This window comes from Hibiscus syriacus, unplaced genomic scaffold, assembly GCF_006381635.1.
Source record: "Hibiscus syriacus cultivar Baekdansim isolate YM2019G1 unplaced genomic scaffold, ASM638163v2 tig00112491_pilon, whole genome shotgun sequence".
Classification (NCBI taxonomy): domain Eukaryota; kingdom Viridiplantae; phylum Streptophyta; class Magnoliopsida; order Malvales; family Malvaceae; genus Hibiscus; species Hibiscus syriacus.
Window position 1 is genome coordinate 247,250 of NW_024063344.1, and position 72,089 is coordinate 319,338.

The window sequence follows — 72,089 nt, forward strand, 5'->3', positions numbered from 1 at the left end:
GAAAACTCCTTTCCATAAGTTGTTTTCCTTCGCCCCATTCGTCGTCGGCAAAGGTCCAGCCATTCGGAAGTAAGTCAAAGCAATTCAATTTATAAAATTTCTATTTTTCCAAAAAATTGAAAAAAGAAAAAGAAAAGATAATCGCCTAGAAATGTAGGGAGGCAATCAAAGCAAAGACTTTTCCCCGGGGACAAGTAGAGTAAGGAAGGGAAGGTGAGGGTTTTAAAAGCAGAGGAAGAAGTGGAGAGATGAACTGAGATGCATAAGAGTTGCCGTTTAAAGCTTTGGGCAGATCGTATTCAGTGTCGTTTTAAGCCACCGAGAGTTTCAGCTGCCGTCTCTCTTTTTCTCTCTCTTTCAGCCTCATAGCGTAAGAAAAAGCTAGGCGGCTTTTTTGGGGAATCAAAGGAGAGAGGATAGAAGGGTAAAGGTTCGCCACGTCAGCATCAATGAAATGGACCTTAATGGAGGCGAGTGAGCGCGTGAGAATATATCTCGGCCGTCGCCTGTTCCATTCTTTTTGGTTTTCTGGGTCAGGGTCAAAAATGGCCTTTGAGGGCTTAGATTTTGTGATTTGGGGCTGTTATTTGAAGCCCATTTAATATATTAATTTTAAACCCTAATTTCCCCGCAAACCCTAACGGCTTCTCCGCATCTTACTTTCTTCATGTTCCAAAATTTTAAATGGTTTCTTGTGTAATTCGGTTTAGGGTTTAGAAGGATTTGAGGCAGCGGCAGAAACCAATGGTTCCCAAAGGTATTTGAATTTAGTTTTTACAAATTTCGAACAACTTTGCTTTCACTTGTTGCTTTTGTTATGTGCAATGAGAATCTGGGTTTTCTACTCTATTATTTGGTTTATGAAGAGCTGAAATGAGATTAAAATTTCACTTTATTTTTAGAGGCTGTTGATATTGTCTTGTTGGCCAAACTTTGCTGCTACTGTTAACTGGGGATCTACTCTTATTACCTGGTATTATGCAGTTGAGAAGAAGGTAAATCCGAAGGCACAGGCCTTGAAGGCTGCAAAGGCGGTGAAATCTGGAACCACATTTAAGAAGAAGACAGAGAAGATCCGAACAAAGGTTACATTCCACAGGCCAAGGACGTTGAAGAAGGATAGGAACCCCAAGTACCCACGCATTAGTGCTCCCCAAGGAACAAACTTGATCATTATCAGATTCTCAAGTTCCCCCTCACAACCGAGTCAGCTATGAAGAAGATTGAAGATAACAACACTTTGGTCTTCATTGTCGACATTCGCGCAGACAAGAAGATAAAGGATGCTGTCAAGAAGATGTATGACATTCAGGCCAAGAAAGTGAACACCTTGATCAGGTAATGTTATTAACCGCTGTACAACTTATTAAAAACCTAAATTTGAACAACTTATAATGGTCTGTGGATTGTTGCTAATCGATGTTGTGATTCAGGCCTGATGGTACGAAGAAGGCTTATGTTAGGTTGACACCAGACTACGACGCATTGGATGTGGCAAACAAATTGGTATCATCTAAAGCTAGTTGCTTACTACACTGTTTTGAGACTTTGAGGAGGAAGATGTACTTTTGCCTATTAAAGTTGGGATCTTGCCATTGAATCTTCTGTTGTTAGCTTCAAGTATTTTGCCTTTTTGTTACTGTAGCTTCTTTATCAAAATTTTATTGAAGAGTCTTGTCCTTTACCTGATTCGGCCAACAAAGCTTTGAGCTTCAAAGACAAGGTTTTTGATAGAGATGTGGCCGTCCATTAGTTTAAAGAAATTTGCAAGTAATTAAATAATATTATTGGAAGCTGGCGATAATCCCAATTATTAAACATTCTATCGTGCGATTTAGAATTATAAAAAAATATTGGTTTGATAACAACAAATGCTTATTTATTCCAATTGAGAATTCCTCAAGTCCACCTCCCCCCAATACATTACCCACTTCATTTTCAATTAGTTCTAACGACTAATTCAGCTCCATTTTTTTTATTAATCTCATCTAATCCCATTCGATTAGTTCTTGATTAGTGCGTGATAACGACTTAATGCTTTCAGCAAAGCTAACCACCACCGTCGCGTCAGCGCTATTATAAACAATCTGATGGTCGGTCAAACTAAATCATAAGAGGGGGACCCATTCCCACCACTGTCGCTCTCCATCGGTGATCAAAATCCTCCGCGGTTAGATTTCCCTTCAACTCCATATCAACCGTACACATGGCATAGTGGAGCTATTTGGAGGCCCTCCCTCTTCTAATTTACCGGTTTTAAACCGGTTCATAGTCGCTACATTGGACGCCTGTGTATAAGAACCATTGAAGAAAGGTAAAGAAAGCAAGAGAGAGCAACGTGGCTTTTATTTTCTTCTTTAGTTTTCTATCTCCGAGCATTGATAGCTTAGCATTTCTCGGGGAAATAATGCCGATTTCTCGAATTGCGATAGGTTCTCCGGTGGAGGCTAGCCAACCCGATGCTCTCAAGGCAGCTCTAGCTGAGTTTATTTCAATGCTCATCTTTGTTTTCGCCCGTCAAGGCTCCGGCATGGCTTTTAGTACATATCTTGATCCCTTGAAACACACTAAATTAAAATATTTTTGTTAACACTAAATTTGTTATGTAAGCCTGCCTGATTAACCAACATCAACGTTTATGTGTATGAATCTTTGTGCAGACAGGCTCACAGACAACAGCTCATCATCACCGGCGGGATTAGTAGCTGCATCACTGGCTCACGCCTTGGCATTGTTCGTGCGGTTTCCATCGGTGCTAACATCTCTGGTGGCATGTAAACCCTACCGTCACATTAGGGCCTTTGTTGGCGGCCACATTACCTTGTTTAGGGGTATTTTGTACTGGATTGCTCAATTGCTCGGATCCATGGTTGCTTGCTTGCTTCTCAAGTTTTCAACTGGTGGATTGGTACGATATTCAAAGCAAAAACTGAGATAGAAAAATGAATTTCAATCCAATGTTTAACCAGAGCTGCTTATGTTACGTTGCAGACAACATCAGCATTTGGGTTGTCATCTGGGGTTGGAGCATGGAACGCTGTGGTTTTCGAGATCGTGATGACATTTGGGTTGGTTTACACTGTTTACGCCACAGCTGTTGACCCAAAGAAGGGTGATATCGGGATCATTGCACCCATTGCAATTGGTTTCATCGTGGGTGACAACATCTTGGCTGGTGGTGCTTTCGATGGTGCATACATGAACCCTGCGGTCTCCTTCGGACCAGCTGTGGTCAGCTGGACATGGGACAACCACTGGGTCTACTGGCTCGGTCCATTAATTGGCGCTGCCGTTGCAGCTATTGTGTATGAGGTCTTCTTCATCGCCCCAGACACACATGACAACTTCCCACTACTGAATATTGAAGTCTTTTCTAGTTCCACGTTATTCGTATCTCTCTTGTGTTGATTCCTAGGAACTTGTTTTCTAAATCAATCGATATTAACTCTGGAAGATTTGCAGCTTGACTTTGTTGATCTCTATCTAGTATTTGTAACACAGCATCTGCTTCTTTCTTTTATCTCATTTGAACTTTGTATATACACAGAATTCAGGCAAAAAATGGCAAAAAGGTGACGATTTATAGTTTTAGTTATCAAGAAACATGAAAATGTACAATCATTGCAGTCAGATTTCTCTTCCGATGCCACAGAGAAACATTATTCCAACTTGACAATGGGGAAATGGTTTCTATTTAACAAGTTCAGTAAAGTATTTGGATTTTCACTAAACCAAGCTTCAACTAAACATTATTCACATTACATGAGAATGAAAATGGGGAAAAAGTAGCTGAATTTGGATTTTCACTTAAAACGAATGAATTAAAAAAATTGATCTCCCTAATACAAAGCTTAAAAGAAAGCCCAATAGAGAGAAAGGCACATAGATAGTAATAAAACACAACACACAAAATCTGAATTTTTTAGCTGTTGTCAAATAAGAATAAGAATTTAGCAAATTATAGAAGTTCATAATTCTAAATTATAGTCCCCTGATTCTAGCCTAGCTAAATAACCCAAAATATATTGTTATCTTGTCACCCATGAACTCTCTTAATATAAATCTATCTAAACAATCGCATTTTTCAAGTAAAATTTAAAAGAAATCTACTGCAATCGGCCCTTGAACATTCGGTTGTAGCAGACCAACAGAATTCAACTTAAAAATATGAACAACCCAACTAATTCGAGCAAACTTAAGCATCATAACACATATTAATCTTTAAAACTTAAGAATGTTGGTTTTTGACATCTTTATTTGAACAAAAAAAAGTAATCTGTGATTTCCAAGATTTTAGATTTTCAAAAAATTAAAAATTAAAGAACAAAAAACACAAGTTAAGAAAATTACAGAGAAAAGCAGGGCAATTTCTTCAGTTGAGGAACCATCTCTAGGTTTCAGTAGGGAACTTGCCCGGGAGGTTATGCTGTGAGGCGGTTAAAAAACAGCTAAAAAAAGGCGTGATCGGTTAAATAAGTGACCGGTTAAAACGGCTAATAATGTAAACGGTAAAAAAAATAAACGCTACATATTACATTACACAACCTATCGGTTTTTTTAATGTTACTAATAATGTAAACGGTAAAAAAAATAGGTGCTACCTATTATATTAAAATACTACCGTTTGTTTAAAGATTACTAATAATAAACGGTAAAAAAATAGGCACTACCTATTACATTAAAATACCTACTGGTTTTTTTGAAAGTTGCTAATAATGTAAACGGTAAAAAAATAGCCGTTACCTATTACATTGAAATATCTACTGGTTTTTTGAAGGTTGTTAATAATGTAACGATAAAAAAATAGACGCTACCTATTACATTAAAATACCTATCGATTTTTTTGAAAGTTGCTAATAATGTAAACGGTAAAAAAAATAGGCACTACCTATTACATTAAAATACCTATCGATTTTTTTGAAGGTTGCTAATAATGTAAACGGTAAAAAAAAATAAGCGCTACCTATTACATTAAAATACCTACCGGTTTGTTTAAAGATTGTTAATAATGTAAACGATAAAATAAAATAAGCACTACCTATTATATTAAAATACCTATCGGTTTTTTTAAGGTTGTTAATAATGTAAACGGTAAAAAAAATAGGCGCTACATATTACATTAAAATACCTACCGGATTTTTGAAATGTATCGACACTTTATAAAAATGTATCGATACATAACAATATAACAAGTAAAAATATGACAAAATTAGTTTCATTATGACAAAACCGGTAAAGAGCTACCGGATATGTTGAAAGTATCGATACTTATTGTACATGTATCGACACTTTGTTGAAAGTTATGTAATTTATTTTCAAAATTTTTTAATAGTACTTATGTTTTCCACCTACAATATTAAATTAATAATTTTATTTACAAAAAAATTATTTGATTGTTTACATATTTTATAAAATATTATTTAAAATTTAAATTTAACAATTTTAACCAAAGATAATAATAAATATGTAATATATATGTTTATTATTTTTAATTTAATAATAATATATATGTAACATAAAAATGAATCATTAGACGCATATAATTACTAAATTAATATTTTAAAACTCACTCAAAAGATAACCTTAAATTAATTTTTTCACATTGAAATAAGTATGGACATCATATATGTATCGATACCTACCGATAACTAAAGTTTACCGGTTACCAAATTTTTTAATAATTTTTCATATTTTCTACCTACAACATTATGAGTCTGATAACATAATAAGTAGCACTTTACCGAATTTATTAATTATCTTATTAAGTTTTCGATTAAGCTGTTTTTTAACCATATATTAATCTACCTTTTTTTAGACAACCCCAACTTGGCCACATCAGTCTTTGACATAAACATGGAAGTCTTCACATGCATCTATATTTATTAATCAAAACTTCAAAAAAGTTCAACGTGCATTTGAATGGAACATGTTTCTAAATTTGGACTTTTTTGCCGACTATTCGGACTTCCGACCATGTTTCCCGCTCAGACTTTATGAGACACAGATGCGGTAAGTATTTCATAATTTATAAATAAATGAATTAAAATATACAAAATATTAGTTTATATACCCTTACTCGCACGATTTAGATATTAGTTTAATAGTTAAAATTGCAATTATAGATTTTATCTTTTAAAAGAGATAAATTTTAATAATTCAATTGAAGTTTTACTTGTAAAAAAATTTAAAAAATTATCTGTGTACATTATTATTATATATATGACCTCCATAAAAAATAAATTAAAGAACTGCTTATTTAGTTATTTGGTTACAAATAAAGCACACTACAAAGGTAATGTGATGACCAGCTTCTCAACCGGTCTTATCAAGGGAGCGTCAGACCCATCCTTCCGTCTCGAAAGAGTTTGGTCATTTGGTGTGGGACTCCTTTAGCGAATGATAAGTCAACTCATGTGTTTTTTTTCTACTTTGTTTTTAATAAATGATTTTATTCAATATGTTTTGAATATTTATTGGGGGATGGTCAGTATGCTACAGTAATCTACCCCGAATAGGCTTTCCTGCGCATTAGAAAAAAAGTGTGGGACAACGCCACCGTTTCACTTTGCAATTTTAAATCTTGATAGTACGAGATAAAATAAACCAGGAATTTGACTGTTGATGCATGCAAGAACGGACCTTATTTGTTTGGTAAGTGTTGTCTGCCGCATCCCGATTTTGAAACTCTTCTCCATTTCACACTATCTCTTCCATCTCCTATGAAATCCAAATCTACCCATTCTTTTTTATTCACTTACTCCCTTCACCATCAGGTAAAGTCACTTTTTTTTTCTCCCCCCCCTCTCATCATAATTTCAATTTCCTCCCGTCGTAAGGTCTTACTCGATTCTTTTGTTGTTTCCGTTGTCTGGTTTTTCAGATAGAAAAAGAAGGAAGAAGAACACAGTGTTCTAGAGGGAAAACAACAGAGTTTGGGGGGATTGTTTTAAGGAAGTGGAATGATAGAGAAATAAGCCCAGAAAGATACAAAGTCTGGATTGAACACAAGCCTCACAACAACGTCTTCCATTACTGAAATAAAAGTTGCTGTTGTGTACTATTTGTCTAGAAATGGCCAGCTTGAACAACCTCATTTTATGGAAGTTCCTTTCTCTTCTAACTAGGGGTGTAAACGAGTCGAGTCGAGCTCGACTCGAACTCGAAAACTTTAAATGTAAGCTCGACTCGAATTCGAAAACTTTAAATGTAAGCTCGACTCGACTCAAAAACTCGCGAGCCTAAAATTTTCATGCTCGACTCGAACTCAAAAAAAATTCAAGAGCTCGACCAAAGTTCGAGACTCAAGCTCGACTTTAAGCTCGATTCAAGCTTGACTCGACTTTGAGCTCGATTCAAGCTCGAAAACGGGTTAAATTTCAATTAACGAAACCCATCCCCTTTTATAAACTCTCTTTACCCCTTATTCCCCAAGAACCACCGATGTGGGATATGAACTACTGTCAAACAGCTCAACAACAGCAATGGGATTGTCCAAATTCACACCCCACCTTCAACACCGATCCCTATCTCCATCTCCAGATCAAGGTTGCAGTAAAAAGGATTCTCCTGTATAATCAACACTGATTTTCTCCTCAGGAGACGAAATTTATCCTTATCCTTCTTTGCACGATCGCCATCCATAGCATCTGAAAAAGACTTCTCCAGATTGTACCATCGGGAACGGATAGTTCGAGAGGTGCGTGCACGATTAAGCATGAGCACCATGATGTTAGTAAAACAGAAAAGAAAAGACTATGCAGAATGCTAGACTACCAGAAACTGTCTCCAGAGGTGCGTGCACATGCGGTAAAGAACGAGAGGCTACCATTAAGAATGGTGGTCCAAGTCTTGTTTTTTGAACAAGAGAGTGGTTCCAAGGCCACGATTCATAAACCATAGTTAACAACCTGAGTGAGACAGGCACCACCAGAAGCCGAAGTTGAAGCAAAACAAGAGTGCAACAATAAGCTGCAACATGAGGGGATAAAGAGCAGGGTACCTGAAACAAGTGAAAGAGATATAAAGAAGAGGTTGGAGGCCAAGATGGTGAGAGGAGAGTCTGAGAAAGGGAAAGAAAATGGAGGGAAGCCAATTCAGGCAGCAAGGTGATGGATCCTAGCAGGTATTTCGAAGGAGAAGTAGTAGATGAAGAATTGATTTTGAGAGACAAATATATAGTTGAATAATTATCTTTTGTTATTGTGTTTTTATGTACACTTTTGCATATAATATAAATTGTAGTAAGTAGTGCACCATTTGTAATTGCTTAGGAGAGAAGGTTCATTTTGTTGCGAAAGACACTATCGGATAGAGCAAAAATACAACTGATAATTTGAGAAAATAAAAATTGAAGATAAAAGAGACACAAAATTTACGTGAAACCCCCCTAAATAATATAGGGTAAAAACCACGGGCAACGGTAGAAGAATTTCACTATAAGAAAATAGGAATTACAACTTCTCTCGATCTACCAAAGAGAAAACAATGATAATTCTCTCTTGATAAAAAGGAAAAAACAACTCTCAAGAAACTCTCTAAATTCTCTCTAGTATTGGAAGAAAGCTAGAATGTTTTGGGATGGTTTTGAAGCTAAATGAGCTAGGGTATTTATAGTTGAAGCTTTAAGGACTAATTTGTAAATACTAAATTATAATGGCTAAAATTGAGGTTCTACTATTTCCAAAATTCAGCAAAATCAAGCTCCTTTTTGACTACACAATTCGGTGGAGATAAGTTTTTTTTCAACATTTACATGCTACTTTCAGTGCATGCATATTAAATTTTCAACAATCTCCCACTTGAAGATTTGATTGGAACAATCATATCTTCACACCATTCTTTCTACCTTATACCATCATGTTGCTTACGTTTCTGACAGGCCACAAGAGGACCGACACCAAGTAAATTTATCGGTATTAATCGTCTTCGTCATGAAATCTGCTATGTTGTCTTTGGTATGGATCTTCTGCATATCTATTGTTCATTCTTCCACCTTTTCACGAATGAAGTGGTACTAAACTCGTATGTGTTTTGTCCTTGAATGAAATGTTGGATTCCTTGCTAGATGCAAGGCGCTTTGATTGTCACAAAAGAGAAAAACATGCTCTTGATTGTGCCCAAGCTCCTCCAATAACATCTTCAACCAAATTACTTCTTTACTGGCTTGTGTAGCTGCTACATATTCTGCCTCTGTTGTGGAAGTAGCCACAACTGACTGCAATTTTGAAACCCACTTACAGCTTACAATAACTTTGAACATATCCTGTAGTAGATTTGTTTTTATCCAAATCCCTTGCATAGTTAGAATCTACATACCCATTGATTAGTAAATTTGATCCTCATAACATAATGCAACATTTGAGGTCCCTTTGATGTATCTCAAGACCCTTTTTACTGTATTCCAATACTCTTTGCTGGATTCGCCATGTACCGACTAACCACTCTCACTGCTTGTGCAATGTCTGGTCTTGTGCATATCATAGCGAACATTAAACTTCCCACTACTGATGCATACGGTACTTGAGACATCTTCATCCTCTCTTCTTCACTGCTAAGACTCATAATGGAGGATAATTTGAAGTTAATAGGAAGAGGGGTAGAAATTGGCTTACAATCTTGCATGCTGAATCGTGACAAGATCTTCTTCAAGTAATTCTTTTGTGAAAGCCAAATCTTCATATTACTTCTGTCTCGGTGAATTTGCATCCCTAGAATCTTGTTTGTTGATCCCAAGTCCTTCATTTCAAATTCCCTAGCCAGTTATGCCTTCAATTCTTCATATGATATTTGTTGGGTCCTGCAACCAACATGTCATCCACATACAACAGCAATATAACAAAATCGTTATCACCAGACCTCTTGAAATAAGCATAAGGGTCTGCATTAAGTTGTTGTATCCAAGGAACATAATGAAGGAATCAAATCTCTTATACTAACACCTCGGTGCCTGCTTTAGACCGTACAGAGATTTGTTCAACCTGCAAACCAAGTTCTTCTTTTCTTCTTCTTCAAAACCTTCAGGCTGGAGCATATAAATCTCTTCTTCAAGATTTCCATGAAGAAAAGTTGTTTTAAATCTAGCTGCTCTAGACGTAAGTTTAATGTAGCACACATCACCAAAAGTATTCGAACTGTTGTTAGTTGAACCACAGGAGAAAATATTTCATTGAAATCAATACCTTCTTTTTGAGCATATCCTTTGACCACCAGTCTTGCCCGATACCTCTCCACTTGATCATCACCATTTCGCTTGATTTTGAAGACTCATTTGTTACCAATTGGCTTCCTTTCTTGTGGTAGTGGCACAAGATCCCATGTATTATTTTTATGAATGGCTTCAATTTCTTCTTGTATCGCCATCATCCACAGTGAAGCATCTGAGCTGTTTATTGCCTCATGGTATGTTGATGGCTCACCATCATCTGTTAAAAGGCAATATGCAATATTATATTCTATAATATAATCTGAGTGCCAATTGGGACGTCTTCTCACACGATCTGATTGACGAGTTGTTGGGGCTTCAGAACTCTCTGATTCTTGTTCATCATGTGCTGGTTCTGCTTCAGAAGAATCTCCTTGTTCAACCTCCTTGTCCACATGTATCTGTGTAGTCTCTGACTTTTCAGCGCTATCATCGTCTTCTTTTCTTTGTAGTTTATCTTGTACAAAGATAACATCCCTGTTGATGATCACTTTGCGGGCAGTGGGATCCCACAAGCGATACCCCTTTACTCCATCAGCATACCCCAAGAATTTGCATTTCCTGGATTTTGGATCCAGCTTTGAAATTTCTTGGGAGTTGTACATCACGTACAAATACTTCCAAATACATGGAGGTTTGAATAATCAGTTGGTTTACCAGTCCACATCTACATTGGTGTCTTCAGCTCTATTGTAGTTGATGGAGCTCGATTCACCAAATAACAGGCGGTATTGACTGCTTCTGCCTAGAATGATTTTTCTAGGCATGCATCCCTCAACATTGCTCTTGTTCTTTCTAACAAGGTTATGTTCATTCGCTCTGCGACTCCATTTTGTTGAGGAGTGTTCGCTACTATGAACTGTCTTTTGATGCCTTCTTTCATGCAAAAGTCATCAAATTCTTCGCTTGTGTATTCTCCTCCATTATCTGTTCTGAAACACTTGATCTTATTTCCAGAATCAAGTTCCACCCGCGCTTTGAAGTTTTTGAAAGTTAAAAACACATCTGGCTTCTTCTTAATAGGGTACACCCAACATCTCCTGGAGTAATCATCAATAAATGAGACAAAGTATTTTGGTCCGCCTAGGGATGTAACTGGTGCTTGCCACGTCAGAGTTAACCAATTCTAGAACATTTTTGCTCTAGAATTTGACGTGTTGAATTTCAACCAGTGCTGCTTACTTGTTATACAATGCTCACACAAAGAAAGTGATACTTTTGTTAACCGGAAGTAGACAAGGACTTTCATTCCTGTTCTGACATGTGTCCAAGTTTCTGATTCCATAGCATTGCAGAAGCTGAACTACATGAGGCAACAGAGGCTTCTGCTTCTAGAAAAGTCTTTCCCTTCAGCATGTATAAGTTTGCTGCTATCTTTTCGCCTTTCAACACCACAAACACTCCACGGAACACCTTCATGATTCCTTTCCGTGTTTCAATCTTGCTTGCATTATTATCCAGCAATCCGTAGGATAATAAATTTTTCTTTAGGCCTTTCACGTACTGCACATCTCGAATAACTTTAATTGTTCCATCATACATCTTCAATTTGACGGTTCCAACGCCAACGATCTCTAAGGCATGATCATTGCAACTATACACAGATCCTCCTGAGACAGGTTCATAATGATGGAACCATTCTCTTTTGAGGTCATGTGATATGTTGCTCCCGAATCAATGAGCCATATATTTGCAAATCTTTTTCTACCTTCCACAGTGGTTGATGCTTCACAGCATAGAGCATCTCCATCATCTGAAGTGTTTGCGGTATTACCTTGTGGATTGCAGTTTTTATTTAAACTCCAATAATCATTCTTCAAGTGACCCTTCTTTCCACAGTTGTAAAACTTTAAATTCTTCTTGCTCCTTGACTTCGATCTACCATATTTGTGATTGCTGATTTGGCCACGTTCTGTTGATCTCCCTCTCATCGTTGTCATCATTGTCAACGCTTCTGCTTGTTGCAGATTTACTTGTCTGTCTTCTTTGTTCTTGCGTCGATTTTCTTCTTGTAGAACAGCAGCTGCAACGTCATCGAAGACTAGACTGGTGACATTACTATTTGTCAAGTTGATGATGAGTTGATCATACGAATCCAGTAGACTTTGAAGTAGAAGTTCAGCACGTTCTTGTTCTCTTATTTTACAGCTTAAGGATGTAAGCTGAGAAAATAAAGTGTTCAGTTTAAGTGCTCTGTCACTGAAGTAGATTCTGACATCTGGAGAGTATACAATTTCCTCTTAAGGAAAATTTTATTGTGCAACGATGTGGCCTCGTACAATTTGGTGAGATGATCCCATATCTCCTTAGTTGTCTTCTTCTCATCGATGCTTGACAATACTTCATCTGCCAATGCTAGATGATAATGCTAGATGAAAGTTTGCCATAGCATTCCCGTTCATTTCGATCCATTTGTTATCGTCTTTGAAATCTATCGGCCTTTCACTGATAGCTGTTAGACAACCGTCTTTCCTCAGGATGGCCTTCATCTTCAATTTCCACAATGAGAAATTTCTTCCATTAAATTTTTAAATATCAAATTTCGTTGCCATTGCTTATATTATGGATAGCTCCCACTATTTCACTATCGTGAATAGTTCTCTGGAACCTTCAAAGAATGGGTAATACCTTCTTACTTTCTTATGTTGGAGGATCCACCTTTTGGTAGCAACCACAAAGACAATAAGCAGATATTATACACTCTAATCTAGCTCTGATACCAATTGTTGCGGAAGACAACTATCGGATAGAGCAAAAACGCAACTAATAATTTGAGAAAATAAAATTGAAGAAAAAAGAGACACAAAATTTACGTGGAAAACCCCTAAATAATATAAGGTAAAAACCATGGGCAACGGTAGAATAATTTCACTATGAGAAAATAGGAATTACAACTTCTCTCGATCTACCAAGGAAAAAACAATGATAATTCTCTCTTGATAAAAAAGAAAAAATAACTCTCAAGAAACTCTCTAAATTCTCTCTAGTATTGGAAGAAAGCTATAATACTTTGGGATGGTTTTGAAGCTAAATGAGCTAGGGTATTTATAGTTGAAGCTTTAAGGACTAATTTATAAATACCCTAAATTACAATGACTAAAATTGAGGTTCTACCATTTTCAAAATTCAGCAAAATCAAGCTCCTTTTCAACTACACAATTCGGTGGAGATAAAGTTTTTTTTTCAACATTTGCATTCTACTTTCGGTGCATGCATATTAAATTTTCAACACACTTCAGTTGTAAAAACCAATAAATTGTAAGGTTATCATCCATACTATTGTTTTCTATTTTATTATCATTTGTATAGAATAAAAATTTCGAATTTGATGCATCATAGGCGAATCGCACAAATACATTGAACCATTGTTCATGAATCTTGTATACTTATATGGTTGGATTCTGGTTCATCAAAATGGTGCCTTAACGTATAGTTTTGGGCCAAAGATGTCATACTAAACAAGTGTTCAACTTGCAATTTTACAGACCAAAAATCAATGTCTGAATCAAAAGAGACACGGCAATGGCAAGATATCAACCCCACAGTCCTAGTCCTCAACGGCACTGTACTTCTCAACGACACTAAATGATATACCATTCCGGAGCCAATGGATTGTCCGATAGTTTATGCGCATTTTGTATTTAAGTCATTGGTTTAATTCTAATTTTGTAAGTTTAATTTTTCATTTACGTGAATTTAATCATCATTTAAAGTTAGTATGTTTAGCTTAAATTATCCTCACATTTAGATTTCTCTTAATTTAGTCATGTTTAAGATTGTTTTCTTTAATTAGTTGTGTATATTTATTTTGTATGTTGATATGTTTATGTATAAGTATGCGATTGATTTATTTAGGAGTCACATAACATCATTTTGTATAATTTGTATGTTACTTTCATGTGCATAACTTAACTTCTATCACATAATTGGATTTAGGTTTAGGTTTAGGTTTATTACAAAGACATTAATTAATTAATTTGGTACTGATTTATAAGGTAAGTACACTTTAGGGTTTATGATTTAGAGTTTAAGATTTAGGTTTAGGGTTCATTGCAAGGATATTAATTAAAATTTGAGGGTAGTTGTATTATAGAATTTTTAATATATTTTTAATTTTTATAATTATCAATAGTGTATTTTTAATATATTTTTAATAATGTAATTTTAAAAAATCTAAAATTATAATATAACATTTTTTTCTAGCTGCTCACGAGCTTTTCGAGTCGAATATCCAGTAGCTCGTTTAGGCTTGTTAAGAACTCCAGTCGAGCTCGAGCTCGAGTCGAGTCCATTCGATTCGAGTATTTATCGAGCCTTGGTCGAGTCGATCTCAAGTAGCTCACGTTCTGTCTCGTCTCATTTACAGCCCTACTTCTAACGATGGTCTTTATCTCAAAGGTAAAATGGTTAAACCTTTGTAATTAAGCTTCATGATCCGCACATGTCAGAGGTTCATCCGCACCTTCTCATCTATACTTTGTCACAAAAGATACTAGATGGATAATATTAAGAGAGAGTGTGTCTGATAATTAATTAATAAGTCTAAAGGTAATATTTAGACAAAACGCCTCAATTCCACTTTGGGTTTTGTCTTATGGAAAGAAATAACAGAAACAATATTTTTCTGAACTTCCTTCCCCTCCCCCTCCGTTGTTTGATTTATTAGAAAATTAAGGTGGCGTTTGGTTCGCTGGAATGTTTATGAGGGAATTAGAATTGTTAAGGAATTGGAATCTGTCATGAATTGGAATCAATTCCATATTCTGTTTGGTTCGCAGACATGTCAGATGAATTTGATTTTAGTAATGTAAAATGACATAATTGCCCTTCTTATTTTTTTGCTTTATTTTAGTTTGTTTTACAACTTACATAGTAATATATTATAAAAAAATTAAAAAAAATTAAATTTTTTTATTGATTGATTATTCATTTCAATAAATTATAAAAATCATGCTAATAAACATTATAAGTTAAAATTATCGCAATCAAAATATGTTAATAAGTTACCAAACGATAGAGCAATATTTCGATACATTCCAATCGGAGTATGTTAATTAGTTATCAAAAAAATATACCAAAAACTATTTTTATTCAATATATGAATTAGAAACCCGACCCGACATGACACAAAATAATAAAAAATTATTTTTATTCAATAAAAACATTGTCTTAATTGAAAAAAAAATATAGAGGGGTATTATTGTAATTATTCCTAAATATATAAGGTAAAATTATATATTTTTTGGGTCGATCCGGTTTATTTCACCCTAAACCCGAACCCGACCCGACCCGAATATCACACTTAAAAAACCCGACCCGACCTTAACAAAATAAAATTTCACCCGACCCGACCCGAATATATGAATTAGAAATACGACCCGACCCGAAATAATAAAAAATTATTTTATTCAATAAAAATAGTGACTTAATTGAAAAAAAAATATATAGAGGGGTATTATTGTAATTATTCCTAAATATATAAAGTAAAATTATATATATTTTCGGGTCGGGTATTTTTCACCTTAAACCCGAACTCGACCTGACCCGAATATCACACTTAAAAAAACGACCCGACCCGACCAAAATAAAGTTTCACCCGACCCGAATATATGAATTAGAAACCGACCCGACCCGAAATAATAAAAAAATATTTTTATTTAATATATAAATAAGTTATCAAAAGATTGATGAGGGTAGTATGATCAAATTTCAATTCCCTCCAACTAGGGAATTCACTTTTTCTCATTTGATAGAAAGTTGAAGCAATGAGGGATTCCAATTTTCTTAAAAACTTGAACCAAACATGAAAAAATGATATAATTAATTCCAATTTTTCAATTTCAAAGATTTTATCCAACCAAACGCCTCCTAAGATTTGAGAATTTTGAATTTACTTTCACGTTCCAAGAAATGCCTTTTGCCGGATGGTGATACCTAGCTGTTGCAGCTGACAAAAAGCTAACTTTCTGGTTTCTCGTCAAGGAAAAAAATTAAAATAAAAAGATATATTTTTCCCGGGAAAAGGAAAGGAAAAGAAGTTTAAATTTTCAAAAGATTTCCTCTTATTCTTTGTTTGAGTGCCGAGAAAAGTAATTTTCCTTACATTTCTTACATTTTTTTTACTGGAACTATTGGATTATTAATTTGTTATTGTAATATAACTGGGCATATAAAATCTCTCGTTATCTTCAGATGTAATCAACCGCCTAAACCTACTTCCAGGCAAAGGCACGGCTAGGCTATACTCTTGGTCCTCCAAACGGTATTACTCTCACTCATTCCCAACCATTGATCTGATTGCCATCTCCCTTCACCGTCCAATATTAATATTCAAGTTTCAATTGTTGAAACACAGGAATTACAAGAACGGATTCGTTTGGCACGACTTAGCAGAAAAAGGTTTGATTTGTCCATCTCACGGCCAAGAATACGTTCTCAAAGGATCGGAGATTGTGAACCACACGATCGATTCTCAAGCATTCGACATAACTTCGTCGCCTTTACGATTACCAAAACAGCCAGTCTCAAAAGTCAGAGAACAAGCATGATTTTCCGTTAACAAGACGGCGGAGGAATCAATCTGGCAGTTCCATTGATCTCCAGGAGTACAAAGTTTTTAAGACTGAGACGAGCTCCGAGTCAGCCCGGGGACTCGCTGCAGCTGATGCGTCGACTCAGACTGATGATAAGAGGAAGAGGAGAAAACCGGTGGCTAAGGAATAAGAAATCGAAGAGTTGCAAAGTACTGAAAGTCAAAGTCAAGAGTGGGAGAAGAATCATACTACGGAGCTGAGTAGGGAAGAGATATCACCTCCACCGTCGGATTCAAGTCCGGGGACATTGGAAACCTTAAAGAAAGCCGATGGACGGTCGAGAGTGGGCAACGGTGGTGGAAACGGAGATTGCTCGAATCGTACGGCTGAGAGTTACCCGAGTGGGAGAATTAAGGCGTCGTCGGTTTGGATGCAGTTGGTATCGTGCGGTTCGATGTCGTTTAAGGATCGTGGAGTCACCTCAGAGAAGGAGGATCAAGGGTTCTCGTTGATTGGACACTATAAATCGAGATTACCACGCGGAGCAGGGAATTGTAGTGATGTGGGAAAAGAAGCAGGGATCGAGAGGGAAATTGGGAGTTTCTCAAGGGTGACATTGGAAGATAAAGAATATTTTAGTGGGAGATTTATTGAGACCAAGAAAGAGCACATCCCCAACTTGAAGAGATCTTCTTACAATGCTGATAGGTAACAATGCACAAAATTTATTTCTTAAGCATTTCAACTATATGTCTATAATCATTCTTCTTACAATGCTTATAGATGCATGTGTCATGGGTATTTCATTTTCTCACAAGTCATGTACTATAGAATGTACAAACTTCATTAAAATTTTATTTTTTTTCTTTCGATATAAGAGTAATATCCCCTATCTGTCCATTTAATGGCATATTATATAACATGCTAGCCGTAGACATTAATGATCCTGGCATTCAAAACTTGCCATCTGGTTTTAATGTAGTGAAACTTATCCAATAGATGATTGACTACTTTAGTACTAGGATTGAAGCAGGGACCAAGCGGGAAACACAAATTCTATTTAACATTTTAAAGCTCACAATCATCCAAACTTGTCAATTTTTATTAGATGTTTGATGAACTGAAGATTTGGTTTTGCTTTTTTCATGGGACTAGTTTGGGATTATTTGAACAAATTGAGAACAACTTTAAATTCAAACATATTAGTTATATATGCAATTAAAATATAATAAATATTATTATTTTTAATTAATCATTTACATGGCCGTCCTAATTGATTTGAAGGTCCTATGCTATATTTTAAAATGAGGTACCTAACATATTTTATAAAGATAAAATTGTAAAATATCAAAATTTTCCTTTACGATTGTTTCTTATAAAATAAAATAAAATTTCAAACATATGAAATTAAGATCATGTCACAAAACAACTCTATAATCGTGACATTTTATTTAAAAAGTGTCATCATTTGAATGTTCTTTGAAACAAAATCAATATATTTTTTAAAGTGTGTGGCCTCCCGATTTTGGGGTCCTGTGTCGTATCACATTTTACACTTGCCGATGATCGGACCTGATCTTTGATATCTGATCTATTGACCGATTAATCTGAATTGGATTTTATAAAGGCTCGTTATGAGAGTAACCCTCTCAACCCGATTTGCTTTATTCACAAACGTTATAGTTCCAACCACTGACATTGTTTAAGAAATCTAATGTTTCATCCCATTAAACCAACTAGTTGTTGGTATAATAAATATTAGGGTAAATTATATGTTTAGTATATAAACCATTACTTTTATTCCGCTTTGGTAACCAAACTTTATTTTTTTCAAAATCATATCTAACATTTAGTTTAGATTTCTTTTTGACACCTCGTTGTTAAAAATTTAACGATGATGTTGACGTGTTACCATAAGGTAATGTCATGTCATCATTGAAAAAAATAAAAAAGGCCATGTCGACAATACTGTTATTTTTTTAACGGCAGAATACTAAATTGAAACTTAAATTAAACATTATATATGATTTTAAAAAAATATAAAATTTAGGTATCAAAATGAAACAAAAGTAATAGTTTAGGTACTAAAGGTGTAGTTTACCTCAAAAATTATTTTGATTCTAAACTTTTGCACTTTGTTTTTAGGTAAATTATATACTTAGTTGTTAAACTTTAGATTGTGTATCCATTTTAATATTGAATTTTAAAACACTTTAATTTTATCACTAGACTTTGGTTTACGTTTAGATCATTAAATCATTAACAATATATTACTGTTACCATTTTTTCTTGTTTTCATATAGAAAATCGTTAATTCCTCTAGCTGTTATTTACCAACCAATTATCGTCTATCATTGATTGTCATTCTCAACAAGATCGATATTCAAATGTTCACATTTTACTCTATTTTTTTTCTTAGATTAAATTTTCATTTGCTCACTCAAAATCTATAAAAAAAATCCATCCAAATGTTCAATCTTCAAATACTCTAGTTTTTTTCAATGACCATCCGATGAAGTTAATTTCGAAAGAATATTTATCGAAAATCCATCATGATAATGTGACAGTTTGTTGATGACGTGCACTGACATTTTAATTAGGATTTTTCATCCGTTTTTAATCGTCATTAGAATACAATTAGACGAGTTCGTTGGCATCTAGGATGCCCGTGAACAATGTTGGAGAATATCGATATCTAATGACGATTGAAAACGGATGAAGAAATCCTAATTAAAATGTCAATGCACGTCACCGTCAAACTATCACATCATCACACCATTTTGAATTTAGTGGTTTAGTGTCCTAATTAAAATGTAAACTAAGATTTAGTGTTAAAACTAAAACATTTTAAAATTCAGTATTAAAATTAATATGCAACTGAAATCTATTGACTACTGATGTAATTTATCTTTTATTTTTTATATTCTATCACTATAAAAAAGTTAATTTCGTCGTGATTTCGGTTAGATAAAGATGATTGTAGTGGTAAGCAAATAAAATTGTTTCATTGCGTGTTAAATCAAATTTGTTTTTAAAAGCATATGCACGATGACCAAACTAACCACGAAATGCTACCTTCGGATTCTGACCATCTGTAACTGAATTTCATCCCATTTGCCTCTTAATGAACCTTTAGACCAGGTGGCGTTTTAGTCATTTAATTACAAATTGGCCTTCCAATTCATTTACCATCCCACATACATAGTAGACCAAGGCATGCTAAAATCTGTTTACACATATATACATATATTTTCTCTTAATTTCGAAAGAATCTCTCCAAAAAGCTCTGCACAAAGCCTTCTCTTTTCTTCCCAGGGAAAATCTGAACATGTTTTTGTAGGTTTTATAAAGAAAAGCAGATTGTCTCTATTCGAATATCCATGTCGTTTGTTTGTGTTGGCACGTTGTCTTAAAACAAACCACTTCGAGACTTCTTTACTTCCCTGTGGATTTTCTCATCAGGTTACACATGGAAAACTATCTATCTTCTCGTTTCTTTTCCTCTTATTTCATCAAACTTACCACTGAACACAAAGCTACTCTGTGTCTTTCTTCTATAACTATTTGCTTATTACTTGTCACTATTCCTTGATCCTTTTATTTCTGTTTCTCTCATGGTTTATGATATATAACATGGTGTTGTGATTAATGGGTTTTGCTCTTTTTTGTGAATTCTAACATTAGTTATTGTGATTCTTGTTTTGCTGGAGATAGTGGGTTTTGTTTTTGGATTCGTTGGGTGCCTTTCTTCTGAGCTGATGGGTCCTGTAAGAGGGTCAAAGAAGAAAAGGAAGATAGAGAAGAAACCTGACGAAAATGCTCCTGCTTCTTCGGAGATGGAAGGGTCTGTTGATTGGTGGGATGACCTCTCCAGGAGGATGAATGGTAACTTTTCTTCAACAGTTTTACTATATCAGATTCTTGAACATTTGTTCCGTTTTTATTATCTTTATTTTGAACTCTTCTTTATTTGGTACTTGCTTTTGTTGACAATTCATATAGGATATGCATTTAGGACTATATATGCAGGATCCCTAATCTGACTTTCAAGTCGTTCTGTTAACCTAACACTCTTTCTTTATGTTATTGAATGAGTGAAGAAGATAAGATAATCCTTTTTTCTTAATATTCTGATACATGGAGAATTGGAAATTGTGGCACTTAGTAAAATTCAAGGAAATAATACATTTGGACAATGCTGTTGGTTCTTTTTACGCCCTTCTTTACAGGGAAACCAGCCTTACATTGTTTGAACATGATAGTCATCTGAACCTCAGATTGATAGCTAATGCTGTTGAAAAACTGAATTCTTATCTTACATTTGAAGGTTCTAATTGGGTGTTATCGGGTTTTCAACCTAATTTAGAGTAACCAAATGTAAGCGAATGTAGAGATGTATGGCAGAGTTGTGACTTATGAATCCTGTTTCTCGTTAGGCCTAATTTAGAACTCCTTGCTTGCTACAATTTGTCAAACTGTAACTAAATGGTCATTTAGAGAAATCACAAATAAGGTTGGTGCATCAACAAATGAACAAGTGTTGCAAGCAGTCAGAACCCTGGCTTCAGACATGAAGGAGCCATGACACAAATTGTTTACCACGATTATAAAGGATCCAATTATGAAAACACTACATTCACACCCTAAAACGAAGTTATAAAGAATGACAATAAGAAAATACAAGCACTTATCACCCAGTCAATACACAATTAGTTTTCCCTTTTATCTTTTTTCCTCCATTTTTTGTTTATCAAAGTTTAAAATAAATTTGTGCACCTGCCGGATTTGAACCAAGTTTGATCCCTTAGGTTGAACCACAGCAAGCTGATCCTTGTGCAGCTTGACCAGCCCCAGCTGCTTGGTCAGGTTTATTGATCTTGATTGTTGAAGGCTACAACGATAGAAAAGTTCTCAAAAAATTGCAAAATGGCAATGATTTCTGATTATAAGAACCTAATTTTGTTTTCAAGAAGTTACATAATTCTTATTCGAGATGAGGCAGGCCATGTGAATTACCTCAGCCTTTGAGTCAGTATCCACGAGTCTTTGCTTTATGTCCCTGGCTATTGAAAAGAAAACTTCCTCCACATTCAGATTTGTCTTTGCACTCTGCATGACGGTTTGTTTTCAGTATACAGTATCTCTAATTCAACTAGCAACCACATGCAACAAGCATGACTTACTGTTTCGAAAAATTTGATTCCATACTCATCAGCAAGCGCTTGTCCTCTGGAGGTCGGTACGGCCTTAAAAGAGGAAAAAATGTAGAGTGAGATTGGAAAATAGATGCATCCGTCAACAAAACGCAAATGAACAGATGGGGAGGGAGGAGGGGTTTGTTAGTATCATAAAATGTGATTGAAAGATAGCTGATCCCCTCCATTCCCCAATTCCAAAATCAAACTTCATTCGGATGAATACTGAGCAAAAAATGCACAGATCCAACAACACACTTAGGCTTAGCAGGGCAACTTGTATAATATGATAGACGTCTGATAACGTTCAAAGCAATCCGCAAGATGATAAAACCATAGACATCATCAACTAAAACCTTATGGAGAGAAGCTCACCCTTTTGCTTTCATCCATATCTGCCTTGTTCCCGATCAATATCTTGTTAACATTATCTGATGCATGCTGTTCAATGTTGCGAATCCAATTCCTAATATCTGCGTAGAGAGAGAGCCTTTCTATAAGAGATTTAACATAGAAACCAAGTTCTATAACAACTAAAAGAACAAAGCAAAAACCCTTAAAATCTTTATAACTGATTAATAAAAGACGGCTAACAAATGTAGCAACATTAAGAAGAATAAGTGAAAATTTAAGGTCAAACAGTTAGTTGAAACAAAAAACAAGAGAACACGGGATTTACTGTTGAAAGAGGATTCATCAGTGACATCATAGACCAGCAAGATACCCATGGCTCCACGATAGTAAGCTGTTAATAGGAGGGGGGAAATGCATCAAAGGAAGCCATTTGGAGAAATACAAAATATGGAATATATATCAGTGTTTGACAAAGAACCTAAAGAATATTTAGGGTGCTAAAATTCTAGTTAATAAGAACATTATTCTATAAGACAATTTTAACAATTGAAAAACCTGAGAGATACACGCCCAGACCAGAAAGCAGCATACAACACAACCATGAAAATCCTCCAACATCAGACCAAAATGTTCGGATTCTAGGTTGTAGAACTTTAACCATTTCAAACCTTAAAATGCCTAGTACCAAATAGCCATACTTAGTCGACATAGTAGCAGTATCTATAATTAAGACTACCCAAAAAGTGACGGCTAACCGAAGAACAGATGTAAGAAGTTGAAGACTTCAGCAACTAGCAATTTAGGGGTGAGCTTTTGATCGAGTGGGGTAAAAAAATTTAGGTTATTCGAGTTGACGAGTCATATTTTATAATTAAAACTTGATTTGAAATTTTCGAGTCGAGTTGAATTTTCAAATTTCTGTTTAAATTTAATTTTAAATATTTATAATATTATGATACTATTTGATTCCAATTTAAATGGTATTTTTTATAATCATATACAAATACAATACATGTATATAATTTTCATATTTTTTTCATATGTGATATACATATATCATACAGAGTCGAGGGACTCGACTCAAACTTGAAAATTAATCCACTAATAACTAAAAAATTCGAATTATTCGAGTTGTATTTTATAACTCGACTTGAACTTGAAATTTTTTCGAGTCAAGTTTATGAAATTACAACTCGAAGCCAATTCGCGTCAAGTTTTTTTTGAATTGAGTCAGTCTAAAAAATTAATTTTAGTCACCCGTAAATAGAATGCAATGGAGGGTGATAACCAACATCAGTCATTGGCTATTGATGGAATAGTTCAAAGGAATTTCTGTTATAAGGCGTTCCGTAACCCATTGCATATGATCACACTGATTTCTAGTTACGGACTGACTTGATAATCTGGTCTAATAGGCCGGTTCTTTTCCTGTAGCATATTTAGTTTTAGACCTTTGGTTGAACTTGCATTTAGGCTTCTTAATCATGTCGGTTATTGCTCACAAATTCAGATATTGGAATTGTGCATTTCCTAGTTGGGCATGCCTTTCAACAATGCTAATCCAAATTTCTTTCTCCCGAGTTGGAGATCAAAGAAAAATTCAGATAAATTGATCTGAGTCTGGAAATCTTCAAGGTAGAAGATGGCAATGCCATGATTCAACCATATTGTTTTCCCTCATGCATGAAACATTAACATCAAAATTTCGTCCCTTAAAGATTGAAATGAAAAAATTGTGCTAGCATAAACACTTACCAGTTGTGATTGTCCGGAACCGCTCCTGCCCAGCTGTATCCCAAATTTGGAGCTTAATTCGTTTGCCATCAAGCTCAATGGTTCTTATCTTAAAATCAATACTGCGTGTGTGATAGTCACATTGTGAAAGTCAATAAATTTTTATCAAGACTTTCTATAAAAAATAAATAAATTTTTATCAAGACAAAATAATCTAGACAAAAGGGTTCAATTTGAAATTACGCACCCAATGGTGGTGATAAAGCTGGTTGTAAAGGAACCATCTGAGAACCGTAAAAGTAGGCAACTCTTACCGACACCTAGAAATATGAATGAATAGAAAATGTTATGTTAGAAGTCCTTCTAGCAAGCTTTGAATGCATATAGAATAATCTAAGTTATGAAGGCATCTAAATTTCAAAAGAAGAAAAATAGAACATTTTATGAAGAAGAAATTCATTTTGGGGCCAATTCTAGAAAGTAAATTAATTTTAAAAAATACGAAACCATCCAACCATTAACTGCAAAACCACATGATTTATCGCAATTGCAGCACGTAGCTCCTACCTAATCATATACGGAGAAACCGATAGTTAACTAACCAATAACAGCCAAAGTTTGCTTCTTCGACGTTTTCTAACTCTCAAAATTTAAAACTTAGTTCAAGAAACTCATCGAAAGTAATTTGGAGGAACAAAAATGAGAGAAACGGAATAGATTATAATGTGAACTAAATATAGTTGCACGCCAAATTATTTCCAGAAAATGCAAGGCAAATAAATCTAATAGGGTGGAGAAAGATCTGAGAACTCGAAGATCAGTTTGGTCATAAGGAAAACGAGAGGTCAAATGAAAGTATACAAAAGAGCGTAGTTTTAGAGATCAACGTACCACTGTCGCCGATCAATAGAAGCTTTATGAGGTAATCGTAATCAGCTCTAGCTCTTGCTGGTGGAGCAGCCATCGAAAACCTGCAAACAGAAAAGAAGAATCAGATTCCAAAGTTCTCATTTCTATACTCGAATCCACATAATTGAAACAAGAAAAGTACTAGATCGGGTATCCAAAAAAAGATTTTTCAGGTAGAAAAAAAGGAGAGGCCCCCCCAAAAAAGTCAAATCTTAAAGATAATGAAATTCAAATTCTACTCCATTTGGCTGGTTTCTAAGAACAACAAATCTAAAAACAAAAATTATTACCCGCAAAATAGATATTCTTCTAGGAAGGTGGGTTGCTAAAATGCGCAGTGTCCGCTTTCCCTGCTTCTTTTCGTGCCCCTTTCTATTTTTTTTTCTTGGATGCGACGATCACCCAGTGCGCATGCTAGCAAATCAACTGATATCAACGCGGAGAGAAATAGTGTGAAGACTTTTGCTTTGATGATTTCCTTTATAAGGGCGTGAAACGAATAAAAGAAAGAATCCAAGTCTTTTCCTGACAAACCACCTGGCAAATGAGTCTTGACGTTCTGGCAATTCCCACGTGGCTGATCCCTGTTGATGGAGGGGACCAGAGCTGGAGAAGTGAGCTGGCATCCTAATCATCCTTAGCCGTTAAATACTTAAATTAAACAACTAGCAGCTGGGTTTTAGAGAAAAAGATCCAGTGTTTTAATACATAACAATACTAAACTGCAGTTTACCGATCAAAGAAAGATCTCACGGCCCAAAAAGCCAAGCTGGCCAGTTGGTTTGACCAAGATCCTCCCATTTTCTGCCTTGTTTGTTAAGTAAAAAAAAAACAGTTGGGCACTACAACTCTTACAAATTTAAGATTTAAATAAAATAAAATACGGATCATTCTCATAATACAATTTTATAATAATTCATTCATATTAATTAATTAAATATTGATAGTTGTAAAAAGAAACTTTCTATATAATGTTTGTATTGATGGTTAATCGACTTCAATAATTGACTTCAATTTTATAATATTTTGTTTATAACACATTCTGTATGGTGACAACGCTTTTGTGTGTGTGTTTTTTTTAACAAGTCATGAATAATTTGAACATTATACAAACTGACAGCTCATGTATGCAATTCTATCTAGACGCTGGAAATGGAGACTTCCCACAGAAAATAACCAAAACAGACGACAGTGATTGAGTAGATTACATTTAATACTCCAATATTCATCATTAGATTCAAATTCAATCATCAATCCCGACCCATTTCTGCTTTGTTTAATTATTTTCGTTGTATCATTATTCTCAAATGATTAACCAGCTAGCTAATAATGATTATATAGAATATGAGCCATAGAGTTAATGCTTGGAAGATGCTTTCTCCAATTCCCTTTAAAGCATACAGAACTTTCCTTTTACTCATTATCCATCCTGCAATTTCTCCACATTCTGGTATCAAGGGCGTTAAGGGTCGACAGTGACGGGAGCATCAACGGTGACGATGAGGATGGGGTGAACGTAGACATATATCATGATTTTTGAATTGTGGCTGAATTTCAATCAGTTGGGCTACTAAACACTCTTTTGGCAGATCATGGATCATTGTGGCTCCAGCGTATAAATGGCAGATCCAACAGTTGAGTTGCTTTTATAACATTCAAAAGAAACGATTGCTTGTTTTCTTGCACTGTTAATGGCTGAAACCTGATCTTAAGAAATGAAGCCAGTATTATTAGAGCTTTTTTGCTGGAATTCTTGCTGTTTCATGTTTGATGTACAAAAGCAGCAAGTAAAACTACACTTTTAGCATTGATTTTGGAAACATAACTTTTGATCTTAAAAAGTACCAACACAATTCAATCCATATCTGGTGTGTGCATTGCAGCAGGCCAGGAAGGTCGTACCTCTGCCTCTGGTACACCGATTCTAGCCCACAGTAAAAGCTGGGTAGCCCATTGCAGACATTTCATAATCTCAAAAGTCATAAGCAAAACATGAGTATAATAAAATTAGAATTATAGAGAGAACAAGTACTAAGTCATGCTTTGTGTGAAACCCAAAAAAAAATGAGAATCTCAGAAACTGTCTCAACTCTCAATAGAAGAAACCAAGTACTTTCCCACCCACATTCTTTCTTCTTGCTTCTTCATGGTCCATGATGCCAGCAGATGTGGTGAGTACAATATATCCGAATCTCATCTAGGGGTCTCTATGTGAAGAATCCGAGACATGCACGATAATGATTTTGTAATTCATACAATATGCAGTGAATAATGATTACAAAGTTTCTAATTTAACCTGTCTTGAAGGAAGCAATCTGGCAGTCCAACCCTCAATCTCTTTGACTCCGATATCAAATCGAGGACTAATCACCCCACTTGTTCAGCCTCCCGTTCAGTTCAACCACAATTTTGCCAGCTCTGTGATCATCAACATACTCAAACTCTCCGATGTAAACTGCAATGGCAATTGAGAAGTATCAGCAATTTCATCTTTACCACAGATTAAACGTAAAACTTTAATAAAAATATATATAAAATATTATTAATTTTGAGTAAAGAATTTACAATACAAGATATGCATTATTTGTTGTACAATATATAATAAATGGTTGCCTTGGCTCAATGGTTTGGTTCCTATGCTTGAGTTTATTTTCTTTCAACCAAAGAGTGACATGTGTCATCATCTAATTGGTGAAAATAAATCTATTAAATTAAAATAAATTTAGTCTTCCAATCGTATGATAACACATGGCATCTCCATATTTGTGGGTTAAATTTATTTTAATTTATTAAATTGGAACCAAATTGAAAGAATATATAAATAACAGGAACCAATTGTATAATTATACAAAAATATTTTTAACTGTCACGTCGCCTAGTCCGTTAAATGTTAACAACATGTGACTTAATTAAATTATTTAAATAGTTAGATGGTCTGGTTGATCAAATTAATCGATGATTAAAATGATTTTTAGTCATAGTTGAGTGGTTATCCATGTAGTTTACGCTTATTTTATATCTAAAAAAACAAGATTGTTTATTTGTTTGTTATTCGTTTTTTTTAAATCACAATGAACATATTTTTACATTGTTTGCAAACATGACCACTTTAATGTTAAGAAAATCGTGAATATTAAATAAATGAATACAAGCGTATTTAATTTAAAACAAACAAACATGAATAAAAATATGTTCGTTCAAACTCAATTCACTTACAGTTTAACTACATGTAGTAGATATTCTTGTAAGTTAAATGCATTCTCTTCTATCAAACACAAATTCCCCCACGGTTATCTCTGTCAGAGATTATACCTTTCCAACCAAAGCCCAATTTTTTATTGAATATTTCAAACAATCAATTATGATAATTTAAATCCAGAAAAGTGACTATCTGATTTCATTGGATGAAATGAAAAAATGGAATTAAAAACAATGATGAAGTTTAGAAAGTTGATTGCTTACTGGAAAGCAAAAAATAGCGGTCGTGTCCATGTCCTGGGTGAGGATGCAAACGAAGAGGAGCCAAGGTTTTGCCATAGTTTATAAGGGGCATCGCGAAGAGTAACCATGTCTTTAGGGCTGGACTGACAAGACCGTGATACAATAGCCCAATAAATTAGGGGAGTTTAAAATGCCTTGCTCGCCCATATAGGTTGTGGGAAAAATAATTTTCCCATATAATGTATCCATCATATTATTTCTTGAGCTAAAACTTCTTATTAGTCTGAAGAGGCTGTGCACTCTTGGGTTCTTCTTAATTTACCTAAAGACGCCATATAGTAGTGGTTTTCTTCATTTACCTGAAGATGTCATGTAGTCATAGAGTCTTCATATTTAGCTTGAAGACGCGTTGAGCACTTGACGTATTTAGAATGATATTGTTCAATTCACCCTAGATGGGGAAATAATCCTCGGTGTGGACTATATTAGAAATTAAAAAATCCTACTTACATTATCTCAGTCATTTCTCCATTTAAAATACAACCTATTAATATAAAGTTAAAAGGTTTAATGTTAAAATAAGTGTTCAAATTATAAACAAAGTTAATTTTATGTGTTTAAAGAATTTTTTTTATTAAAAATAGAAAAATAGGTGCCTAATGTTTTTAACATTACACTTGTAGTATTTACCGTTAAATTTAACTATTAAGTGACCTCAGACTTATAAAAATTTTATTTTAAAACAAAAAAATTAAAATTAAATTTATTTGAAAAAAAACTCAACTTTCTTTAAAATCACAAAAAAAATCTCAACTCTTAAAATCTTGATTTCAAACTCATTTTCAATCATCGTCTGTCATCATATCCGTTATCGAAATATCACCTATTTGTCGGTGCTCAATCATTAATCAATCATCATCCTTGCTATTACCTTAAATCCCAAAATCCTGATTTTAAAATTTTCGACGGCGGGTAGCGTTTGTGCTTTCATACTGCGTTGTAAATTCAATCATTGTTAACACCAGGATTGTCATTCACACGAGGCCTGTTAAATCGTTATTGAACAGTGGACAAAGGAGAAGAAAGAGGTAGGGGATTGCGCCGTCTGGAAGGGGATGGCGGGGACGTTAACACAAGGTTAAAAAATAATTGTTTTTATAAATAATATTTTTATTTATTTAATAAAATAAAATTTCTAAAACTTATATAAGTGCAACACATGTAAGATAATAGTCGACCTTTACAGCCAGACACTTAAAAGTATAACATTGAAAACATTAGACAGTTATTTTTAACGAAAAAATCTTTACGCACCTAAAGTTAATTTTAAATATAGTTTGAACACTTATTTTTGTATTAAACCAAGTTTAAAAAGGATTGCAATATATTGAAATCGGAAAATTTATTAAATAAATAACTCTTTAGAATAAATTGAGTAATATTTTAGGTTAAAAACAAAATCATTAAGTTCTATATAATAAATTAAGTAAATCATATAATTATTTTGGTTGTAATTAAAAAGTTACCGTTAATAAATTCATGTAACATACTCAATTGTCATTATAATTATTATCAAGTATCTATTTAGAGTAGACATGATAACATTTTAGGTTAAAATTCATTGCAATATAACATTATTGCTTGTAACAAAAATTGTAACCAATTGTGTAATTTTTTTCAAATTAAAAAATAATGATAGTATAGATTAAAATCAATCGCAAATTAACCTTAAGTTTTTTGCTGCACAACAAAACTATCAAATAAGCTAAACACTACTTTCATTGACCGAATAAGGGCTAGTTTGACATTGCTGCTGAGAAGCACTTTAAGCTAAAAATTGTGTTTTGAAAGTAGAAACTATACCAAACGCCTAAAAATTAAAATGATAAATGCGTTTAAAACGGTAGTTTTAAACCAACTGTAAATTGGAAAATCTAACTTTTTCATTTTTAAATTGTGTTTTAAAGTATATTTATATTTTTACCCTGATGTCATGTAGGTTCTATTCGTTTGCAATATTTAAAATAGTTATTTATCTACTTAAAAGCACTTTTTAACGGTAATTCAAAACACTCAAAACATTATTATTTTTTAATATTTCTGGTAAAGAGTTACTTAAAACATTATTTTTTTATCGAAAATGTTATTTTCGCTAACCAATTTCCGATAGAAAAAATAATGTTTTAGATAGTGTTTTACCGGAAATGTTAAACATTTTAGGTAGTGCCCAATATTAACATTTTCGGTAAAAAATAATGTTTTAGGTAGCGCTTTACCGGAAATATTAAAAATAATAATAATATTTCCGGTAGTTTCTTAACTGTATATTAAGGTTGTCGTACATAAAACATCTATTAAATGGGTCTGTTTATATCGTACAAACTTTAATTTTTTTAATCAATTGAATAGGATGTAAGATTTAGAGGAAATTTCTTTTGATTTGGAACAAATGGCATGACAGATGTTTGAAAACTTAAAAAAAATAGGGTAAAGTAGACAAATGGTGTCCAAACTATAAGATATTAGTTTGTTGAATTTCCGACTATTAAAATTTGTAAGATAGTTACTAGACTATTTATAGGTTCCAAAATCATCCTTTTTAATTAAAAAAATAATGGATATTTAAGATAAATGGTAACCTGTTGACTGAAATATCATAAAATATGATCTCAAAATTATTTTAGTATTTTATGTATCAAGTCTTTGTTTACATTATGTCGTCTAGCAAGTGCTTGAAACATTATATTGTCGAGTTAGTGTTTGAAAGTAATGCCAATGCAAGTAGACATCATTAAAATATAATTTTATCATATTTTTATTCCTTTATATTCTTTTAGGTCATGAGTTCCAGACCCACTAAGAGCATCTCATTTCCTTCCATTCCCTTAGAGTCTCCTCCTCCTCTAAGTAGGATTAAGATTAGATTTAGAATTTGTCGAAAACAAAAATAACTTCAAAAATTAAATATGTAATCTCTTTAAAAGGTCTTATTCCTCTTCCTTTCCCCATTCTGTCATGTTTGTAAAAACATTCACCCGAGGAGACAAAGGTTAATAAATGTGAGACAGCCATTATAGCTGTGATTGGCTCTTGAATTTTTCATGAGAGAAACATACTTAAGTTGAAATGAGGTAAACCCGCTTCTAGTTGACACTAAACTTCTTGTTCCTAATGAATCACAATATTTTATTACGATAACATGAAACACCAGTACACCATATGCACGACTTGTAACTCGGATCAGTTATATAGATGGAAAAATGACTGTCAAAGTATTACTCCTGGAAATGAAAATATTACTATTTGGTATAATATTCAAGATCGTGATTGTAATCTACTTAGTCGTGATTTGCAATCATCACAATGTAGGTACATAAACTCTGCCAAAATGTAGGTTGTCCTCAAACAACAAACACAATCACATTGGCTCTATGCAGATACATAGAAGGTTGACAAGTAACTAAAGTCAAACAATACATTCTGCCTTCAGTAAACAAAGGAAATGTATTTATCCATAAAATGTTTAAGAAGCAACCGATGTGAAAATTGGTTGTCAAAGCACATGACACTATTTATAACCGGCCAAAGCAGCATTCATAATATGCATAATTTACATATTTTAACTTTGAAATACCATGGGATTTATTAGTATTAATTTTGTCACTTTTCCAACATTGATTGAATGAAAATCAATAACTACCAACATGGAAGAAATCAAACCTCTCTAATGATAAATATCAATCAATCAATCAATCATCCCTTGCGTGCGAATTCAACTCGAATATTTCTACCATCCAATTCCTAAAAACAACCATTATATGCAACATCAAATCTCAGCCCAATCGCTCATTTATTATTACAATAGAAACATATGCGGGTTAATACTTATAATGGAGCGATTGAATTAATTACTTAAAACATACCTGGGAATGCATATCTTTAAGAGCAGCAATGGCTGAAGCTTCAGAAGTGAAACGCACAAACCCATACCCTCTCGATTTTCCACTCACGTGATGAGCAATAACTCGAACTGCTAAAATCCCAACATGTTCTTTAACCTCATAAAGCACAACAGCACGACAAAATTAACAAAAAAAAAGTATGCAAGAAAATTACCTTCAATAATTTCACCATGTTTTTCAAAAGCATTCTTCAAAACAGTCTCGTTGGTATCATATGAAAGCCCTACAATCAGTAAAACTTTTCTCAAAGCAATTATATAACGGTAAAGTTTGAAGCAAGTAGTAAACAGAGGATTCCCTTCAACTTGGATAAAGAGGAAAAACAAGAGTAAGAAAATTTTGAGACCTCCAACGAATAATTTGGAGCAAGAATTGCGAGCCCAGAGTGATCTAGCCAATGGGCTTTTATGGAAAACACGAACTTTCCCGTTTATACTCTGCATTACTTTATGCTATTCAATCCGGTGTACGGTGGGCGAGAGCTGACAAATAAGGAGTCAACGACTGAGCCGTAAATCAGATTTTCATCAGGAACTCATTTCATCAAACAGTTGGTCTGCAAACTCTAAAACTTATGACCAATACAACATCAAAACACTAAATTAACTGAAAGTTGGGGGGGGGGGAAACAGTAGCAAAAATATCATGATTCAGGGTACTACCGTTTCGATGTTTTCATGCTTTTGAATCAATCTGTAAGAAGCAAGAGCATGGTGAGGCTCAAAGCATCAAATTGGGAGAAAGGACAACGAAAAAAAAATAAACAAATAAAATCAAATAATTTACAAACTTCACCTGTAATAGTAAAAGAAAATAAATAATAACCAGCCATTTTATCCATTTCTTTCCAGTTCCCCACGACTCTAACTAAGATGCAAACTTTCCTTCTTCTACTGCTTCTTCAACTAGGGATGACACGCTAACTGCAAGTTTTGAATATTTATCAATTATCACGTGCAAGTGTCTAAATGTAAATTGGCGTGCTGCATCATGAAGAGAAGCTCATGTGATTGCTATTTGATGCTGAATTCGTTGACACTTATGATGGTGGGGTTGTGTTGTTTATTTGTGCTCATTATCTTGCAATTCGAATGGAGCATTTTCTGTTAGAAAAAATGACTGCTGTAAAATAATAATATTGTTAGTCATATTGGCCCAGTTTTATTGTTCCACTAACTGTCCAATAAATCTAAACTGCTCCATTTTCCACTCATGTCACCCGTCATCATGATTTTAATGTTTGATAGTTCACTATACACTTTAATGTTTGATAGTTCACCCGTCATCATGATAGGTTTATATTAAAATTTTGAATATAATATTTATATTGATCTTAGAACATTTGTAATGATTTATTAGAATGTATTGGTTGATTTTTTAAGAAAAAAATGAATATAAAAATTGAATAGTTACTAAAATTAACTAAGCTAGCAATTTGATGAATTAATATACAATATGAATATATTACGAGAAAATTCATTAAAAATGGAATGCACAATCTGAATGTAGTCGGAGCGTAAACCTCCCCATCGCCATGCATATAAATACGTTGCATGCATTGATAGTAAGGCAATTCAATCATCCCCGATGGATTCCTTCATTATTGCTGCCATGATCTTCTCTGCCTTTGGTTTTTGCAGCTTCATTGTCTATCTCGTTCACGTTCTCTGGCTCGACGGAAACAAGCATCGACTGATTCTCGGAAGGCAAGGGATCGAAGGTCCCTTACCCGCTTTCCTTTTGGGCAACGTTCCTCAAATGAAGCGGATACTACACCTCAGTCCCCAAACATGCTTCCCTCTCATCATCGTTTAATGAATATCTTCCCGTATTTTACGCAATGGTCTAAACAATGCGGTATCTGTTATATATAGCCTGATTCCTTCTTCATTTATCACAATGAATTATCCAACTTATTAAAACTGATTCTGGAATTTGAATCCCGCTGGTCAGTCGTTCTTGTTTGAATTTGGGAGGTCACAGTTCATATATGTAGCTGAAACTTATTTCGTAAGAGAAATCAAATGCTTTACGTCTTTGGTTATGGGAAACCTGATTTCCTACAGAAAGATCGAGCATAATAAGGGGACTCTCGCGCACCGCCACCGTTCGGCTTGGCTCGTTATAATACGTAACTTCGAGACGTCCGCTCACGAGAAAATAAATGAGGAATCTCTCTCTTGTAGAACAAATGAAAAAATCTAAATTCAATTAGTACGTTAAAATGTGTATCTGGACTGATTTGCAGCTTTATTCAAAGGAGAGACAAGTTGTTTATTTCAAGAGTTACATGATTTAATTTCAAGAGTTAAATCAGTCCACTTTTGATCAGAAGAGCAATACCATCAGCAGTCCACTCCAATTGCTAACGGTGTGATTTTACAGTCAATATTTTCAACAATTTAGAAACGAATTCACAGACTATAAATATGACATCACCTTTCAGCAAGTTGATTCCCTATCTTTCCAAGCTCGATGCACTTGATGGAAAGAATTATCGGAGGTGGTCCTAGCGAATTCTTATATTTTTCGAGCAACTTGACCTGGACTACGTGTTGCTCAAGCCATCACCCACTATATCGTCGACCGCTCCAATTGCCAGAGATGGTGATGCGGTTCTAATTGATGTCGCCCTAGCCATTGCTATTCCTGCTGTTGCTACCAACGAAAAAAATGAGAAGGATAATAAGACGATTCGAGGACACCTATTCAGCCACATGTCTAACAAATTGTTTGACATGTTTCTTAGAGAAAGAAGTGCCAAGGTGATATGGGACACTCTGGAGAAGAAGTATGGTGCTAACGATGCGGGCATCAAGAAGTACGTCATCGGCGAATGACTTAAATTCCAGATGACGGGCGACAAGCCGATAATGGATCAAGTCCATGACTACGAGAACTTGGTCGTCAACATCATCGCCGAAGGAATGCAAATGTGTGAGGTGCTTTAAACCAATGTCCTCATTGAAAAGCTGCCCAAGTCTTGGTTTGACTACTGCAACTCTCTCAAGCATAAAAAGTGAGATATTTCACTTGAGGAGCTGGTGGGCCATATGAAAATTGAGGAGGTCAACTGCTTAAAAGATAAGGTTGCTAATTCCCTTAGTAACTTATCTTTTAAAACTAACTTGGTTGAACCAAACTAAAATAGATTATGAAATGAGGGAATCAGGACAAAAAGACAAAACCTCATAAGGCTGCCAATTTCAAGAAATATGGGAAGGCCAAAGATAAAGGGAAGACACTCAAGTGCTATGTCTACTGTCTAGTGGGTCACAAAGCTTATCAATGCCAACCCTGCTCAGACCGTCAGAATGACAACAAGCCACAGATGCATGTTGTGAAAAAGATGATGACATCTTTGCTGCAGTGATTTCAGAAGTTAATCTGGTGGAGAACAATTCTGAATGGGTGGTTGACACTGACGCTGCAAAACACTTCTGTGTAAGGAAAGATTTTTTCACCGAGTTAGAGGATGGAAACGAAGGTGAACGTGTGTACATGGGGAACTCTAGCAACTCTGAAATGCTAGGCAAAGGCAAGGTCTTACTCAAACTAGCTTCCGGTAAAACTCTGGCCCTGAATAATATTTTGTGTGTACCTACCTTGTGTAGAAATTTGATAAGTAGTGAGCTTCTGAATAAGGCATGCATTAAGTTAATTTTTGAGGCAGATCAACGCAAAAATTAGATGAAGTTAGGTCCTAACTTTGAATAGTTGTGTCTGCAAGGTATATGCACTTTGTTATCGATTAATTAAGAAAATTTTAAATAATAACTACCTTATAATCGTATTATAAAAAAAAAGACATTTGATATCATCTTAACACCTTTTAGTGAATTTGTTTTTACCAACAATGTATATTAAAGAATAACACATAAATAAACATAAGAATCAAAATCAAACTATAAATCAATTAAAAATTAAAATAAATAAATGATATGTAAAATAAATGACTTAATTACCTTCCGTTGTTTTATTAACGTGTAATATAGTTTATTGTATAAGATAAATATTTAACAGAAACTTGTTTGTTTTTATTAATATATCAGTTTAATTAATATAATTTATTTTGCTCTCATTTTCATCATTTTATTTTGCGATTAAGATCTGAGAGCCGTATTTGACATAATTTTGATAATTGCAATATGTTTAGTGTTTACTACCGTTTGTCTAATATATAATGTTTCAACTTTCAAGAAAGACAATCTACTTCACTGTTTGAGAATGGTGTATTAGTCAAATATATTGCAAATAATGTCTCAGCAGGTCTAATCGTCAGAAGTTTTGCCGATGGTTGAAATTCTATCGTTGATATGCAGGTGATCAACTGAGTTCAAACGCTCGTCTGTTTGGAGGCTTCCGGTGAGATATAAAACATGACATCAAGAAAACATAAGTTCTGAATACACAAGTTGTGAATTGTGATTCTTGTGATGTTGTCGTCATTAATGGTTTAGCCTTTGAAAGATGTCAAAATGCCTTTTGCGGTTAGTGTTTTTGGATAATAATTTTGAGAATAATAAACATGACGATTTATGCCACCACTGTTTGGCTGTTTTTAGTTATGAACTTTGTTATGGTTAAGGGTGCAGAGCTTGCCTTTCAAGTTGTAGTTGTTGGGAAATAAAACAAGTAATTTCCCTACAACCATATTAGTGAGAATGCGAAATAAAAGTGGAAAAATAATACCCGAAATTGATAACGGAGTTCAGCCAATTATGTCTACGTCTCCGGACTGCTGCAGATCTTTTACGAAAAGGAGAAAAATTACAGGTGTTTACAAAAACACTTTAGAGAGAGCTAGAATGATTTTGGGGATGATTTTGAAGCTAAATGAGTTAGGATATTTATAGTTGAAACTTAAGAACTAATCTTATAAATACCCTAAAGTCCAAGGACTAATTTTTGCAATTATCCCTTCACAATTTTCAACTAAAATGGCTCCCTAATTTGGACCAATTTTAGCCGCCCATGTTGATTCATTTTCAGCCGCCCATGTTTGAATTTCCACGCCCATGCATTGAATTTTCAATAATCTCTCACTTGAAGACTGATTTTAATCTGTCTTCACACCTTGATCAATGCAACAGCATTTATGGTCTTGTTATTCTAGCATGCCAACTGAAGTTGAACACAACTTTAGTTTGTCTGTAGTCATCGCCCTGTAAACCCACTTGTTATTGGGCAGTTTCTCCGTGGTTGCTTTGTCCCTCAACGTCTTGGCTCCCTTCGACTCTTGTCCACTAGTCTTTGAAGGATTGTTCCTCACAGGCAAGCCCCTGCTTTAACCCTTCTCTTAAGATGGTCTCTGAAGCCATATTCTCTACACGAACATGCTCGACAAACTACTTGGAAACAAACAACTTGTAACACCCCAACCCGTATCTGACCCGAATACGAGTCTGAAGTGTCACATTGACTTTTTAATCTATTTCTTTTTCATAAAATAATTAAAAGATTTCAATTTCTCATTTAAATAAAACTGATTAACTTGCATTAATTAAAAACATTTGGATTTACAAAGCCTTTCAGAGCATATTCAATACAAATAACTTGGTACATGCCAACTACGTTCAATATATTGAATACATAATCGTATCCATTTCTTTCCTAATCTGATCTTTAACAAGGAGAAACTGACATGTCTTGCTCCTTATCACTCTATAATCTCCTCGAAGCTACATGTGAAACAATCACACGCTAAGTCGTTGACTTAGTGAGGCATAAATCATATAATAATAATGCATTCCGTATGAATATGAACATGCAATCTATCCATTCAATCATGTCATATGCAATTCAATATAAACAATAATAATATAGTAACATATAACTATAATAATGCACTTACCTTTGATAATCTTTTATAGGCCCATGTACATTTTTGAGAACTCAAGGTATTCGAGTATATTGAGGTTGTGCATTATTGTTGTCACCACAACTCGTATGGAGTCCCACTAGGGGCTATGAAATTTTTGTCCTGAATGACCTATGTACTGTATTTGTCCCGAAGGACCACTCCTTAAGAACCATATACATATTCCAATGGATCAAATATGTCTCAAAAAACCCTGTAAATGTTCCAAAAGATACATATGCGTCCCGAAGGACCACGTAGAACCCTCGACTCTTGGCATGCCAACTATACCTATAGCTCTCATATCGTATACCATGGGCATTATTCTTATGTTTCATGTATTCATATATTCATGTCATTTCTCTTGTGATCACATAGCTCATATCACTTATCATATCACATGTGCATTTGGATCTTTTCACATATATCATTTATCAAATCATATGAACATATATACTTTATACATGTATCATAATAATTATCATGTATGCATGTTTATAACTATTGTACTATGAAAATTAACATAGGAATTAGACTTATCACAAGTCTTATTCCATTATACCATACTTATAGTATGCACCCACCTATATCCCTTTGCCTTTTCCTCTATCGATCTTACTTGTCACTTGTTCCGGAAATTTAGGCTCAATATCTACATAAATATAATTTTCAAGACAATTATAAGAAGCCTAAACCTTATAATTCGATACTAATAACTTGAGCTAATTTAATGAACCCAAAAATTCAGTTTTCCTTTAGGGGTGTACCGATACACTATGGATGCATCGGTACACAAATTAGGTTCGAAAATCTCATGCATCGATACACCCCTTAATGCATCGATGCACCTTCAAAATTTATCTTAGTGCATCGGAACATACTCATAGTGCATCGATGCACCAACCCAGAATAGACTATTTCATCAAAAAATTCCACAACTTTTCATTAAATTTCCTCATATAAAACTCCTTTTATACCACTAAACTCAACTACAATCATTTTAACTAACTTTTATTATTCCAATACCTTATTATCTCCCATATCTCATCCAAATTCTTAAAGCTGAGAATCATACCAAAATTTTCATGTTATCCAAACTTAATTCTAACACTTATAACTTCTTATTCTCATAGATGACAAGTCAAATCCAACTTTCAATTCTTATTATAAGTTCTATTTCAAGATTTCAGTTAAGAACTTCAAATCTTTAATCTTTCCTAACTCCTTTATCTTTTGATTTTAAAATAAATTTAGTTTTCCTTAAGCTTAGTTATCATCTAATGATCAAAACCCAATCTTAAAATTAGCAAATAATTAACTAAACTGAAAACTTACCTTTAATGGAGACCTATGGGGAGAAGAAGAATGAGAAGAAAATAAGCTTCCAGATGCTCATTCAACCCCCATGTTTATCTCTTAAATAAGAGATAAATATATTTTTCATGAAAAGACCACCTTACCCTTCATACTTTCATTCATCACAATTTAATCCAATACCAGAATTTATCACTTTAAAATTCTGAACTTTTCCATAAATTCTACTTTAATCACTAACTTTTGAACTTTTACGATTTGGTCACTAACTCATAATTTGGGATGTTACAAATCTCCCCCCTTTAAGAAAATTCATCCTCGAATTTTCATTACACATATCAATAAAAACATATCTTCTAATGTTCTTATGTTGCCTCATTTACTTAATATTTCCTTCATTTATTTCTTCAACCACCTTTTCCTTTATACATTTATCTATTGTCACTTATCATATACACAATAACCAATAACCTCAATCCATTTATGTATTTTCTCTCATTCGATTCTGCAATTTCCTTTGACCTTTCTAAAATCCATATCATGTCACTCATCACGTAGACATTAACATCCATTTTCATCACTCAACATCATAAATCCATCTCTAACTACCTTATAATAATAACCAAATTCTTATTCCATTAACATTTTACTAAGCACACAACCTTAAATCTTTTCCAAATGTAATTAAACATATACTTCACGGAATTAAACAATCTTTTCACCTCACCTTACACATTTTTTCTTACTTCTATATCAAACTTATCATCTACACTTCCATATAATCTTTATCATATCTGATCCTTTAAACTCAATCCTTTTCATTTCCTTATTCCATTATTCATGTATTCATTCAAAATCAAAATCTCCTTATACATAAATCATATCGTTTCTTTCATGCTCACATACTCTTTTCCTATCACTTATACTCATCTCTGATTACCGATCTTTATCACCTCCTCATAACTTTAATAATCAACTTACTCATACAGAATCTCATTCTTTATTCTCTCTTGTACTTGTATTTCCTTCTTTAAAGCCCTTTTTTTTAAAACATACCAATACTTATCTCCTTGCCTACATCATATTTGTATAATCAAAATACATAACCACATCCAGAATCATATCATACTTGATTAACTTTACTTTATCTTTTCTTTCAATCTTATAACTCTATCACATTTACTCTTACAGCTAGTCAATAACAACTGTTCAATCTAGGGCACAAGCCCTAATCAATTAATCATATACACTCTTTCCACTCAGAATTATCTCAATCATAGTTTACTTAACTTATCAAATTCATATTCATTCTCATACACCATGTGATTTTCGTTGTTCAAACTTAACATTCTGACTTCATTTGTCTTATAAATTGATCATTGATGTATCCATTCTTAAACTCTTCTTATAAATCTTTAGTTTTACTCAAATATACAAATCCTCACTTCCTTCACTATATCACATTACTAAGATCCAAATATACAAATGTATCCAGATCCACTTTATATTTGGTTATTTTAACCTGTCAATATCTTAAACTCTTTCAACCCCAATACACATTTCATCACATAATCTGGTTAGCCAACGCCAACTCTTTCCATCTAAAATGCAACCTCTTATTATATTCACACTTTTGCTTATACAAAACATTATTCCTTTGTTTCAACTCATAAACTCTAGCTTTTTATATCTTATACGCTTGTCATTAATGCACTTATTCTTGAACTCTTCTACAAATTCTAACCACGTCTTTAGATCTTTTAACTTTCTTATAGTGACACTTGTTCATCATATTCTATCTTATCCATTAAATAATAAGAATACTACACCTCATTTTTCCGATTCAAAACTGTGAAAACATGCTATCATTATTCTAATATGATTTCAACTTCTGAAATCAATATTTGATCTTACGAGGCATTTCCTGATGTGTCCGCTCTTCATCCTGCCTAGCCAGGGCAGAAGAATTGCTATCACAATCAGATTTACCTCTCACTTCATTTCGAAACTATTGCAATCAGATTTCTACTATATCATACTATTCTTATTCTATTAGCAAGACAATATACTCCTTACACTTATCAGATCAGAAATTATTGACTTTGTGTTGGCATGTACACATTTTAAATCTCATTTAACTTCAGTTTAAGCTCAGAATCAGCTAAACCTTAGCTCTGATACCATTAAATATAACACACCAACCCGTATCCGACCCAAATACGAGTCCGAAGTGTCACAATGACTTTTCAAACTATTTCTTTTTCACAAAATAATTAAAAGATTTAAATTTCTCATTTAAATAAAACTTATTAACTTGCATTAATTTAAAACATTTGGATTTACAAAGCCTTTCAGAGCATATTCAATACAAATCACTTGGTACATGCCAACTACGTTCAATATATTGAATACATAATCGTATCCATTTCTTTCCTAATCTGATCTTTAACAAGGAGAAACTAACATGTCTTGCTCTTTATCACGCTATAATCTCCTCGAACCTACGTGTGAAACAATCACACGCTAAGTCGTTAACTTAGTGAGGCATAAATCATATAATAATAATGCATTCCGTATGAATATGAACATGCAATCTATCAATTCAATCATGTTATATGCAATTCAATATAAACAATAATAATATGCTAACATATAACTATAATAATGCACTTACCTTTGATAATCTTTTATAGGCCCATGTAAATTTTTGAGAACTCAAGGTATTCGAGTATATTAATGTTGTGCACTATTGCTGTCACCACAGCTCGTATGGGGTCCCACTAGGGGCTATGAAATTTTTGTCCCGAAGGACCTATGTATTGTATTTGTCCCGAATGACCACTCCTTAAGAACTATATACATATTCCAATGGATCAAATATATCTCAAAAGACCCTGTAAATGTTCCAAATGATACATATACGTCCCGAAGGACCACGTAGAACCCTCGACTCTTGACATGCCAACTATACCTATAGCTCTCATATCGTATACCATGGGTATTATTCTTATGTTTCATGTGTTCATGTATTCATGTCATTTCTCTTGTGATCACATAGCTCATATCACTTATCATATCAAATGTGCATTTAGATCTTTTCACATATATCATTTATCAAATCATATGAACATATATACTTTATGCATGTATCATAATAATTATCATGTATGCATGTTCATAACTATTGTACTATGAAAATTAACATATGAATTAGACTTATCACAAGTCTTATTTCATTATACCATACTTATAGTATGCACTCACCTATATCCCTTTGTCTTTTCCTCTATCGATCTTACTTGTCACTTGTTTCGGAACTTGTTTAAGCTCAATATCTACATAAATATAATTTTCAAGACAATTATACGAAGCCTAAACCTTATAATTCGATACTAATAACTTGAGCTAATTTAATGAACCCAAAAATTCAGTTTTCCTTTAGGGGTGTACCGATGCACTATGGATGCATCGATACACAAATTAGGTTCGAAAATCCCATGCATCGATGCACCCCTTAATGCATCGATGCACCTTCAAATTTATCTTAGTGTATTAGTAAATACTCATAGTGCATCGATGCACCAGCTCAGAATAGATTATTTCATCCGAAAATTAACTTTTCATTAAATTTCCTCATATAAAACTCCTTTTATACCACTAAACTCAACTACAACCATTTTAACTAACTTTTATCATTCCAGTACCTTATTACCTCTCATATCTCATCCAAATTCTTAAAGCTAAAAATCATACCAAATTTTTCATTTTATCCAAACTTAATTCTAACACTTATAATTTCTTATTCTCATAGATGACAAGTCAAATCCAACTTTCAATTCTTATTATAGGCTCTATTTCAAGATTTCACTTAAGAACTCCAAATCTTTAATCTTTCCTAACTCCTTTATCTTTTGATTAGATGATAACTAATAAGATAACTTAAGCTTTCCTTAAGCTTAGTTATCATCTAATGATCAAAACCCAATCTTAAAATTAGCAAATAATTAACTAAACCGAAAACTTACCTTTAATTGAAACCTACGGGGAGAAGAAGAAGGAGAAGAATATAAGCTTCCAGATGCTCATTCAACCCCCATGTTTATCTCTTAAATAAGAGATAAATATATTTTTCATGAAAAGACCACCTTACCCTTCATACTTTCATTCCTCACAATTTAATCCAATACCAAAATTTATCACTTTAAAATTCTGAACTTTTCCATAAATTCTTCTTTAATCACTAACTTTTGAACTTTTACGATTTGGTCACTAACCCATAATTTGGGATGTTACACAACTCTTCTTGCACATGGCTTCTACTTGCCTTGGCATAAATGAACCTTATTAAGCCAACTCTCAACGCCTCTTCGATCATGGGTTCGTCCTCTTCTCTGGACAACTCGATCCTGGGCTCATCCTGTAACACCTCCAACCCGTACCTGACCCGAATACGAGTCTGAGGTGTCACATTGACTTTTCAAACTTTGACTCTTGACAAAATTCAAGTAAAATTTAAAACTTTCATTAAAATAAAGGTAATTTATTTACATAAATTGACCAAAATAACCAAAATCGATCAGAGCATTCATAACTGACACTTTTCTTACAAGCCAACACACTATACACAACAAAATACTTACTTTATCAGCTACTTCTGATATGATCTTCTAGCATTGTTGTTGTTCTTGCCACTCCTATTTCTGTTCTTCCCTATTCTTGGTACCTACATGTAAATCACTTACACGCTAAGTCACAGACTTAGTGAGGCATAGCATAAATATATATATATATATATATATATATATATATGAATATGCATTTTTACCATTGATCATGACATTTCAACTTGCATGTATCTATTACACTATCACATATATGATGATAATATGCACATCTATAAAACTTGTATTGTTATGCTAGTTTCACTTTAATTTATCTTTGGATCGCCCATGTACGTTGTCGAGAACAGAAGGTACGCGAGTATACTAAGGTTGTGCACAATGTTGTCACCACAGCTCGAATAAAATCCCACTAGGGGCACTGAATATTTGTCCTGAATGACCACTAATAATCCCTCGACTCTTGGCATGCCAATTATACCTACAGCTCTCACATTAAGTAACATGGGATTAATTATAATACAATTCTCATTTTCATATCTCTTCTATCACTTTACACATAAACACATAATTCACTTCATATGAGTACACATGATCATTTTCATTATTTCCCATACCTGAATGGATTCTCATATAATTGCATTCATTCAAATAAGTTCATATTTAAGCATGAAAGCACTATAGCATTAATACATATATAAATATGTATGCACATGAATGTAAAATCATAAGTTTAACTATAAGAGATAGACTCATCGCAAGTCGTATCTCAATACAATTTCATATGAGATATGCACTCACCTTAGCCTTGCTTTGACTCGATTCTAATCATTCGATTGTTCCGGAACAAGATTATGTTCTATATCTATATAGTAATACATTGATACATATCAGTATACTAATTGATATATTCTAAACTATCACTCCTTAGACTAAAAAGAAAGCTATTTTTATCTTTTAATGAAGATATGCATCGATGCACTATACAGTGTATCGATGCATTCCTTAACGTGTGCATCGATGCACTACCTGTGCATCGGTACACAAATCCCATTCGATGTTTGTATTTTAAGGGGGTGCATCGATGCATTCTACATGCATCGATGCACTAATTGCATTTGATATTCATTTATTTGAAAGTGCATCGATAGACATTGAAGATGCATCGATGTACATAACCCAGAAGTGTGATTTTGAGCACGAAAATCTCTTCATAACCCTCTCAACACTTCTTATTTCACCTCCTTTTATGTCTCTAACTTGCATACACCTACTTAAACTAATTATTATCCTTTCAATACCTTTAAAACTTAAAAATCCAATTCTCCATATAAAATTCAAGAATCTCACTCAAATTCCAACATGTTCTAAATCTAATTCTAACACTTCGTATCCCTCAATCAAGTTGGTGACAGGTCAAATTCAACTTCCAATTCTCATTATGAACTTTATTTCAAAATTTCATTCCAGAACTTTTAACCTTTAATTCTTCCTACATCCTTTATCTTGTTGTTTTAAAGCAAATTAAACTTTCCTTAAGCTTAATTAGCATTTAATGATCAAAACCAAACTTAAATCTCAACTAATAAACAACTAATAAGAATTCTTACCTTTACCTTGGCTCATACGCACAAAGAAGAAAGGAGGATAAGAGTTGTCTGGAAGATTGGATATTTGCTTCCTCTCATACACGTGGCCTTTATATATATCTAACCAATTTAATTATTTACTAACAAAATGACCATATTATCCTTCCATTCTCTATTCTTTGAAATTTGATCCCACACAACATTTTCATTTAAGTCCTTGAACTAATCAATTATTCTACTTTAATCACCAGATTCTGTAACTTTATAATTTAGTCACTAACCCGGTATAGAGGATGTTACACCTCCATCACCTTAGATGACTCGGTTCCCCTCGGGTAATCTTGCAACACTTTTGGCATCTTAAGTCTGCGCCCCCTCGTTTGCTCGACTCTTACCCTCAGCTTAGCATCTTTGACACTTGAACTTATGTCACGATTGCACACATCTTCCTCAGATCCACCATCTGGTTCATCATTGAGTGGACTTTCTCTGCCACTTGAGGAACAACATTCCTCATCCTCTGACTTGCCTTCATCAAGGAATCTCTTGCCGCTACCCTCGGCTTTTGGCTTTACTTTGGAAGTCTTGTTCTTCTTGACTCTAAATTCTTTGATGGACTCAACAGTTGTCAAGGCTTTAGACAAGTCCTTGAATTCCCTTCGCTCCAACACTCACTTTTCCCACGGCTTCAATTCGAATATAAAGATGAAGAACCCATCTTCTTCAGTCAAACTCGGGACATTGAGCATGAGTCTTCTGAATCGGCTCACATACTCCTTAAGTGTCCCTTTATGCCTGAGACGCCTCAACTTGGATCACGCCTCCATCTTGGCATACTATGAGCGGACTTGCTCACTTTGCACCCTCGGCTTGATAGCTTTATCTCTTGTTATCTCACCGGGTCTCTTCTTGTGCTTGACTGCTTTGACACATGCAGTCTCGTCACGCCTTGATCCTGGATTGACTACTTGAGAACTTGTAGTCGCACCATGCTTGCCCCTTGATTCGGATATTTTGGAGCATGTAGCATCACCAAGTCTTGCTCCTGAGTTGATTGCTTGAACACTCGCAATCGCATCGAGCTTTCCTCTGGGTTTGGTTGCCTCCACATCGACAGCCTTACCTCGTCTTGATCCTTGCTTGGCCGCATTGATCCCCTCAATCGAACCAAGTCTTTTCCCTGGCTTGGCAGCTTTAACACTTGCAACCGCGCCAATTCCTGCTACTTCTCCTTCTTCCATACTCTTCATGAAGGTTGCAAGGCGACACTTTTCGGGACATCCTCTAACCAAATAAGGACCATCACAGAAGTAACACTTTAACTTGTCTTTGCTCTTCTTCTTCTTCGCACCGGACTTAGCCTTGTCAGTCTTTCCCGATGGATTTCAATGGCTATTAACAGTCGATGGCTCACATTGGTCATTCGAAGAGCTTCCTCTACCATCTCCCCGCTGCACATTTTCTTGGTCTCCCCCATTATTGCCACTATCTCTGGGCGTGGGCCTGGACGATACATCGCTGCTTGGCTTGACACCTACAAGCTCAGTCAGCTTTCCAGCTACAGCTATGGCCTCCGAAAGTCTCTGGGCATAACCTTGCTCTCTCCCGAGCATTGCCCCTAGTCTAAGTCCTTCCAAGAAGGTCTTGAGCGCACCATCCAACTTCTCAATTTTCACATTCCCTTCGTCTGCAGTCATCGCTCCCACTCGAATCTAGCTTCGTTTGGATCGTTTCTGACAATTTCTACGAACCACCGTGTATTAGAACACCTCCGTCGACAAACTCGTATCGCCGACCAAATTTCACTATTCACAAAATTTACTATTCACATGAATAGTAACCTCGTAGAAAAATTAACAAAATTCACAACCAAAAGCTCATGATACCAGTTGTTTGGAAATAAAACAACTAATTTCCCTATAACCAGATTAGTGAGAATGCGAAATAAAAGCGGAAAAATAATACTCGAAATTGATAACGGAGTTAAGCCAATTATGCCTACATCTCCCGACTGCTACAGATCTTTCACTAAAGGGAGAAAAATTATAGGTGTTTACAAAAACACTTTAGAGAGAGCTAGGATGATTTTGAAGATGATTTTGAAGCTAAATGAGTTAAGGTATTTATGGTTGAAGCTTAAAGACTAATCTTATAAATACCTTAAAGTCTAAGGACTAATTTTTGCAATTATCCCTTCACAATTTTCAACTAAAATAGCTCCCTAATTTGGACCAATTTTAGCCACCCAAGTTGATTCATTTTCAGCCGCCCATGTTTGAATTTGCACGCCCATGCATTGAATTTTCAACATTAGATGTGCATCATTCACTCTGATTCAAACGTATTCTCGTGATCATGTTTGAATATGCACCAAGCACAAGTGTTGCGTACAGATTCTTAAGTGTAAATGAACAAGTGCAGTGCCACAATCTGGCCTGTTTTCGGCAGTGACGGATGATGATGTAGCCTATACTACCCAAAAAGAAGACGGTTCTTGAAGAAATTTCAACATCACAAGTGTTATGGATAATGACGATATTTTTTATTAACAGCAGTAGCAAACAAAATTTATGGCATCAAGGTTCATCACTGTAAGAACCGAAAATTAAAATAGCAGTACAAAATTCCCAAATTCAATGATTATGGTTTTTTTTCTTCCTATTTGGGGGTATGATGTAATGAAAATCAATGTTGTCGCCAGCACTGAATATCATCCTCTATTAGTGCTAGTCACTAATAGGATTGATCACTCTTTGGATAACCATAGCTTTAATCGGAAATCTTCCTCCATGAGCGGAATCCCATCCCGCAAAGTCACTCTCGGCACCCAATCTAGCAATTCTTTCGCCATTGTGATGTCGGGTTGTCTCTGTCTTGGATCACCTGTAGTGTTCTCCACCATATTTATCTCCACCTTAGGATTAATAAGCTGCAACATATGCAAAACAGGCACCTTAGGATTAATAAGCTGCAACATATGCAAAACAGGATTTAAAAAAAAACATGTGATTTCACGATGATAAAAAAACCCATCTGAAAATAGTAGAAAGAATGCCGAAACTCACCTCCTTAACTGTCTCGGCGAGCTCGAGCATCGTAAATTCACCTAAAACAGTACAAAAAGCATCTAAAATCAGAAAATCCATTACAATGGCCATAAGCCAAAAGACTTGCATCACACTGTTGGTTGGATAACCTGGGTTCCCAATATTGATAAGACCAGTGTTCTTCCCCTCCATGAGACGAATAAGGCCGTCAACTTAAACATATATACAAATACTCTAATTTATTGAGGTACAGAGATATACAAACGAATTAAAACTAGTAAAAGAGTTTTACAGGTTTCAGGGACCATGTCGGAGACATAACAGAAGCTGCGAGTTTGCCACCCGGGCTTTTGAACTGTCAGTGGTTCACCACTACAAAGTGAAAAAGAAGGGATGCTAAATGGAGACAATACCAGCTCAGTGGGAAAACAAGGGAAAATAGTTTATATGCTGGACTAAAAGGTTACAAAATTTAGAAAGCAACTGTCACGTAGTTTTACTATTAAGCTGGTAGTTGATAAGTGAATGGTTACCAAGAATAATAGAAGAGCAAATAACCCTGCCAACAACAATACCAGAACATTAAAAGAAAATATTTACCGAAGTGCCTGAGCTATGAAATTGCTGACAACGCGTCCAACATCGATGTTCATCCGCGGCCCATACGTGTTGAAGATTCTAGCAATACGAATCTCTAAGTAAGTGATAAAACGACACTGTGAAGAATAATAATGATAGGATAACTTGGTATAGGCAAACCAAGGAAATTTTACCTATCCCATGTTGTCTATGATTAGTGTCTAAGCCTCAAGCTTCCCTTCATCATAGCAGCTCCGAACCTCTAAGTAGTGCTTTCATAACATTAAACATCCGACCAACCCCTATAAGAATTAATATGTCTTCTACAGAAGATATTCTATCTTCACAAGTACAGAAGTTTCAATCAAATACTATCTGGCGAGACGAGTGAATTCATAAAAATAGCTTAGACTTCAATTGAAGAAACTTACCAATTGGATTAGCGTTGCCCCAGTATGTTTCTAGTTGTGGATGGGTAAGGGGATCTCCGTATACCTCTGAAGTTGATGTGAGCAAGATCCTGTTCCAAAAAAATCCCAGTTAAGTAGAGCCAATGTAGAAGGTTAATTAAGTTATTTATAATGAACAGCATTCCCTAACCTTGCTCCGACTCGCTTGGCAAGTCCCAGAATGTTTAGTGTGCCAATGACACTTGTCTTTATTGTCTATGGAAAATATGGAAATATAAAGTAAAATTCAAGGAGTGCTCACAAATATTTCATAAAACAATCGAAACACAGTAACACGGACCTTCACTGGATTGTATTTGTAGAAAATCGGAGAAGCCGGGCACGCAAGGTGGTAAATCCGATCAACCTCAACAAAAAACGGCTGTGTAACATCTGCAGAGAAGAAAAAAGTTCGATTAACTTACCAAAATAATTTGTTATATCAGCCAATGAACTTATCTATCAGTTCAAGTCTAAGCACAGATGGTTAGAAACCATAAGAAGTTACCATGACGAATAAGCTCGGATCTTGGATGATCTTTCCACTTCTTAAGATTGTCCTTTGATCCAGTGAAGTAATTATCGACAACAATCACCTAGTATAATCGTGTAGAATGCATGGGTCAAATAATCGTATTAACTCGGTTGGATGTGATAAGAAAATTTACCAAACTCATTTTTCTCATTTTCCATCAGTTTGTCAACTAAATGAGAACCAATGAAACCTCCTCCGGTAACCAAGATCCTCATGTTGGCCTGTCGTTAACAGTAAAAGATAACATTAGAGATATAAATGAAACGTTTAAAGAAAACATCACGGTCACTTGCAACCAATTAATACAGAGACAGAAAGGTGCAATAACATGATAAAGAATACCAACATTTTAGTATTGAAGTAAATGCCGAAAAACACACCTGGAAAAACTTGGAAAAGCGCAATGGAGATGGCAAAGGTGGTGGCTTTGTGGTTGTTTGTCGTTCCCCATTTGATGAATCTGTCGCCATTGTTCAGATCTCGCGTTTTTAACTCAATTACCTGTCAAAGAATGGGGGGCTGATTGAGGAAAAAAGACCAAAAAAAATAACTGAAACATGGACTTTTTTCATGGATTTGAAGGGGAAAAGTATTGATTTTTTAGATCAGAGATTTAAATAGAAGACCTGATTAAAAATTCGATGAAAAAAATCAAACAAAACTATTGACGTGAGATTGATCTCTTACATACACAAAAATAGCCTTACTTATAGCCTAAAGAATGGTTCCATAATTCGAAACTTCATCCCCCCAAATAAAATTTTTAAAAATAAAAAATTGCTAAATCAGAAATCGAAAGCTTTCAATGATGGATACTCGATAACATTCATAAAAAATACATATCACAAACCAAGAAGAATTAAAACCCCAGATTTTAATCTTTAAATTTTCGATCTTAAGTACCTAAAATAAACGAGATTGAAGGGTGGGGATTTGGTTTTTTGAGGTTAATCATAAATACTCTGCTTAGGTAGGTAAATTTGAAGTGTGTTTGAGGAGCATAATTAAGGGAGATTAATATGAATTATAATTATCAGTGTAACTAATGGCGGATTCTTTTCGTTTGCGTTTTCAAGACAGAAATACATGTCTTTCTTTCTTTTCCTTGTTACGTTGGTTGTCTCTCGTAAGTTGTACTTGAAAGCTTACGTACGTATCTGGTCGCTCCCACGTGTATACATCTCAATATTTAACATCAAGAAAATGATAACTGAAAAGTATCTTTAATTTTGATATTTCTGCTACACTTATGCTAACAATAGTATTAAGAGAAAATAATTTCAGTGACCGAAAAATATCTTATAGTATATAATTTTAACTAATATTTTTTTGGATTTGCAAAAATAACCAATAAATTCGTAACGCGAACTCCAGTTTCGCAACACAGTTTTTAAATTCGCAACGCGATTCTCTAAAATCGCAATGCGAATTTCGTTTTCGTAACGCTAATTATCGATATAGGTAAACACAACTAATTGTAACTCAGTTTTCAAATTCGCAACGCGATTCTCCAAAATCGCAACGCGAATTTCGTTTCCGCAACGCTAATTACCGATATAGGTAAACACAACTATTCGCAACTCAGTTTTCAATTTCACAACGTTAATTACTGATATAGGTAAACACAACTCAGTTTTCAAATTGTCGAAATCGGATTTTTACCGGATTTTTTCTACCGAGTTTACTTATATCGGTAATTTAGTTGCGAAATTAACGAATTCAAGTTGCGAAATTCGCGTTGTGAAAACAAAATTCGTGTTGCGATTGCGAATAGTTGTGTTTACCTATATCGGCAATTAGCGTTGCGAATTTAAAAACTGAGTTGCATGTTTACCTATTATATCAGTAATTAGCGTTGCGAATTTGAAAACTGTGTTGCGAAAACTTGTGTTCGCGTTACGAATTTGTTGATTATTTTTACAAATCCAAAAATTTGATTAAAATCATATATTATAAGGTATTTTCGGACATTGAACTTATTTTCTCTAGTCTTAATCCACACGATATTTTACGTTAGGGACGTAGCCAGATCTGTTGATTTCTATGCAAAAGCCTTTGGTTACAATGTTGGATGGGTATTAGGATTATCAGGTGGAAAGCTCATTAGTCCTTATTTATGGCATTGAAAAATCCCCCATCACTGAAATTGAAATGCGTTAACGATTCAGATAAATTTCAACTTGCAGGTTTATTGAATATGACTCACGAAAATATGTGGACACAACTCCCTATTTGGATAAAACTAATTTGAATGGCCTAAACTGGATCAATTTAAAGACCCGGTAGGAAGACCTTCAGATCAACCCCGGCATTTATATCAATGTAATTTAAAGACCCAAAATCTTGTTGACCATCGACCACAACGTTGGAGTAAATAAACATAGCGTTCGATGAACTATTTATATAACGTTCGATTATGTTCGTTTGTTAATTTAAATAAACGAGTATGAACAAACTTTTTTAAGTTCATTTAATTGACGAACGGACACGAATAAAAGTGTATTTGATTCGTTTATATTCACGAACAAGTTTATTTTCCCACTCGTTCATTTATATTTATGAACAAGTTTGTTTATCCAGTTCTCCTTTTTCTTTTTTTACATTTTAAATATTGATGAAGGTAGGAAACTAAATTAAACACATAGTAAAAATAAAAATTTAAACTGTGAATTTTAAGGACTTTAAGCACTAGTGTCATAATTTTACTATTTTTCTTTAGCTTGCAAATGAAAATGTAAAACTAAAAATTGAACATATAAAGAAACAATAAACGAACACTTAACAAACATTAAATTAACACTAAACGAACATGTTCATGAAAAACGTGGACATATAAACGAACAAGTTTACGAACATTAAACGAACGAACACAAACATCTTCAAAAATAAATAAACGAACACAAATGAAATCTCATAAAATGACAATTGTTTTGTTTTAAAGGAATGGGTCCTCCAACTTAGTATAGGAATCAAACGACGTTTTGTTTTGCATCTATGATTAACATTTCGTGATTGATTTATTATAATTGATAACGATCAAATAATTAATTTTAGAATTTTAATGAAAAAATTTATTCAAACATAGTGATCATTTATGTAATTTACCCTTAGAAAATGAAAATAATTATTTGATAAATAAATAACATGACATATATTTATGGGTGGATAAGGAAATTGGGATAGAGGCTTTTGTTCAGGCTAAAAACATGATTCACCAAACACAAGTACATGGCAAAATATACATTTTATTGCTTTTGCATTTGGGTGATTAGCCCATTTATCTCAAAAAAATATCTATTCAACAATGTTTAAAGTTGTGAGCCTAAAAATGCTTTTTTGGAAAGTAACGAACGATGAAAGCTACTTGAAAAATGAGTGTTTTGAAATTCAAATGATGGGTGATGCTCTTATCTGCCTCTTACTGTTTCCACCGTCTCCTTTTCAGAGATTCGCGTCCCTCCTCCCAGTACCAACGTCAAAATAAACAAGCCATTACAGATATTTCACACGACTCACGGGCCCAAACGTTTAATAATACATCCTATTTGTCGTCATTATCATTTAAAAATATCCTTTTTACTTTCTTGAATAAAAATTCAAAAAATCAAACAGCTATCTCTTCTTTTTATAATAGAAAATTATGAAACGTCCCAAAAAGAAAGAGGAAAATGGAAAACGAACAACATTTATTTGGTCTAAACATGAACACTTACAGCTCAACACCATTAATGCTTCAATCCCAACTTAGGAACACATACCAAACCTCTAACACAGCACTACAAGAAAAACCCTAGTGGCAGAAGATAACCTTAAGCTCACGTGGGGAAGCACAGTCGTGCATGAGCGAAGGGCTATCATGGGCATAAGTAAACGTGGCTGGACAAGCATGCTTGAAAAACTGTGTAAAGCTATTAGCCCTACAGGTTTGAGGGCTATTGTAATGGTTCCTACAACAAAGCTCGTCAGTACCGAAGGCAGCACATCCACTCTTACAACCCACCACCGGACCATGACCCGCCGGCGATCTATACTGTAACCTGTCGGGACACGTCGCCAGAATGTTAGCCCTGCACCCAACGACGGGACAAAGGCCTTTGCCTTCGTGTGGGGTCACTGTCATGGGGATATTAAAACCGTCCACGAGGCTGACTTCGTAGGAAGAGAGGTCTTTGTGGCCACCGTGGTGGAGGCTGAACTGTGCCAGTGTGACGGGGGTGGCTCCACCGAGGCCGTTGCACTCAATGCGGTTGCCACAATCTCCCGTTTGACAGGAGAAACGTCCGTTGGGGTAGGTGCAGCCGGTTCGAGCCCAGATACGACCGGACCAGTGGGCTGTGGGTGCGGGGAAGGAACGGTGCGTGAGGGTGTGAAGGGCGAAACCGCCTCGTTCAAGGACAGGGTGGCCGGCGTTGGGTTGGATAGCGGGATAAATGGTGAAAGGGCAGTTGTTAACGACAGTTAAAATGATACCGGGGTGAGTAGCTGAACCAAAGCTGCATAAAACAGATATGGCAGCTAGAATCAATAAAGAAGAACATAGAGATGATGCCATTTTTGAGACGACTGAAGGGATGGGTATTAGGCAAGTTCTGGCTTGGTTCTTATAGAAAGTGAAGAACAGTGTAGTCTAGCAGAAAGACTGAAATACCCTTTCCCTTTTGGGGGGGGGGGGTTCAACTTTTTAATACTTTAAACTTTATTTTATGATCGTGCTCACCGACTGAGTCGATAGCTGCAAAAATAATGTCAGAAACCAGAGGATAGGACGACAGATTGAGACCAACTTTTTTTCATTACGAACTCAATCGGAAGATTATGAGGAAAGAGGGGGAACGGTCCATTTAAGACGAAACACATTGGAAAAAGAAAAAAGAAAAAAGAAAAAAAAAATTAAGATGACAAGGAGTTTATCCGAAAAATCTCCTTTTCTATTTAATATTTTTGATTAAATACCATTTAAATTATATTTTTTGATTTAATATCTTTTTATAAAAAGACACATCTTATATAACGCATTTAATATTGATTTGGCGTCTCGTAAGACGCGTCTTATGCTGACATTGGATATACGTGTGTATAGTACGGCCCCTGGGGTGTGCCTTAGGCCACGTAAGGTATAACGCAGAGCAGGGGCCACGTCTTAGCTTTATCTGATATAATTATATAAGGCGCGATGCAGATACCACGTCTTGTATAATTATAATAACTTTTTTCGGCTATAAATACCCTCTCCTGGAACTCCTCACATCTCCTCTCAACAGAAAAAAATTAATACAACAATCCGACAATCATCTCATATTTGAATCAGAAATTCGTTCGATTTTTCGTTATAAGGTAATTTTGTTATAATTTTTTTATTATATTTATTGTTTATTATGATTATATGAAAAAATATTATACTTATTGTTGTCGATTAATTTATGTGTTTGTAAAATTAGAAAGCGGAGCATACGTCGAAATAGTTTTACGGTGCAGATAATAATATAAAATTATATTATTTAAATTATTTACGTTTATGTGTAAAAAATTTATTGTGTTATATTTTCGTTCATATATTATTTATTTAATTAGGCTTGTTTCAGTTGTTTTTTTTTTGCAAATATAATATTGTCACACTTTTAAATTTAAAGAACAGCGCGAGTTTCAGCTATTGTTTATTAAAATGGTGGAATTCGAGAAGATGAAATCGGCGTTGTTTTCGTATCAAATGAGCGTGTTAAAATATCATTCAAGAGAAACATAACTCTTGAGGAGCTGATAACGAAGATTTAGAGAAAAATTCATGTTGAAAGTAGTAGAAGAATGTCGTCGTTGCAATACAGATTTCCAACATCATTGTTGTCATTAACTTATACAACGTTCAAACTTTCGAACAATGATGATGTTGAAATGAAGGTTGAAGCTCAAAGTAATTATTCAAACGCCGATATTGAGATGTATGCAAATTTTGTTCAAGTGTGTGTTGTTCGGGAACAATCATTAAGCTCCCACTATGGGCTGGCTGAACAAGTTAACAGTCCGACGACATTAATGCGTAATGATTTTAATGCCATAATGGGGAGACATTCATCCGTAACTCCTTACGATATGTACCGAGGTGGGTCGACGAACAATCTGTATGGCAACATCGCGTCCAGTTCAAGGGGGAGACATTCATCTGCAAATCTCTTTGACCTTAATATGGAGATGCCATCGACGCAACAATCTGTGCAGTTTTTATTTGACACGATGGCTTCAAGCTCCAAGGAGAGGCATTCGACTGCGAGTTTTTTCAATCTCAATGTCGATATTCCTTACAGTTCAAGGGGAAGGAGTGCAAGTAGTAGGTTCTTCGACCTAAATGTGGAGAGCATTGAGGAACCATCATCTCCACCAAAAGAACCGCTTCGTGAGCCTGGTGCGGATGGTGCTGAGACTTGACTATTCATTCACCCAGAATCACCGCAATTCAACTCCGATGATGATGATGATGATGTAGATGAAGTTCCAGGAAATGTGGCACAAACTGACCCTCCAGCACATATGTATGAAGCTGATTATGGTGCAATGTACGGGCCATAATTTGCAGATATGCCTTATCTCGGTGACTATGGATATTACTCATCAATAAATAATGGTGAGTTATCTTTAGGCATGGAGTTTTCAAGCAAAGAAGAAGCGATGATGGCTATAAAAAATTACAATATTCGTAATTCTGTTCAATCCAGAGTCGTCTGCTGCACGACAGAAAAATATGTATTTCACTGTGCCTGACGTAAAAACGGATGCAATTAGATGATTCGCGTATCGAAGAGGAAGAGGAAAAACAACAGATGAGAACTAACAGTATACAACGGTCCTCACATATGTTGTGCTGGAGGGGTCTACCAAGATCATCCCAACTTGTACTCTGAAATGATATGCCAAACCATCATGCCCATGGTAAAAGCAAGCTCTCATATAGCTATTGATGTGTTGATTTCAGCTATACAATCGTAGTATGGGTATATTGTCTCCTACAAAAAAACTTGGTTGGCAAAAAAAATGACATTGTCAAACTTCATGGCGAATGGGATGCATCTTACAACGAACTTCCAATTTGGTTTAGGCTGGTGCGGAGGTTGAATCTTGTGACAATTGTGGACTTCGAAACCTCCTATGCATACCATAATGATCGAGTTATTCGCGATCGATGCCAATTCTACCGGGTTTTTTAGACTTACCCACAGTGCGTTAATGCTGTCAAATACTGCAAGCCTGTGGTCTAGATCGCCGGAACTTTCTTGTATGAAAAATACAAGCAAGCTTTATTATTGGCAGTTGTCTAAGATGGCAATTGCAATATTCTTCCAGTTGTGTTTGCTCTTGTCGAAGGAGAAGATACAGATTCTTGGGCTTTTTCCTCCGAAATTTACGTGCACATGTTATCACGAGGGAAAACATCTGTGTCATTTTAGATCGCGGAGCTGGGATCAAAGCAGCAATGGAGTCTTTGGGTCCAATGTGGCAACCACCCTTTGTCCAACATAGGCATTGTCTCCGACACATTGTTGCGAACTACCATGGAATGTATAAGAAGAATGATGAGCGTTAATTAATTGTGTGCATGGGTAAGTGAAACTGATGTAGTTTGTTTTCTTTCGATCCTTTTAATTTTGAAAAGAAAGCAAGTTAATAAGTTATACATTTATTTATCAGGTTACAAACTACTTCCTCGAACATTTGAATCAATGCTTCAAGATTTACGGGTGAAGAACGAGGAATGATATGATTACATCAGCCTCATCGATAAAGAAATGTGGACGAACGCATATAATGGTGGATATCGATATGGACACATGACGACCAACTTGGCAGAGACAATAAATTAAACCTTAAAGGGTGCACGACACTTACCAGTAGCGGCTTTGGTAAAGACTACATATTTTTGTTTAGGGACGTTTTTTGTGAAGCTCGGGGGACAAGCTCAAATCTAGATGCAAGGCGGTCATGTCTATCACCCTAAATTAGTTACAGATATACAGAAAAAAATTATACATCAAATGGAATGTATGTAACAAACTTCTCTAGAAGGCATGAAATGTTTCGAGTCACAGAGTTGCCGCGACTTCTTCAAGGGATTGAAGTTGTGTCGTTAAGAGTAAATCTAAGGGACAAAACGTGCGACTGCAGGTTTTTTCAAGCTCTGAAGTATCCATGCTCTCATGTGATAGCAGCTTGCTCGTATACACATCAAGACTATAACCATTTTGTGGATCCCGTATACCTACTATTTGAAGTTTTTAAGGTATACGAATTTGAGTTTCCCCCATAGGTAATGACAAAGACCCTGATGATGTTCAAGATTGGCTTCCGATTGTACCAAATCTGAGTTTATTGAGGGAGCGTGGTCGTCCAAAATCCAATCGAATCCATTGCGATATAGATATTCGAGAAAGATCTAGACAAGACAGAAGATGTGGGCATTGTAGAAACCCATGACACACTAGAAAAACATGTCCACTTCTGTTGTCATCAAGTAACAATTGATGAGGAAATAATGTGGTTGTTTCTCAAATAATAATTCTTGTACTTTAATTTGCATTTACTTCAAGTTAATGTTATTCGATAACCGCTGATGAAGATTAAAAAAACGATATAATTATACGAGATTAGACGTTGGCGTTATATAATTGATATTAACGATACAATAAGTATTAAATGATAAATGATAACCAAATTACAATAACTTATATTAAATGGTACTACACAAATTTAAGCAAAATAAATTAACAAAAAGTCCAACAAATTTAACAAAATAAATTAAAATCAATCCAACCATATTAACGAATTAAAGTAAGTATTAAATGATAAATAAAAAAATACAATAAAAAAGTCCAATAAATAACTACAATAAAAAGTACTAAATACAAATATAATAAAATACAAAATCTATCGATGCCTGCGACGCGAATGTGTTCCGCAGGGCGTTGGTTGTCGGTCTCGAGGAGGATTTCTTCGTATCACTGGTTGTGACTCCTTGCTGTCATCATCATCGCTATCGTCGTCGTCGTCGTCCTGAGCAGCTACATTTTGTTGATGAGGAGTTGATGACGATGAAGCACCTCCATAGAATAAGGACCCTCAAGGTGTATGACTGAATATCCCACCGGCCTGCGAAAACTGGAAAAACTCATAAAACCCAAACATCGCTAAGTGTGAAAACTGTATAAGAGGTGTTTGTGCTGCGACCATGGGTGATGAGGCTGAACCCGTCAAATATTTAGCATATGAACCCTAAGTCAGATATGCAAACATAGACCCATAATAGCCTTCAATAGGGGTCATAAAACTCTGTGACGGTGGCGGCGTCGGGGTCATAAAACCAGGTGAAGGCGACATCTGGTAATGCAAAGGCGGTGGCGACATCATATATGGCTGCGGTATGTAAGTCAATGGATACGGTGGGACGAAAGTACCTGCTCTCCGTCCACGAGTCGGGGGACGATGGTGCTGTATCGGTGAACGTCTCTGTCGACGTCGTGGAAAGGTCTACCCTCGTGCATACTCGGGAAGCAGAAATGGTTTCCCGTTACTGTTGAACCACTCATAATAACCGTCAGTAACCATCAAGAGGTCAAGTAAAATGGGCTCTCTACGGGGAAGACGCTAATGTCGATCCTCCCACAACACGACCCACTCATGATGCCTCATCAGCCAATCTGTATCTGTCTTGTCGCGTCTATCTGTGTTATGCAACTCGTCCATATTGCGAGGTGCTTTCGGAATTGGTTGAAAACAACCAAATTGCCGGAGCACGCGATCAGTGGAGTGCCACTCGACGGTCCCATAACAGATCAAAGGAACCATCGCCATCCAAACATCTCATTGACCCCTCAACTTAGGTGGGATCACCGTCCTCACATCATCAGTAGAATATGACACCCATTCAAACTAAAACAAATATATATAATTTTTATCAAATAATAATCTAATTTTATAACTATAATCTAAAATCGATTTTTAAACATTAAAATTCATACATGTGTGCCAGCCTTCTGATCGATTAACACCCTAATTTTTTCTAAATCATTAGGTAGCTCCTGATGATTTTTCCTATCAGTAGACCACCTATTCAAGGAAAACAAATTATTATACGTTGTATCAAATGATTAATATACGAAATCAGTTTTACAATTACCTCAATAGTAGTGGAAATACGAATGGGTTCTTGACAACGGGTCATAAAAAGGGTAATCGATACCATGTCCAAGACTACAACAGCAGGAGACATCCGTCGATAGCATTTCTCTTGTAGTCAATGGTTCGACACATCTCCCTATACAAGAAAGCCAAAACTACCGAGCCCCAACTGAGTGATCCGTCCAGATGAAAGTCGCTAAGATGTCGCAACCACATGCAGTGAACTTGGTTGCGCGATTTGTCCGACATCAGCAACCCTCCTATCAGTTGCAGTATGCATTCCCGTGCATACATTTTAACTTCATCATCAGAGGCGTCCTCGCTCAACTCCTGAAAATTGGCATCTAACCAATTTAACGGTATTCGACCACCGTTAAAATTTTCCGGGACACGTCCTATATTTTCCCGGCACAAAGTAGTCCAGGAACCCTACGCGATCCCTGATATCACATCTCTATCCACCGGAAGCCCCAGGTGCATAGCAACATCCTCAAGTGTAATTGTGCACTCTCCGCACGAAATATGGAATGTGTGGGTCTCCGGCCTCCACCGCTCTACTAAGGCAAAAATAAGGTCTGATTATATCTTACAGTGACCCTGATATCTACCTATGTAACTGAATCCAGTGTCTACTAAATACGACAAGACACGGCTAGGTATCACTAACTTAAGGTTCCTAATAAAAGGATCTAATACACAGTCATTCTCCTAAAATTAAATAATTACAAAAAATAATTCTTAATCTAATAATCATGCATTAAATAAATCAACAAATTATTACTAATAATTTAAATTAAATTAAAACGTTAAAATGTTACCGTATCAGCAAAGTGTCGAGATATATGATTTTCATCCAAGCGAAGTAGACCACCTTCTATTATATATCTACAAAAAAATTATATAAGTAAAATATTAAATAAATTAAATACTTAAATAAATTAAATACAAAATATTAAAAAATATAATAAAATATACGTTAAACAGATAATATAAGAGTATTTGAGAGAAGTTGAGAGAATTTGGTGTGATGAAAGTGATTGAGGATGGGGTATTTTTTTTTAAGGAGAGGATGAGGTATTTATATGGAGGGATTGGGGTGTGAAGTGTCGGGGTAGGTGGGTAATTAAACCTAAGGCGCGCCTTACTGACGTGTGGTAGATTCACAGGTAAGGCACGACTCCTGCCCCACGCTATACCCTACGTGGCCTAAGGCGCGCCCCAGGGGTCGCTCTATACACACGTGTATCTCATGTCAGCATAAAGTGGGCCTTACGAGGCACAGCTTATCCCACGTGACTCCAAATCAATGTTAAACGCTTTGTAAGGGACGCGTCTTTCTGTAAAAGGTGTTAAATCAAAAAATATAGTCTAAACGGTACCTGATCGAAAATATTAAATGAAAAAAAAAGATTTTTTTGAGATAAACACCAATGACAAGCTAAGCGTTAAAGTAATCAACATCGTGTACGAGATCTTTGTCGGTTGGTTTGTATAAAAGAAATTGCCAGAATTTCAAATTTTTTCTTTTTAAAAGAAAAATTAATTTTGTTAACTCCAGTTTAATGAGAACGGAGTTCTAATAAACTTTTTCTTTCGGGGCAATGACACAATAAGAGAGATTTCAACACAAACTGCTAACTGGAGCAAAAACCATGGGGAAAAACTATTTACCTTAAAAAGTACTGAATCATTCACATGTTTGCATGGTTAAAACGTAATGGTTGTATGGTGTCTTTAGCAAGCGTACGGACAATGGCTGATTTTTCTTATAAGGTTAAACACAAATATATTAATAATATAATTTTTTATATATGAGTAAGTACGATAAAATTTTCGAATGAACACAATAAATTTTTAAGTAATTCTGAGACGAAAATTAAAACGGGATTCTAAAGAAGCAAATTAAAACATCAGAGAATTTTAGACATACATGCGCCATTGTGTATGGATCAAGCTGCTATTCGGATGACTTAATGCTAATGTGGATGGGATAGCTCGGGGCATTGATAAGGCTGCTTCTTACGGTGGTGTAATTCGAGAGGTTAACGGTTCTTGAATATTCGATTTCTACGTAATTTGAGACGATGCTTGATTATATAGAAAGAATTATAAACAGTTCATGATATATACCGTATGCATGGAGATTAGATTTCATGAAATTCAGACTAGAGAATATAATGTAGATATCAACAAAATTTCGATCGAAGTAGAAAATATTTCATAGGAATACCATTATAAATTCTGTTAATGAGATTGGGAATATGTTTGGTTTTCTTCAGTCAGACAGGAATCTAAACTAAAAACTTCATTGTCATGATCATGTTGCCATAAGCATGGAGTGCAGACTTAACTTCAGCTTTGTCTAACGATGACTAGCTTTCAATGTCACTATTTGATTCTTTACCGCCGTGGTAAATGACAATTTTAGAAGGTGCATACACGAGTAACATGACAGCAAAAAACAGTACCCCATGGTCACTAATGAAGCCATACAACTCAAATTGCAAGGAAGACTAAAACCTTGCAATCCATGATCTCCCTCTATTTGACAGCTGTCACACGCACATGAATACAAATATGTATATTATGCAGCAAAATTATGAACAAATGATGATAAAACTTAGATGTGGAGATCTCGGGGATGGGTGCTCGAATTCAAACCCAGAGGGAATGAAACGCGATGAAATAAGGTACCTGGGGTGGCTTCACTGAAACATATTTAGAGACAACAAGAAGCACTGGTAAAACGAGGTATGCAGCAGTGTCGTGTCAATGGTGAACGGCCATCCTGCATGACACCTCGTATCAGATATACAGGACTAAAAGCAGAACATGGTCTCTTCGCGTGGTGTATAGAAGCTACTACAATTGCTACTTTTCATCCATGCGAAGCAAAGGTGAAGATGCTACATACTAAAAAGTGGTCTCCCTCCTCGAAGCTGCTAAGAAATACATAATTGCCATATAGGTAAAATGGAAAAAACAGAACTACTCTGTCTATAGCAGCAATTGTAGTTGTCTGTCAATAGTGCCTGCAGTCATTAGCAATGGAAGTTGTTTAACATGTTAAAGATTTATCCTACAACACACAGAATTCCCAAGTTACGCCCACCACTTTGTTACCTCATTTGGCACCTTATTAGACAAACAAAGATAAATGTATTAATTTCACCTTATTAGACTTCGCGAAGCAAAGCGTGAAAACTACCGATCCAATAGGATTATTCAGTCCAACAGCTAGATAGTATAGGAAAATTCCATAACCAATCAGAATAATCCCACCCGCCAAAAGAAAAAGTAGTTTATGTTTCCTTTCAAACGAGTTAGACATATGAGGCGCGTATGGTCCACACGTTACTCTAGATTTCAAAATCCAGAGCTCTGGAACTCCCTAGACACAAGCTTAATTAGTTGACACCCTAGAAAAAAGGGAAGCGGGAGAAAGGAAAATAAATAATTGACAGTTGAATTCATGATCTAACGGTTGAAATTATATCATCAGAACTTTCCAGAAAACGAACTTTCTTTATAAACCCACAAAATTTCTTTTTGTTTTTCATCGAAACGAAATTAGTGAAAAGATTTCTCTTCTCCCAAGTTCCTCAAGACTTCTTAGCTTTTTTTTTTCTAACTCAAAATTCGTGTTTTGTTCTGAGTTTCAATGGCTGGCAAAGGCGAAGGCCCCGCGATTGGTATCGATATCGGCACGACGTACTCGTGTGTCGGTGTTTGGCAACATGATCGTGTGGAGATCATAGCTAATGATCAAGGGAATAGAACGACGCCATCTTACGTTGCTTTTACAGATACCGAACGTTTGATTGGCGACGCTGCTAAGAACCAGGTCGCCATGAATCCTACCAATACTGTTTTCGGTAAGTTCTTATCTACCTTTTGCATTAGTTTAGTTCTTCGCATGTCATTCCATTTTTAACGTTTTACTGATTTTTAGTATATTGTTTTATATATACTCTGTGCATTCATTTGATAATTATAATAGATTTGAGATTTTACTTTTCGCCGTTAATATTTTATAATGTAATGTTGTGGAGATTTTCTTCTTACGATTTAATTGATCAATTCATATTTTCTTTAGTGAAATTCAGTTTTAATTTGTACGTAATTTTAAAGGTTTTAAATTATGTATTAGACTGGTATACTGTTGCGTGCATTTATGCTAATAGTTGATTGGCGCTGCTGTAATAATTTTCTAGATGCTAAGCGTTTGATCGGTAGAAGATACAGCGACCCGTCGGTCCAAAGTGATATGAAATTGTGGCCATTTAAGGTCATTCCTGGGCCGGGAGACAAGCCAATGATCGTCGTCACATACAAAGGCGAAGAGAAGCAATTTGCTGCTGAAGAAATCTCCTCCATGGTCCTGACGAAGATGAAAGAGATTGTCGAGGCTTATCTTGGGTCAACCATTAAAAACGCCGTAGTTACTGTTCCGGCTTACTTCAATGACTCCCAACGTCAAGCTACGAAAGACGCTGGTGTCATTGCTGGCCTCAATGTCATGCGTATAATCAACGAGCCAATCGCTGCAGCCATTGCCTACGGACTTGACAAAAAGGCGGCAAGTTCAGGAGAAAAGAATGTGCTTATTTTTGACTTTGGTGGTGGTACTTTTGATGTATCATTGTTGACAATTGAAGAAGGGATCTTCAAAGTGAAGGCTACTGTCGGAGACACGTATTTGGGAGGTGAAGATTTTGACAACAGAATGGTGAATCATTTTGTGCAGGAGTTTAAGAGGAAGCACAAGAAGGATATTAGTGGGAACCCAAGATCTTTAAGAAGGTTGAGAACAGCTTGTGAAAGAGCTAAGAGGACATTGTCTTCAACTGCTCAAACTACAATTGAGATTGATTCTCTATATGAGGGGATTGATTTTTACACCACAATTACCCGAGCTCGATTCGAGGAGTTGAATATGAATCTTTTTGTTGGATCATAAACTTGATCCATTATGGGAGCCTAAACCCAAACCCAAACTAAATTGATGTCATTACTTACATCATTTAATTAAAGATGTCATTGCTTACATCATTTAAGTAATGATGTCATTGCTTACATCAATTTAGTTAGGTGAGAGTTAGATATTTGTTGAATTTGTAATGGTTTAAATTAGTTTATTTGTGTGGTGTATGATTGTTCTTGAGTAGTATAAATACCCCTTCCTATTTTAGTTTTAAGAATCAAGAAAAATTAAGAGCTTCTAAGTGAGTGAAGAAGCAAAGTCTTATAAGAGTGAGTTGTAGTTCTTGTTTTTGAGTGAGAGTGCTCTTATAATATTTGTTTGAGTTTCAATAAAAGTTGTTTGTGTGAGTGTTTTATTTCCAACAAAGTGGTATCAGAGCGAGTTGGAAAGATCGAAGGTCTCGACGAGAGGAATCCGACGCCGTCAGAATTTTCTCAATCTGTGTTCTGACGCACCGTCACGCATCGCCGGAATACTGCTGCCAGAAAATCGAGTTGACTCACCGAGTTGAGTCGAGTCAACCGAGTTGGAGCCCTTGACCGAGTTGTCCAAGTCCCTCCAAAGTTTTTTTCAGCATTCCGGATTCATCCGTGCAATCGGATTTTACAAAATCTCATTATATTGAGAGATATGGCAAATGGTATGGCACCATTCCAAGTTCCGACACTCAACAACAACTACGACAATTGGAGTATCAAAATAAAGGCACTTCTTGGATCACAAGATGTGTGAGATATCATAGAGAAAGGCTATAACGAGCCTGCGGATGATGATGCTTTTGCTACTCTTACACCAGGTCAAAAGACAACTTTGAAGGATTCAAGAAAAAGAGACAAGAAGGCTCTCTACCTCATCTATCAAGCATTAGATGATGATGGTTTTGAAAAGATTTCAAGTGCAAGCTCTAGCAAGGAAGCGTGGGAGAAGCTGCAAACCTCTTACAAAGGATCCGAGCAAGTGAAGAAGGTTCGTCTCCAAACATTAAGAGGTGAATTCGAATCCTTAAACATGAAAGCATCTAAGTCTATTTCAGATTATTTCTCAAGAGTAGTAGATGTTTCTAATCAATTAAAAAGAAATGGTGAAAAGTTAGACGATGTGAGGATAATAGAGAAGATACTCCATTCGTTGGATCCCAAATTTGAGCACATCGTCGTGACGATTGAAGAAACTAAAGACTTGGAAGAAATGACGATCGAGCAACTCCAAAGATCATTGCAAGCATACGAAGAGAAGCATAAGAAGAAGCATGAGTTTACTGAGCAACTCCTCAAGCTACAACTCAAGGATATGCATAAAAGCCAACGCAATGATAGAAACCAACGTGGCAAAGGCAGAGGTAGAGGCCATGGATGAGGTGGAAGTCGAGGTCGTGGACGAGGCTGGAATTACAACAACAACAATTCCAGCAACAACTATGAGAAAGGAGAAAGCTCAACACGAGGCCGTGAAAGAATCAATTCGAACTCAAGGCATGACAAATCTCAAGTTCGATGTTATAATTGTCAAAAGTTTGGGCATTATGCTTCAGAATGTAGAGCTCCCAACAACAAAATTGAGGAGAAGGCTAACTACGTGGAGGAAAAGACAGATGGCAAAGAAACTCTTCTTCTAGCATGAAAGGAAACTGATGGTGGACAAGCAAATTTCTGGTATCTTGACAGTGGTGCAAGCAATCACATGTGTGGAAGGAAAGACATGTTCGTGGAGCTAGACGAGTCAGTAAGCGAAAATGTTTCGTTTGGAGATGATTCCACAATAGCAGTGAAATGGAGAGGTAACATTCTTATCCGTTTGAAATATGGGAGGCATCAATTTATTTCAAATGTCTACTATGTGCCCAATATGAAAAGTAACATCTTAAGTTTAGGGTAACTGGTAGAGAAAGGTTATGATATTCACATGAATAATTATAATCTTTCTATAAAAGATTATAAGAATAATTTCATTGCTAAACTGCCGATGTCAAAGAATAGAATATTCTTGATCAACATACAAAATGATGTTGCAAAGTGCCTGAAAGCTTGCTATAAAGATGCATCATGGCTTTGGCATATTCGATTTGGGCATCTCAATTTTGGAGGTCTAGAACTGCTATCTAAGAAGGAGATGGTGAAGGGAATACCTCGCATCAACCATCCTGACCAGCTTTGTGAAGGGTGTCTAGCTGGGAAACAATTTAGGAAAAGCTTTTCAAAAGAGTCAGAGACAAGAGCCAAGAAGCCACTCGATCTCATCCATACCGATGTGTGTGGACCGATCAAGCCGAGCTCTCTCGGTAACAGTAACTATTTTCTTCTCTTCATTGATGATTTTTCAAGAAAAACCTGGGTATATTTCTTGAAATAGAAGTCAGAAGTTTTTGAAGTCTTCAAGAAGTTCAAAGCAGCAGTGGAGAGAGAAAGCGGTAGAAAGATCAAAGCCATGAGATCTGATCGAGGTGGAGAATTTACTTCCAGGGAGTTTCAAGAGTTCTGTGAAGCAAATGAAATTCGTCGACCAATGACAGTTCCTAGATCCCCCCAGCAAAATGGTGTGGCAGAAAGAAAGAACAGAACAATCCTCGACATGGCACGAAGCATGCTCAAAAGCAAGAAACTACCTAAGGAATTTTGGGCGGAGGCAGTAGCGTGTACAGTCTACTTGACAAATCGATCTCCAACAAGAAGTATATGGGGAAAGACACCGCAAGAAGCATGGAGTGGAAGAAAGCCTGGCATTTCCCATTTGAAAACCTTTGGAAGTATAGCCCATGTTCACGTACCAGACGAGAGAAGAACGAAGCTTGATGATAAAAGCGAGAGTTTTATCTTCATCGACTATGATGCTAATTCGAAGGGCTACAAGTTGTACAATCCAAACAATAAGAAGTTTGTGATTAGTCGAGATGTGTTCTTCAACGAAGAAGGAGAATGAGATTTTAACTCTCATACAGATGACTTCAATTTCTTTCCTCAGTTTGAAGAAGATGAGCAGACAATGAGGGAACAACTAGATGAATCTCAACAAGAGCTTGCAACTCCACCCACTTCACCAACATCAACCACTCAAGGAGACTCATCACCTTCATCATCGTCAAGTGGGAGTCAAAGTGAAAGAGTTGTGCAACGCACAAGAAGCCTTAGAGATCTCTATGAGGTAACTGAACGACAAGATAATCTTACATTATTTTGTCTGTTTGCTGATTGTGAACCAGTGAGCTTTCAAGAAGCGGTAGAAGAAAAGAAATGGAGAGATGCGATAGATGAAGAAATCAAGGCTATCGAGAAGAATGACACATGGGAACTTACCTCACTTCCCAAGGGACATAAGGCGATAGGTGTCAAATGAGTGTACAAAACAAAGCAAAACGCCAAAGGAGAGATTGAAAGGCACAAGGCGAGGCTAGTTGCTAACGGTTATAGTCAAAAGGCTAGAATTGACTATGATGAGGTATTTGCTCCTGTTGCTCGATTGGAGACTATCAGACTAATCATTTCTTTGGCAGCTCAAAACAAGTGGAAGATACAACAGATGGATGTAAAGTCTGCCTTCCTAAATGGAGTTCTTGAAGAGGAAGTTTACATTCAGCAACCATCAGGCTATGAAGTCAAAGGGCACGAAGACAAGGTGTTGAAGTTGAAGAAGGCTCTTTACGGGCTAAAACAAGCACCAAGGGCATGGAATAGCCGAATCGACAAGTACTTCCAAGAGAATGGCTTCAACAAATGTCCCTACGAGCATGCTCTATATATCAAGATCAAAGATGAAGATATTTTGATCGTGTGTCTCTATGTGGACGATTTGATCTTCACTGGAAGCAATCCAAGCATGTTTAAAGAATTCAAGGATGTGATGATGAAAGAATTCTAGATGACAGACATGGGGCTCATGGCGTACTACCTTGGCATTGAAGTTAAGCAACAAAATGATGGAATTTTCATTTCACAGGAAAGCTATGCAAAGGAGATACTGAAGAAGTTCAAGATGGAGAACTGTAAGCCAATAAGCACACCGGTAGAATACGGGATCAAGATGACCAAACATGAAGAAGGCGAAAGTGTAGATCCAACATTCTTCAAAAGTTTGGTAGGAAGTCTACGCTATCTAACTTGCACGAGACCCGATATTCTTCATGCAGTTGGATTGGTTAGTCACTATATGGAATCTCCAACAACCACCATTTTAAAGCCACAAAGAGAATTCTTCGCTATTTGAAAGGTACAATTGACTTTGGCTTGTTCTATTAAGTTTCTAACGATTACAAGCTTGTTGGATATAGCGACAGTGATTGGGGTGGAGACATAGATAATCGAATGAGCACTACTGGATTCGTATTTTTCATGGGAGATATTGCGTTCACATGGATGTCAAAGAAACAACCGATTGTCACATTGTCCACTTGTGAAGCGGAATATGTTGCTGCTACCTCATGCGTTTGTCATGCAATTTGGCTTATAAATATATTAAAGTAGATAGGTTTGATATAAGAAGAGCCTACCAAGGTTTGTGTCGATAACAAGTCAGCCATTGCCTTAGCGAAGAATCCAGTATTCCATGATCGAAGCAAGCACATTGATATTCGCTACCACTATATAAGGGAGTGTGTTGCTAGAAAAGATGTGGAAGTTGAATACGTGAAGTCACAAGATCAAGTTGCTGATATTTTTACCAAGCCACTGACCATCGAAGAGTTCTTAAGATTAAGGAACCTACTAGGGGTCACGAGATCAAGTTTAAGGGGGGGGTGTTGGATCATAAACTTGATCCATTATGGGAGCCTAAACCCAAACCCAAACTAAATTGATGTCATTACTTACATCATTTAATTAAAGATGTCATTGCTTACATCATTTAAGTAATGATGTCATTGCTTACATCAATTTAGTTAGGTGAGAGTTAGATATTTGTTGAATTTGTAATGGTTTAAATTAGTTTATTTGTGTGGTGTAGGATTGTTCTTGAGCAGTATAAATACCCCTTCCTATTTTAGTTTTAAGAATCAAGAAAAATTAAGAGCTTCTAAGTGAGTGAAGAAGCAAAGTCTTATAAGAGTGAGTTGTAGTTCTTGTTTTTGAGTGAGAGTGCTCTTGTAATATTTGTTTGAGTTTCAATAAAAGTTGTTTGTGTGAGTGTTTTATTTCCAACACTTTTTAGGAAATGTATGGAGCCGGTAGAGAAATGCTTGAGAGATGCTAAGATGGACAAAAGCAGTGTTCATGATGTGGTTCTTATTGGCGGGTCTACTAGGATCCCTAAAGTTCAGCAATTATTGCGAGACTTTTTCAATGGAAAAGAGCTATGCAAGAGCATTAACCCCGATGAAGCTGTTGCTTATGGAGCTGCTGTACAAGCTACAATTTTGAGTGGTGAGGGTAACAAGAAGGTTCAAGATTTGTTGCTTTTGGATGTCACTCCACTTTCCCTAGGTCTGGAAACCGCATGTGGAGTCATGATTGTGTTGATTCCAAGAAATACCATAATCCCAACAAAAAAGGAACAAGTTTTCTCTACTTACTCGGATAACCAACCCGGAGTTTTGATTCAGGTTTACGAGGGTAAGAGAACTAGAACCAGGGACAACAATTTGCTTGGGAAGTTTGAGCTTTCTGGTATTCCTCCGGCTCCTCGTGGTGTTCCTCAAATCAATGTCTGCTTTGACATTGATGCCAATGGTATTTTGAATGTCTCCGTCGAGGATAAGACAACTGGACAGAAGAACAAGATCACCATTACTAATGATAAGAGTAGGTTATCCAAGGAAGAGATTGAGAAGATGGTACAAGAAGCGGAGAAATACAAGTCCGAGGATGAGGATCACAAGAAGAAAGTCGAGGCCAAGAATGCCCTTGAAAATTACGCTTATAACATGAGGAACACTATCAAGGATGGGAAGATCAGTTCCAAGCTTCCACCTGCCGATAAAAAGAAGATCGAGGATACGATTGAGCAGGCAATCCAGTGGCTTGATGGAAACCAATTAGCTGAGGCAGATGAGTTTGAGGACAAGATGAAGGAGTTGGAAAGCATTTGCAATCCCATCATTGCCAAGATGTACCAGGGAGCTGGTGGTGATATGGGTGCTGGAACCATGGATGATGATGGTCCTTCGGTTGGTGCTGGACCAAAGATCGAGGAGGTTGATTAAGCTGGAAATGACTTTTAGGTTATCATGTTATGAGTCCTGGATTTTGTTATATTACCTACTCCTCTCCTTCAAAAAGAGTGTGTGTAGTAATCATCTGTTCCTGGTGTCTTAAACAATCAGATATGCTTGAATAAATCATTTGCTCCTTTGTTTTCAGCTTTCACTTCTACTGCATTTCTTTTTCCTTTTAAGTTGTTGCAACTCTTATGTTTTCACTTTCATTGCATATCATTTTTAATTGTTGCATTTCTTTTCCTTTTGCAACTCTAATCAAGCTCATCAAACCACCAAAAGATTGGGGGGAAAACCCAGCAATCTTTGACTTATCAATAAATATCCTTAAAGAATCAATATATTCTCTTCCCTTATCCACTAGGAGAGTTTTCTTGGTTTCAGTCCCAGAAAAAAAAAACAGCTTGGAATCTCACCAAATCAAACTCAATGTTTGAGAAAATAGCAAATCAAAGAAACCAAACAATATTTGACGTCTGATTAG

At 35.5% G+C, this 72,089-nt stretch overlaps 6 protein-coding genes and 3 pseudogenes across 11 annotated transcripts in view; 4 read left to right on the forward strand and 5 right to left on the reverse strand.

Annotated features, from left to right (window-relative positions):
- Positions 1 to 395, reverse strand: part of LOC120180320 (UDP-galactose/UDP-glucose transporter 5B-like) — a 3,772-nt gene extending 3,377 nt beyond the window's left edge. Inside the window, exon 1 of one of the 2 annotated variants that reach the window (XM_039185669.1) lies at positions 1 to 395. This exon is cut by the window's left edge and continues 48 nt beyond it. In XM_039185669.1, the coding sequence (XP_039041600.1) occupies positions 1 to 63 (63 nt within the window). In that variant the 5' untranslated portion in view covers positions 64 to 395. The other variant, XM_039185670.1, reaches the window with a different exon arrangement.
- Positions 396 to 496: 101 nt separating this feature from the next.
- Positions 497 to 1,278, forward strand: LOC120180300 (60S ribosomal protein L23a-like). Its single transcript, XM_039185652.1, has 3 exons — positions 497 to 660; positions 719 to 757; positions 985 to 1,278. The coding sequence occupies exons 2-3, from the start codon at positions 745 to 747 to the stop codon at positions 1,215 to 1,217; spliced, it is 246 nt and encodes an 81-aa protein (XP_039041583.1). The 5' UTR covers positions 497 to 660; positions 719 to 744; the 3' UTR covers positions 1,218 to 1,278.
- Positions 1,279 to 2,277: 999 nt separating this feature from the next.
- Positions 2,278 to 3,408, forward strand: LOC120180262 (annotated as a pseudogene).
- A 10,315-nt stretch (positions 3,409 to 13,723) lies between these two features.
- LOC120180263 lies at positions 13,724 to 17,446 on the forward strand (annotated as a pseudogene).
- A 3,867-nt stretch (positions 17,447 to 21,313) lies between these two features.
- On the reverse strand, positions 21,314 to 44,451 carry LOC120180298 (ras-related protein RABE1c). Of its 4 annotated transcripts, none has more exons than XM_039185645.1 (12): positions 44,436 to 44,451; positions 29,147 to 29,156; positions 27,052 to 27,058; positions 25,217 to 25,294; positions 24,909 to 24,988; positions 24,265 to 24,337; positions 24,039 to 24,139; positions 22,609 to 22,674; positions 22,305 to 22,402; positions 21,918 to 21,980; positions 21,751 to 21,843; positions 21,314 to 21,625 (listed from the first exon to the last, which is right to left on the reverse strand). In XM_039185645.1, the coding sequence occupies exons 5-12, from the start codon at positions 24,979 to 24,981 to the stop codon at positions 21,539 to 21,541; spliced, it is 654 nt and encodes a 217-aa protein (XP_039041576.1). In that variant the 5' UTR covers positions 24,982 to 24,988; positions 25,217 to 25,294; positions 27,052 to 27,058; positions 29,147 to 29,156; positions 44,436 to 44,451; the 3' UTR covers positions 21,314 to 21,538. The 4 variants fall into 4 exon arrangements, with proteins under 4 accessions (XP_039041576.1, XP_039041577.1, XP_039041578.1 ...); XM_039185648.1 differs by having other exon boundaries at positions 21,577 to 21,681; positions 21,734 to 21,843; XM_039185646.1 differs by lacking the exons at positions 27,052 to 27,058; positions 29,147 to 29,156; positions 44,436 to 44,451 and having other exon boundaries at positions 25,217 to 25,387.
- LOC120180299 (glycine-rich RNA-binding protein 4, mitochondrial-like) lies at positions 31,838 to 32,955 on the reverse strand. Of its 2 annotated transcripts, none has more exons than XM_039185650.1 (5): positions 32,676 to 32,955; positions 32,484 to 32,552; positions 32,291 to 32,400; positions 32,088 to 32,168; positions 31,838 to 31,851 (listed from the first exon to the last, which is right to left on the reverse strand). In XM_039185650.1, the coding sequence occupies exons 1-4, from the start codon at positions 32,770 to 32,772 to the stop codon at positions 32,121 to 32,123; spliced, it is 324 nt and encodes a 107-aa protein (XP_039041581.1). In that variant the 5' UTR covers positions 32,773 to 32,955; the 3' UTR covers positions 31,838 to 31,851; positions 32,088 to 32,120. The 2 variants fall into 2 exon arrangements, with proteins under 2 accessions (XP_039041581.1, XP_039041582.1); XM_039185651.1 differs by having other exon boundaries at positions 32,291 to 32,397; positions 32,676 to 32,940.
- A 4,006-nt stretch (positions 44,452 to 48,457) lies between the features above and the next one.
- LOC120180158 lies at positions 48,458 to 50,917 on the reverse strand (annotated as a pseudogene).
- A 3,073-nt stretch (positions 50,918 to 53,990) lies between these two features.
- LOC120180183 (osmotin-like protein) lies at positions 53,991 to 54,884 on the reverse strand. The gene has a single exon (XM_039185564.1). It carries the CDS (start codon positions 54,871 to 54,873, stop codon positions 54,112 to 54,114), a length of 762 nt encoding a protein of 253 aa, XP_039041495.1. The 5' UTR covers positions 54,874 to 54,884; the 3' UTR covers positions 53,991 to 54,111.
- Positions 54,885 to 64,072: 9,188 nt separating this feature from the next.
- On the forward strand, positions 64,073 to 71,606 carry LOC120180122 (heat shock cognate 70 kDa protein 2-like). Its single transcript, XM_039185515.1, has 4 exons — positions 64,073 to 64,357; positions 64,697 to 65,430; positions 66,453 to 66,454; positions 70,603 to 71,606. The coding sequence occupies exons 1-4, from the start codon at positions 64,144 to 64,146 to the stop codon at positions 71,591 to 71,593; spliced, it is 1,941 nt and encodes a 646-aa protein (XP_039041446.1). The 5' UTR covers positions 64,073 to 64,143; the 3' UTR covers positions 71,594 to 71,606.
- Positions 71,607 to 72,089: the final 483 nt, after the last annotated feature.

Excerpts from the sequence above, each read along its gene's own strand:
- LOC120180183 (XM_039185564.1), bottom strand. The coding sequence starts at position 54,873 with ATGGCATCATCTCTATGTTCTTCTTTATTGATTCTAGCTGCCATATCT.
- LOC120180122 (XM_039185515.1), top strand. The coding sequence starts at position 64,144 with ATGGCTGGCAAAGGCGAAGGCCCCGCGATTGGTATCGATATCGGCACG. Across the intron at positions 64,358-64,696 it reads TCCTACCAATACTGTTTTCG|ATGCTAAGCGTTTGATCGGT; the intron begins GTAAGTTCTTAT and ends ATAATTTTCTAG.
- LOC120180298 (XM_039185645.1), bottom strand. The coding sequence starts at position 24,981 with ATGGCTGCTCCACCAGCAAGAGCTAGAGCTGATTACGATTACCTCATA. Across the intron at positions 24,338-24,908 it reads TCTATTGATCGGCGACAGTG|GTGTCGGTAAGAGTTGCCTA; the intron begins GTACGTTGATCT and ends TCATATTTCTAG. Across the intron at positions 21,626-21,750 it reads ATACTGACTCAAAGGCTGAG|CCTTCAACAATCAAGATCAA; the intron begins GTAATTCACATG and ends CTATCGTTGTAG.
- LOC120180299 (XM_039185650.1), bottom strand. The coding sequence starts at position 32,772 with ATGCAGAGTATAAACGGGAAAGTTCGTGTTTTCCATAAAAGCCCATTG. Across the intron at positions 32,553-32,675 it reads CTCCAAATTATTCGTTGGAG|GGCTTTCATATGATACCAAC; the intron begins GTCTCAAAATTT and ends TACTGATTGTAG. Across the intron at positions 32,401-32,483 it reads ACATGGTGAAATTATTGAAG|CAGTTCGAGTTATTGCTCAT; the intron begins GTAATTTTCTTG and ends TTGGGATTTTAG.